At 43.0% G+C, this 72089-nt stretch overlaps 1 protein-coding gene across 1 annotated transcript; it reads right to left on the bottom strand.

Moving 5' to 3' along the window:
• Nucleotides 1-24579: 24579 nt before the first annotated feature.
• LOC145403334 (uncharacterized) lies at nucleotides 24580-42815 on the bottom strand. Its single transcript, XM_080275126.1, has 7 exons — nucleotides 42755-42815; nucleotides 42234-42386; nucleotides 38096-38192; nucleotides 36123-36244; nucleotides 32375-32518; nucleotides 27754-27894; nucleotides 24580-24988 (listed from the first exon to the last, which is right to left on the bottom strand). Coding segments are annotated over exons 1-7 (720 nt in total). The 3' UTR covers nucleotides 24580-24986.
• Nucleotides 42816-72089: the final 29274 nt, after the last annotated feature.

Below are 72089 nucleotides of genomic sequence, written 5' to 3'. Positions count from 1 at the left end.
TGCTGTTCCCAGAAGCGAGACAATGTTCAGCAACGATTGTAGAGAGTGTAAGAGGGAAGTGACATGCAGAAGTAAGGCGGTTGCTTGCGAGAGGTGTGATGACTGGTATTATGTGGCGTGCATGGGGCTTAAGGGAGTAAACATGAAAATGCTCCGTTGTAAATACATATTATTCCTTTGTAATGAGTGCCAAGGCATAGCGAAAGACCAGTGGAAAAAGGAAAGGGGTGATAAAGTGAAGGATACAGAGGAAACTGAAGAGGATGCTGAGACCCCAGAAATTGTGATTGCTAGTGGCCTAGAGAAGAGAAGACATGGTGGGCAAGAGAAGGAGAGGGAAGCAGAGCACGACCATTCCTATGCAAGAAAAGAGGAAGATATCTATCAAAAAGAAGAGCCAGAGGAGAAAGAAGAGGATACCCAACAAGAGTCAGATAATGGGAAGGTAAAACGGGATGCAGGAAGCAGCCAGCACACCATGATGAAAAAGAGGTCAGAACAGCACGACCAGGAAGAGGAAAGCCTGGAGAGCGCAACATGGATGGGGGTGGGAAAGCACTCATGGAGGAAGGTAATGAACGGAAAGCGAGGATGAAGACAACCGGTGAGCTAAAGAGAAAGTTGTGGTTGTTTGGAGACAGCATCCTGAAAGGAGTGGGCAGAGAGATCCATTTTTTAACTATGGTTATTATAGAATTATGGACAGAACAGAGGGAGGAGCAGGCATAAATGATATTAAAGAGATTGTGAATGAGCATCTTAAGGAAATAGAGCCAGATGACTATGTTGTAGTGGAAGGGGGAGGTAATGGACTTATAGAAGTTGGTGAAAAAGAAACTTTATCAGTGCTGAGGGAGATAATGGAAATTATTAAGAAAAAGATTGGGCACAACCCCCTATTGATGTGTGTCCCAAAAAGATGTGTGAGAGAAACATCAATATACGAACAGAAAAGAAGGTGGCTGAATAGGCAGTGTATGGAAAAAATGGAAGAATGGGGATGTGATGGCCTTCAGCTGTGGGAGAATGTACGATGGAACGAGGTCTGGTCACGAGATGGAGTACATTTCTCAAACCGGGGAAAAGTTTGGACAGGGTGGAACATTGTGGAGTGGGCACAGCATCATGAAAGAGGTGGGAGAGAGGGATAGGATAAGGCCCAAAGGAGAAAGATGATGTTTGCCTTCCTGAATACCAGAGGTTGGAATGAAGGAAAATGGAGAACCCTGATACAAGAGGGTAAGGAATATGATGCCATAGGATTAGGAGAGACAGGATGGCACAACAACATAGAATGGCACGAGGGCGGATGGGTAGGATTAGGGACAGGAAGGCAAATAGGAGACAAAAAAGGTGGAGGTGTAGGAATAATTATGAAGGAGAAAGAGGGAAGACAAATATCAGAGGTACAAACAGTAAAGGATATGAAGAATGGACTGGGTTATAACAGAGGTGACATTTTAACTGTAAAGATTACTGACCTGAAAGAAGAATGGTGGGTGACGATAGTTTACATGGGAGTGGAAGGAAAAGAAAACAATGAAGAAAATAAAAAGTTGTACGAAGTACTGCTGGAGATAAAGAAAGAAGTGGCAAACAATAAGTGGATAATAATGGGGGACCTGAATGCCCATATTGGTTTAAATAATGAGAGGGTGAACAAGAACGGACAGATGGCATTGGACTTCACAGAAAAGACCCAGCTTAAGATAAAGAACTGGGAGCTGGAAGACCCAGTAACATGGAGTGACAGAGGTATAAAATCAGCAATTGATTATATAATAATAAGTCATGAGGTTGAGACATATGGATGCAAGATATGGAAAAATGAGAATGTTGACATTTCTGACCATATAATGATTGGAATTACATGTGGAAAGACAAATAGGGGAAAAGAAATAAAAAAGACACAATGGAGAAAGAAATGGGATATAGCTAATGCGAATTGGCAGAAATACAGTCAGAATCTAGATGACCAGATACGTGAGGAAGAGAAGAGAGGAAGGTCTATTAATGATTGGGAAAAAGACATTAAAAAGACCATAATTCAGGAGGCAAGAGGGACAATAGGAACAAAAAAATTGAAGATAGCAACGACAAGATTAAAAGGCTGGTGGGACAGGGAAGTAGAACTAGCAATTGAAGACAGGAAGAGGGAAAACAGGGTACAGAGAAAATGGGGAAAAATGATAAAAAAACATGGAGAACAATATAGACAGGACTGGGAAGGAGCATGGAAAAGATATACAGAGGCAAAACAGACAGCAATGATAATAATCAGTAGAAAAATAGGAAAGTGGGAAGAAGAAGCTCAAAAACTAAATGATATGCCCCGAAGGGAAAGAGAAGGGTGGAAAAGGTTGAAGAGAAACCTTGGAGAAAGGGATGTAGAACAGCGTATTAAGTTAAAAATAAAGGGTAAAGAAACAGAAAATGAGGAAGAAATTAGATCCATTGTAGAAGGATACTGGAAGAAAGTAATGCTAAAAGACAATGAGGAAGAATCCACAGAGAATATTTGGATATATAGTGATAGCAAAGAAATGGGGAATGTAAGGATAGAAAGAAAAGATGTAGAAAAAGCTGTTAAAGCAATCAAGAATGGAAAGACAGGAGGAACAGATGGAATAATAGGTGAACTTATTAAATATGGTGGGGAAAAATTGACAAAGGCATTGACAAATCTGTTTAATAGTATCCTGGAGGAAGGGGAGGTACCACAGGACTGGAAAAGAAGTAGGGTGACACTTATACATAAGGGTGGAGGAAAAGCTAAGGAGGAAATTGGAAACTATAGGCCCATTAGTGTCATGAATGTATTAGCTAAGGTGTTTGGGATGATAATAAATGAAAAACTAATATCATAGGCAGAACAGTACAAAATATGGGGCGAGGAACAGAGTGGGTTCAGGAAGGGTAGGGGAGGCCTTGAAAATGTTTTTGTAATGAAAGAAATCATAGAGAGGAACAATGAGCAAGGAAAAGAGTTATACCTAGTATTTCTAGACTTTGAAAAAGCTTACGATACCGTTGATAGATGTAAATTGTTGAAACTATTGAGACATATTGGGGGTGGATGGCAAGATAGTGGAAATAATAAAGAGATGGTATGAAGAAAATAAGGTGAAATTCACAATAGGAAATATAAGCACAGGGTGGGTTAACAATAACATCGGGGTGCGTCAAGGCTGTGTGTTGTCCCCTACGTTGTTCAACATTTACTTGGAAGAACTTTTAGTAAGAATCAGGAAATCAGGCAAAGGAGTGAGGATTGGAGATTGGAAATTAGGATGCCTGGCTTATGCAGATGATATAGTACTCATGGCGGAAAACAGGAAAGACACGGAAGATCTTATGGAAATAGCTGACAGATCTGGGAGGGAATGGAACCTAAGATTCAGTGCAGGAAAATGCAAGGTGATGGAATTTAATAACAGGGAGAAGAACCAGTGGGTGATGGGGAACAACGTAATGGAAATAGTAGATAAATATACGTACTTAGGTATAGAAGTGAGTAAGGAAAGAATAGGAGGGGAGAAACAAAGAAAGATTAATGAAGGGAAAGCTCGGAAGATGGCAGGCATGATTACAAATGGAGGGTGTAGAGTGATTAACAAGTATAACGTGGGTAAGAGTCTGTGGAAAGGAATAGCAGTGCCTTATTGTCTCTATGGATCGGAAATAAACTACCGAGATGGAGATATCATGAAATTGGAAAAAGTACAAAACATAGTGGGTAGATGGGGCCTGGGGGCCCCAAGAAGTACGGCAGTAGAAGCCATAATGGGAGACATGGGCTGGAGCACATTCAAAGAAAGAATTGTGGAAAATTGGGGTTCACAAAGAAAATAGAAAAAGTGTGGAAAGATGGGCTAAGAGGGTGCTGGAGGAAAGAGGGGCAAGATCATCATGGAGGAGAGAAATTAACAGATGGAAGAGGAGAGAAAACCTGGCAGAGGTTTGGAGTCATATAGAAGGCAAACAAATTAAGAAAAAGATTGAAGAGAACGGATTGAACAGATGGAAAGTGGGGTTAACAGGAAAGGTGACTCTGAAATGGTATAAAAGAAAGCAAAAACCAGAAGGGCTAAACTGGCATGTAGGAGACTGGGGAAGTAGACTGTTAGTTAAAGCTAGGACAGGTACTCTGGAAGTGAATGGTAGAAATAGAGAGGAACAGGACAAGAACTGCAAATTTTGTGAGGGGATAAAAGAAACAATAGAGCACCTAATTGTTGAATGCAACAACTACAAAGAGCAAAGGGAGAAGTTAATAGCATCAGTAGTAGCGGTGATAGGAATGGAGGAATGGCAGAGAAGACTTGAGGAAGAAGATGGGGGGATTTGTACAGTACTGGGACTATATGGGGATAAAGAAGAAACAGGGAGAATAATGAAGTTTGCTTAAATATTTCTAACACAATGTTGGAAGAAAAGGCAACAGCAAGAAGGACAGTAAATAAACATATAAAAAAGGTAACGAAAATTGAAGTGCGATCAAGAAAAGAGAAGAGGATAAGGAGCAAGAAGAGAAGGAGGACCTACGAAGCGATACAAAGCGACAGAGGTCACAAGAAGAAGAAGAAGAAGAAGAAGTTGCGGTGTAGTGAGGTATCTTGTCCCCTTGAAAAATCTTCAGAAATCAGATGCCATAAAGCATTCTACATACTGCACTTGCATATTCTTTGAATACATCACCTACATGATGCACTACCTCCACCTCATTATACTTGACTAAAATTTCAATTCTCAACTCCTTCCTTCCTCTTGCTGCCTCTCCTACTCTGTTAACAGTGTCTTTTCTCTCCTGTATCTGGCCAGCAATCTATTCTTTTGGCCTCTGGTATATGTTAAGCTTAATGTAGGTGGTTAGACATGTTGCCTTCTGAACCCTTTACTCATACTTATTTACTTCCTTGAAACTGTGGAAAAGATATACATAGTCTGAAAATAATATATATATATATATATATATATATATATATATATATATATATATATATATATATATATATATATATATATATATAATGTTTTTTCAGTACAGTACTAGGGCTCAAGTCAATTACAATAGCCACTGTTGAAAATCATTTTGATAAAGGAACAAATAATGTTTTAATAATATTGGTGCATTATTATTATTATTATTACTTTTTTCCTTATTCTCATGTTAAATTGCATGCCTAATAAGGAAATCCATGACAAAACATTGAAATGCCGGAGAAAGCTTGTATGTAAGAAAGGCTAATACTAATTATTTTTTAAATGCTTTATTAAAATATCTGATCATATTATTACGTGCAGTCTAAAGCGCCGTACCACTGGATTAATTTTCAACATCCTAACCGACCCAGGCCTTAATGAAATGGGTGAACACTACTAAATATAACTGTATACGAACTTAGCCTAGCTTATATTATATCAGATTTGGGTAGGTTAGGTATGCTTGTTGGCAATATTACTTTAGGTTCTTAGGGTGTTGGAAAAATATAACGTACTGTAGCTACTTGGTAGGCTACTGTAGTTATACAACTAATTCAGTAAGACCCTCAATTTCACTGATTGGTATAGGCTAAAACTCACAAATTCAAAGTCTTTAGGTCTTTTTCTCAATTATCTATATTACCACCATTAAAGATACATTATGAAGTCAGAAAGGACTACTGGAAAAGACATTTGTGATGCCTTAACCATCAATTACATGAGTTGTACCTAAGCTGGGTAATGTTTAGTTAGCCCCTGACAAGGGTATGTAATTGTGAAAAACAGTACTTGCATTTCACATCCAAAGAGAAATACTCATTTGATATAATGCTTTATTAAGAATGACAAATATGAAGAGCTGTACTTGATAGTTTTCCACTATGACTACTCACTGAATCGAATGTTGGGGTTTCCTGCTGTAATCACATTGATTTAGATGTATGTGGTCTACTATTTGTATTATTATCAGTATTTTGGCATTTTTCAACTATGATTCTGGATAAAGAGTACCATGCAATTTTCTGTGCCTCAATTATGGAGGTACAGGACAGTGATCTGCAAATACAGGTAGTTTGTTGCTGTTGTTATTGTTGCTCAACCCCAGTCATATCTGGCCAGCAGACGCATTGGCCGCAGGCAAGCATTGCTGTTGTTGTTGTTGCTCAACCCGTCTTATCTGGCCAGCAGACGCATTGGCCGCAGGCAAGCATTGCTGTTGTTGTTGTTGCTCAACCCCAGTCTTATCTGGCCAGCAGACGCATTGGCCGCTGGCAAGCAGATGCTCCTGTGGGATTTTCCCACAGGTTCTCAATGCTGTTGATGCTGTGTGTGCATTTTAGTGTGTCCTGTGCTGTGTGCTACGTTGTGGAGGCCCTTTCCACAAGAAGATAAAGTTGGAGATCCCCTGATTTAGGGGAATGAAGTCACAATGTACAGCGAATTTGATTGGCCATTTAATGGAATATTGATTCCTTCAAAGTTCTTCTCAGGTAGTTGAGATGATTAACTGTGAACATGGGTGATGAAGAGTATTTATCTATTTAATGCCAGGCGCCTTAATCCCGTAAGGGGTGGCCACAAACAAAGCGCCTCCATGTCGCCCTGCCCCCCGCCATTTCATTGCCCTGTTCGCAGCTCACATCCCACTCTCCCATATACCTCTCCACTCCATCCCTCCATCGCACCCTTGGCTTCCCCCTCCCTCCCCCCCTCCACCTCACTCACATACACTCTCCTCGTCAGTCTCTCGCTTTCCATCCTCTCCACGTGTCCAAACCACCTCAGTGTTTTCTCCTAACTCTTCCTAACACATCCACATCCACACCACAACGCTCCTTCACATCCTCATTTGTTAGTCTGTCTCTCCATGTGACTCACATGCTCCTCTCAAATAACTCGTTTCCATTGCTCTCACTCTTGACTTGTGTCCCTCCAACAAGGTCCAAGCTTCATTTCCTTACGTTAGAGTTGGTATCACAGTACTGTGATGTAGTAACTTTTTCACTTCCATGCTCACTTCCCTGTTTCTTATCATTGCTTTCAAGGAACCAACAACCTTTCTTGTTGCACCCTTTCAAGCACTTCACCCTCCAAACTTCCATCCTTACTCATCACAATACCCAAATACTTAAACGTACTCACATTTTCCATTTCCTCCTCATCCAACCTCACTGTACATTCACTGACTTCACATTCTCTCGAAGACCATAACTTTACTCTTCCCTACATTCACCTTTAGATTCCGTTTCTTACACACTCTCCCAAACTCATCCACCAAGCCTTGCAGCTCCCCTTCGTCTTCACTTAACAACACAGTATCATCTGCAAACAACAGTACAGGGAGTTTCCAAACACTGCCCTCTCCCAGTAGGGCCACTCCAACATCCGCTGCCATACATTGTACCTCTTTTATGATCCCATCCATATACAGACTGAACAACCATAAATCTCTCTCTCTCTCTCTCTCTAAGCCTGAAAACCACTACCATGAGACATTCTTTTGGAAACACAGATTAGAGTGGAATGGAGATGACGAACAATATCATTAGGAAGTGTGAAATCCCGATAAGAATATTTGAAGAGGGCATCAGCTGACATGTTCCACAATTTGCTATGAAAATGGAAAGGAAAAAGGAAATCGCAGAGAGACATGTGAAAGAAGGCAATGGAACAACCAAGCGTGGAATAAGGTACAGAGAAAAATAAAGTAAGGAGCGCCTGGAATGAATGTAAGAATGTATGAAATGACGACTTTGGACAAGAAGGGAGAAATTTATGAATTATGAGAAGAACATATCTACTAAAAGTAAGAAATAACCTAACTTGGTCTTTGAATCGTTTATGACAAAAGAAAAGAAAAAGAAAAAGGTTAACATAGTGAGGCAGAGAGATGGAGAAGTTGCGAGAGAAGGATGACGTGGGTGAAGTAATGAACAACAGGCGGCAACCAGTATTTGTAATGGAAGACGATTTTATATATCCAGATGAAGTTAATCCTCATCATTTAGGTAACTGAGAAAGTTGTTGAGAGAAACGAGATACTACAGCTGACGAGGGATTTGGACGAGAGAAAGTTGATGGGATGATATAGGATGGCAAGATGGTTTCTGAAAGTAGGACATTTTTTTTTTTTTTTTTTTTTTTTTTAATGTGTCCGACTCTGGGCAAAGGCTTCAGGGCCTAGTCCCATGTCCCAGTAGTCCTCCTTGGGGCCCAGTTGTCCTCCTACATCTCCACATGTCACCACTTCGGCGCTAACACCCACGTCCATATTGAATACATGCTAGGGCTGTCTCATACAGGACTGGTGTACTGGTATTAGCGGGGGTACTTTTATGACATGTCGGCGGGTCATCTGGTAGATCAGAAAAGTCTGCTCTTAATGAAATTCAAATCCTTAAACTGTTCCCTGCCCCAGCCAGGATTCGAACCTGGGTCCATTAGGACTGCAGGCCGCCTCTCTACCATGTGCTGAACAATGGCTGCTTTCAATATCTGATATTATGAAGTGCTCGATGGATAGTGAAGAATTGCCAGGTGACTAGAGGGGAGTAGAAATTTTGTCCATTTACAAAGTGGGGGGGGGGGGGGTGTAGAGAAGACCTGCATAGCAACAGGCCGGCATCACTCACCAGCGTTGTTTGGAACTGTGTGAATAAAATATCAGAATAACAGTAACAGTTTGGATTCAGAAAAGGAATCATCCTGAGTCACTAACGTACCAAGTTTCAACAGCAGAGTGGTATAAATTATGAAAGCAAGAGACGGCTGGGTAGACAGTGTCTACCTGATTCAGAGGCAGGCGTTCGATTGGCTACTGCACAGAACATTGTTACGTGAAGTGAAACTTCAGGGATGAACGAGGAAGTGTTGAAGTAATTGGAGATGTGTTGGGTGATGAGACAGCTGAGAACATTTGTAAAAGTTCTCAGTGAACGAACGTGACTAATGGAGTGTATCTGGATTCAGTGATGACTCCTGATATATTCTGGATATATATAAATGACATGCCCAAAGCATTAAGCACTTATATGAAGCTCCATGCAAACAGTGCAAAAAATACAAAATGAATCCAAGATGATGACAGAGTTGCAACATGGACAACTTGTTGAACTGGAGCCAGACATGGAAAATGGATTTTTATCGAAAAAAAAAAAAAGTCATGTAGAAATCTGATTAGTCAAAAAAGACAAAGATTTAAGTGTAAAACTGGAAGAGGAATAATAAATAAAGTGAACTGAGAGTGACCATGAAAGACAGCTCATTACCGGTAAAGCATATATTTCAGGATCACAGGAGGGGCCTATAGAGTGATGGCCAACGTATGATTGGCTTTTAACGTTATGAATAACGAGATATTGAAGAAGATAATACTGTTCATGATAAAACCGGGATTATATTATTATCCATCCGTAGTATGGCCACCGCATAAGTACGTGTTGATAAAATCGATGAGGTATAAATTATGGCTATAAGGAAGAAACCAATATTAAGGGTGATGCTTTATGATGAAAGGTTACAGAAGCTGAAGTTACTAATCTTAAATATGAAAGAGAGAGAGAGAGAGACTTGTGATTTCCAAATGAAAGAAGACTATAAAAATGGATACAGATCTTTTTGTGAAAGATAATGGAAATACAAATGAACATGAATGTTAAGTTGGGGAACAGTAGATGTACTATGGGACACAAAAGTATCGGTGCACAGGGGACCCGATGCCTACCGAAAATATTTGAACAACTGCTGATATTACCAGCGTCTCATTGTGTATGACCAATATCTGTGTATATAAACATAATATTTGTCATATGTTTGCAAGAGGATATTGCCAGTTGGCGATATATGACACCTCCCGACATCAGGGCTACCAACGTGTGGTAGGTAGAACACTAATATTTCAGTGACCTTCGTTCTGTGGTCTAAAATGGTTCACACATATTGTGACCCATAGTACTTCGCGCGATCCACTGAACACTTGACTCCCAGTTTAAATGACCAGAGTTCAAGCCCTGCTCTGACCGCGTTGTTGGTGTTGGGAAGATGAATATTCCCCTGTCAAGTGTCGCTTAAGGCTGGCTGTGGTGGAGGTCCCTCAAGGTTTTGCAGTTCGACTGGGTAAAGATTAGGTGCTCTGTCCGCTTGTGCCTACGCCTCACTTTAGCCTAGGTGAGGTTTGGTAGTTCTCAACGCTCCTCAGGAGCAGCAAGGATCATCCTGTTGGCCCCCTTAGGTTAGGATGCTTGATTTAATACCTGTGTATTTTCAGACACTGGTTGCAGGGAATAAGATAAGAGGTAGCTGAAAATTATTAACATTATTACATACGCGCGACTATGGACCCCACAAAAAAAAAAAAAAAAAAAAGCACACAAATACAAGCCAAGAAACAAACAAGCACATACAAATGCACAAACACAAACACACAGGCACACAAATAAACATACAGATGCATAAACATATTAAAGCGCAATCATATAAACACACACACACACACACACACACACACACACACACACACACAAATAAACATACATAAGCATAAACATACTAAAGCGCATTCATATAAACACACACATACGCACATCAAACACACACACACACACACACACACACACACAAATAAACATACATAAGCATAAACATACTAAAGCGCATTCATATAAACACACACATACGCACATCAAACACACACACACACACACACACACACACACATTCAAACGTGTCGAGCATCTACTGATTTATCAGCATGGGAAGAATGCTTGGTGTGCTAATGTCTGTTCACTTTCATGGTCTTTCAGTGCCGTGTGTAAGCACTTGCAAGTTGTTGTTGAGGTATTCGTCCCAGTAGTATTGGGACACGGGCAAACTGAGAGCCCGTCAGAGATGCGCATGACTCGCGTGAACTTGAATTAGCGAGGGGGAGGATAGTCCCTTACTGTTGTAAGTAATGTGTTGAAGGGAGCACGGGCAATAATGCCAGCAGCGTCCATAAAGTCCCCAGACCGGGCAAGGTCCGAGTCGAGCTCAGACCTGGGCATGGTAGTGGCTGGGCAGTCAAGAAGATAATGAAGGAGTGGGTCCTCAGATCTGGCCAAGCAATGGGTGCACGGGTCTGGCTCCACACCAACAATCTGTTTGTAGCAGAGAAACCCCAGATGCAATCGCCGGAGCCTCACAACAAGATAATTAGGTAGACCTGGGGGGTGGCAACAGCAGAGAATAGGATGTGGCAGTGGCATACCATTTAGCAGAGCGAGAGCCCTCCGTGACCCAGAGCTGATGGTTCTCTAGAGATAGTCATCTGATGGTAGCAGTGAGAGTGCGGATGAGGTGCGAGGGGCTGGGGCGCAGTGGGAATGTGATGTCAGGGAGAGAGCAAGCTGAGCGTTCTGCGTCATCAGCAAGCTCATTGCTGCTGATTCCAACATGTCCCGGGAGCCAGTGAAGGACAATCTTAGCGCCCCTGCAGATGAGAAGGGATGCAATGGTATGGATCGTTGTCAGGAGAAAGACGTTATCCTGAAGCCAGAAAGAGTGTAGTCTCTGAATGGAGGAAAGAGAGTCAGTGTGGATTATGACTCGGTGGTGATGATGGTGATGAGCATGGCGCAATGCACCCAGGATGGCAGCAAGCTCCGCCTGGAAAGTGGATACACCTGGGGAGAGTCGCCAAGCTTCCACTGTTTGCCCAGAGACAAAGGCCGCTCCAGCTGCGCCATTAAAGGAAACTGAGCCATCAGTATAATAGATGGCTGGGTCCGGTAAGGCCAGAGCTGACACCCTACTGAGAGTCTCCTGCCGGAGGAGTGCTGGAATGGAGAAGCGAGGTTTAGCCTCTGAGGGACCAACAATATCAAAAAGAGGAGGATCCCATGGCAGTGGATCAGCATATCCTGGAAAGAGAGAGTCGGGATCTTGACAGAGGCTCACAGCAGCTCCCAATCCATGGATGATAGCAGCTGTTGTGCAGGCCCAGTCACGCTGAAGGGCGGGCGGCTTAGAAGGCGTTTGAGGAGGGCAGAGACAGGCAGGTGGGGCCGGCACTGCACTAGCTACAGAGCTCGCAGCGCAATACGATGCATCAGAGAGGGCAAACCACCCTCCATTCATAGATTGATGACCTTGGTCCAGCGTGGAGCACCCAGCATGAAACGGAGGGCATCGTTCTGGATGACCTCCAGCGATCTAGATACTGGTGGAGTGAGTCCAGTCAGACAGATGGCACAGTAGTCCACAAGAGATCAGATGGCGTGTATAGAAAAGGTCCAGAGGACAGAATACAATGCCCCCAGACTCCGCTTAGAGAGATATGGAAGAGCAGCCATGGGGGTGGAAGCTCGTTCCCTCAGGTGTCGAACTTGGCAGGCAAAGGTGAGACCCCCGTCCAGCCAGACCCCCAGATACTGGTGGACGGTGACAAGGGAGAGCTGATGACCCCCAAGCAGCATTGGAAAGTCTGGAGGATGGAGTCCAAAAGGTAGACACTTTGTTTTGGCGAAATTAACCTTCAGCCCTAGCTTGGTGCACTTGGCATGCAGCCGAGAAAGGGCCGAGTCTGCCTGTGTGAAACAGTCCCTCCTTGTAAAGACGAGGGCCAGATCGTCAGCATAGCAGAGGAGAGTTTTGCCAGGCCCATAGTCCACAGTGAGGAGCCCCTCCATAAGGATGTTGAAAAGGAGAGGGCTGAATATGCTCCCCTGGGAGGTCCCATTGGGATGTAGATGAAAAGGGGAGAGGTGCCCCTGAAAGCCGACCCCCACAGTACGATCACAGAAAAAGTCTTTGACCCAGGATAAAAGCCTGCCTCCCACACCCCTGGCCGCAAGAGCTGCGAAGATGACAGTGGGGCTTGCCAGTTCAAAGGCCTTCTCGAGGTCGAGGAAGACGGCCATCCCCCGTCTGCCCCTCAGCTCCCCAAGGAATGACGCAAAGCAGTGAGTGGCACTCCTGCCTGGATGGTAAGCATAAATCCTTGGGTGCAGCAGTCCCAGATGCCAAGCAAGACGAGCCCGCACAACCCTCTCAGCCGTTTTAGCAACACAGCTGAGCAGGGAGATGGGGCGCATGGCGGTGGGATCGCGAGGCTTCGGAATCGGGTGGATGACAGCCATCTTCCACGACCTCGGCAGACGCTCCTCAGACCACGAGAGGTTGAGCAGATCAAGCGGACGCTTTCTACCGCAATCTCCAGCATGTGACAGAACGGAGTACGTGAGCCTGTCGAGCCCTGGCGCAGTGTCCTCCCAGTGCTGCAGTGCTTTCTGAAGCTCTCCGCTCGTGATTGGACAGTCAGCGGGGTCAGGTGTATCACATGCTACCTGAATAGCTGCAGCACGAGAGGCGGACAGCTCCGCCTGTAGGGCTCTTACGGACTGTGGGAGATTGGAAAAGGCAGAGTGGTCAGCAAAATGCTGAGCAAAACGGCCGGCCTCAGTGGCAGGGTCAGGATGGGAGGGCGGACGAGGAGGACGTGGATCAGAGACGGACCTGATTCTCCCCCACATCTCACTGAGAGTGGAGTGAGAGTCTAGGGTACGACACTATCTGATCCACGCCTCCTCTTTAAGGCGGCGCATCTCGGAAACCATGCCGAGTGACAGCAACCAAGTACTGGCAGTGCGGAGATGTACGGCGCTGCCGGTACTGCTTGTGTGCCGCATTGAGCCTCCAGTTCAATTCCTTGACCCTGTCGCAGTAGAACCAGCCATCTCGGTAGCACCTCGCCGAACGCCACTGCAATGGAATGCCAAGAGAGGCAGCTTGTGAACAAATACTTGCTACTTGATCCGCTCGGCTCTCGCGGTCTGAGGCGGGAGGAGATGTTGTAAAGGCCACCGTGAGAGCACAGTCAAAGGCCGCCCAATCCACCTTACATAGATCCCACTGTGGCGGGGGAGGCGGGAGGGGGACGAGAGGCAGGCCAACAATAAGAGCAAAGTGGTCACTCGCAAGGTGGGGGTGGAGTGACCATGACGCCAAGCCTGCCAATGGGACTGAAACAAAAAAGAGATCGAGGTGACCTTCCCCAATATGGGTGGGCTCTACCATGTTATTTAAGAGGGAAAGACCACCCATCTCCTCCAGAACTAAAGAAATGTGCCATCCTGCTTCACTGGACTGAAGAGGCGATGATAGAAGGGCCCCTATATACACGGCTCCCCTGGCAGCCTGGGAGAACAGATCACCCAACTCCAGGGTGCCCCTCTGGCTCCGGTATACATTATATACCGTCAGGGGTGACGTTGCCAGGTGGAGATCCACGCCCTGGACCTCCACATCAGATCCACAGAAAGGAGGAGGGTCACAATCTGTGCATGCAATGTGGTCCTGTACCAGAACAACACACCCTCGTGTGATGCCACGAACATATGGGAGGAGATGGGTGGTGTAACCTGAGAGATGAAAAGTGGAACTATCTGGGAGCAGGGTTTCCTGCAGTAGGATGACATGAGGGCAGTCCCTGTTGGCCGCCTCCTGCAGAAGTGGGAGCTTATGCCGTGCTCCTAGACAGTTCCACTGAAGAAGTTGAAGGGGGGAGCTATCCTGCCGTCTGGAGACAGAGACGGACGTCCTCCGGCAACGGAGGTGAGGCCATGTCTGTTGTGGTCACCATCAAGGGCGTCAGCTGTTGCCCTTGAAGGGGGCGAGGCCGACTCTGCTGAGGCGTGGAAGATAGGGCAGCGGCAGTCCGGGGCTTGGCTCGCTTGAAAGAGCGAGCCGGCCTGCGTGGGGGAGTCCGTGGCCCTCCTGTAGAGCGAGCCGGGCAGCAAGGGGCAGGATGGGCGCCAAGGCCTTGTAGCTTCCTGTCGATTGCTTGATCGATGATGCGATCGGCAGCAGAGGCGATCGAGGCCGTCTTTAGAGTAATCCCCAGTTTGAGGGAGACGGCTTTGGCAATGGCCACTGCAATCTGGGAACCCAGGTCCTGCAGATCCTCCACCGTGAAAGCGAGGACCAGGGAAGCAGGAGCGGTGGGTGGGCTGGCCGTGGAGCTGGGTGGTGGTGGCAAAATTGTTGGTGGCTGACAGGGCATCGCGGTGGAGGCAAAGTGGTCAGTGGCTGACTGGGCGCCGCTGTGGGTTGTGGTGGTGAGATAGACGGCAGCGGGTGGTGGATCTCTGCGGTGGTCTGGACCACAGTGAGAGCTGAGGGCAAGGGAGGGAAGTCCTGGTCGCTGAGGGCTGGTGGGCATTGAGCGAGAAGGCAACGCTGCTGTCCCCAGACAGAAGTGCCTGGGGGAGCCGGATTGGCGCTGGCGGCCTGGTGCTCTCACACAAAAGCAACCTGCCTCTCTCGACCCTGGTTCACACGTTGAACTCTCGTGGGGCAACTGCTGTGCCAGGCATGATGTCGACCTGAGCAGTTGGGGCACTTGGTGGCAATCGGTTCTTTTACCTTGAACTGCTGCAGGCACTGTTCCGTATCGTGTGCGCCACTGCACATGCCGCAGATGATGGAGTGGTTGCCGGTGGCACGGTGGTGCCCGTAGCAGTGGCACCAGTAACAGCGCAGCGGTTCCGGCGTGAAGGGGCGGAGATGGAAAGTTCCCCAATTGCCCAGGTCGAGAGATGGCACGAGAGGCCCCTGCAGAGTCACACAGACCTGCAGTGTTTCCTCCCTTGTTTGTTGATTTTGGCAGCGCTCCGCTGCCTCCACAAGCGGGTGCCGTAAGAGGATATCCACTGGCATGCACCGGGGATATCCCATGACTGTCGCCTTCGTAGTGTTGGTGCCCTGAGGGAGCTCGACGAGCCAGACAATTGGGGCATCCTCCTCTGCCACTGTCTTCAGGTGTAGGTATGACTCCTCCTCGGTGGGGATCAGCATGCAGCTGTCATCGCATCCACAGCGATTCGTGGCCATGAGGCCCGGTAGATGTTGCTCCAGGGCAGCGACTGCATCGTAGCTCGTGCTGTAACCCTCCTGGAGGAGAACATGAAAGGCCGGGAAGGACGAGCAAGGAGGAGGAGGAGGAGGCACAACCGAGACTGAGGGGCGATGAACAGAGGGAGGCTGCTGTGGCGCCAAAGTCCTGGATGTAGGAGGAGCGGCGTTTCCCTGCTGTGCCCGCCGTGGTTTTCGCGCCACAGTGATAAACCCATCAGCGTCAGGAGAGGCAACAGACTTAGCAGAAGGGGCAGCTCCAGCAGGAGAACGGTCAGCCATGGGTGACTGTGTAACGCAGGCTCCATTGCGTGCACCCAAAGCAACAGGTGGAGATGGCTTGGCAGTGGTAGGTGCTTGGCGGCAAGGGCACTTAGTATGAAAGGCAGCTGTACAGGCAGCCCTAGAGGACATGTTGCCGGAGATGGAAAGAGGAGTTGATGCGGCTGACTCCATCAGCTCGTGGACACATGCAACCTTCATTGCACGTGCCGAAGTGGTGAGGGAGGCTGAGGCGATAGCCCGTGCGCGGGGAACAGGCCCTGTCGGCTGAGAAGAAGCAGGGGAGGCAGAGACGTCACCAGACGTCGACGAGTGAGAGCTTGCATCTGAGAGACGCCGCTTTCGCTTCACGCCTGGCGTGGCAGCAGAGCGAGACATCCTCTGCTTAGAAGGGGATTGGCGGGCCGGCCCTGTGGGCCTGGGGATCTGGGTCCGTCTCATGTCCCTGAGGGACAGACACACAAACACACACAGTCGTCACTCACACAGACACCCAAACAGATACACCAACACACTCAAAAGAATAAACCAAGAAAAAACCGGCAGGTCCCTACAGTGACAGGCTACCTATGCTCCCCGCCCTCTAAAGGGTGACATAGGAGGCCCCACCACTGTCCCCTTCGGGTCTTCCCTAATGTAACAGAGCCGCTCTCTGTGCTTCCTATAACCAGGCCCTAATGGCCCCCCCTCATGGAAATGCCCTAACGGCACCCCTTCAGGGTTCGGCTTCGTACCACGCAGAGAGACACTAACGGCAGCCGGGAAAAAAAAGAAAAACACTCACACACACCCACCCCCACACACACAAAACACCCACCCCCACACACACACAAGCATGCAGGGTCTATCCGTCAGAGACAGAGTTCACCCAAAAACAAGAAAAAATAAGAAAAATCGCCTTAAGCAAATTAGGCTGTCTTGCAAGGACAAAAAACAGGAAAACTCCCGAAAATTCTTCCTCAATAAATGAGGTAGAGTCCAAAGCTCTAGAGAGACTGGCCAGAGGTCTGCACGCTACGAGAGCAAGGCAGGGAGTGGCACTTGCAAGCATAGACCGAACTGGTTAGTCATGTATCTGGTTAAAGGTAAATCACGTGAATGCACAGTGTGTGAATTCCTCCTGGTACTGTATTTCCCACACTTGAACGGTTGGTCAGTCTGGAGGGTTGGGTGGGTCTTCCTAGTTAGCTTGTCACGTTTGTCTTATGAATTAGAAGTAAATGGCGTTTCCAAAGGAACTGTGCAGTACACCCACAGACCTCACAGACCCGGTATCTTATGAACTATCACTTCAGACTCATGTGTCTCGCTACATTGTGATGCTACGGGGAGAGGCCAGTTTTACGTAAACCTATGCCAGATAATTGATTATTCAGATAATAGACACATTGCAAAACATAGATATTAATATATAATTAGACATCAAATGATCATATCAAGCAATTTTGGTTAAATTTAAGAAAGGCAGGATTTTTCCGTGAATTATCAAAGCACTATCGTGAACATGCTAGACTTTTTTTTTTTTTTTTGTAGCTTAGCGGCAGAAAATTCTGAACGCATGAGAGTGATGGTGACAATGAGATCATGGGTAGGGGAGAAAATTTTGATACTGAACAAAGTGCACATACATTTTGGTCAGTTTTCTCTTAGGACTCTTACCACTTGCAAACGAAAATCGTAAGTTGATAAGCACACTACCAAAACAAAATATTGTAACAAATTCTACCAATTCTACTAAAATTCTCATAAGCGTCAAAGGCGAAACACGCAACAGAAATGTAAAAAATATGCCAGAATGTTACAAAAGCACCCTTAACAGCAACACTGTTGTACACCAAGCAGTCTTTCTTCTGTGCATTGACTATTATTGTCCACTGCGTTATAATTTTGTGCAAAACACTGACATAAAAATAAGTTACACACTCACTTTACTGTGTATTTTTCTTTGTTAATGTAGGTCAGACCTCTTGTCTGCTCCTGGAATGAAAAAAAGGGTTAAATGATAAACTATCTTAGATATATTCTAAAATCATATCCCGGCTCTCTAAATTCAATTATCTGGCAACTCTTTGTTTCGATCAACCATTTACGCATGAGGAGTTAAGACCATGTTCACCTCATCAGTATGATGGCGTCTTATTGTTTACTGTTGCCACTGCCAGACGATTTTATTCAATTTGGACGTGAGCTTTCGTATCAGTGTGTTAGTTAACACATTGAAAACTTTTTTCTAATCCCAACAAAAATTCACCGCAACAATCAAGATTCGAATGTGTTCTCAACGCACTCCTGTATCCACTCGACTACCATCTGTTTGTATTATGAAAGCAAGTACTGAGGACAACAAATAAAAAATATTCAAGACAGACAAATGAAACTGCGGTTTTCCAATTGGAATGAATATGGTGTTTGTCACTGACCTCTACTGTTAAGTAAAAGTTTGCATTAGGTAGTGTGTGTGTTCTTCCCTAATTGTTCTTAACTAATTGTATCTTTACAGAAATGAGTCAAGCTCGTACTGTCCTGTGTCTTAAACCATTTTTATCGTACACATCCTTAAATTTATGAATTGTTTTGGCACATGGTTTCATTCGTTAGTGCATTCCACTGATCAATTGCCCTATTTGGGAAACTAAATTTCCTTACGTCTTTATCGCCTTTTTTTAATGCATTTTTTTGCAGTGTTCTCTTGCTGATGTATCCCCATAGGTTATGTACTCATTTATGTCTATTTTCTCCTTTCCTTATATGCATTTATATAGCATAATCATGTCTTCTCTGTTCCTACTCTCCTGTAGCGTAGGCAGATTAAGTTTTTCTAGTCTTTCTTCGTAGCTTAGAGCCCTTAAGCTTGGTACCCATCTTGTTTCGGCCCTTTGAACTTTTTTCAATCTTATCTATGTGTTTTTTGAGATGAGGACTTCAGACTACTAACGCATACTCCAGGGTTGGTCTGATAAATGATGTTATTATCTTTCTTAGCATGTCTTCATTTATGTATGTGAATGCTATTCTCATATTTGCAAGCAGTGTATACGTGTTCTGTACCTTGTCACTGATGTGGTCAGCCGGAGATAGTCTCTTACTGATAATCACACCCAGGTCCTTCTCTTTTTCTGATGTGAGTAGGGTTTTACTTCCTAACTTATAATCCCAATCAGGTCTTTTTCCACTTTCATCAAACTTGGTTACATGACATTTGTCCACATTGAATTCCAATTGCCATGTATTGCTCCATTCATGAAGTTTATTTAATTCTTCATGTAGCTCTTTACAAGAGTCTGTGTTAGTAATTCTCCTTTGTCCATTCACTTGATGTAGTGCTGCCTACTTCTTCCTTAACCTTTATCATTCTTTTTCTGTGCTTGTCCTCCTCTCTTCCAATTTCTCCCATCTTTCCTGTCACTTCTTATTGCTTTTCTTTCCTTTACAGGTGGCTTTATATTGAGTGACGGACAAATGGTTTCCTGTAAGCCAATAAACCATTCACAGCGCTGGGTGGTAACCATATAACCAACCCATACGTGCTCCTTACGTGTCAACAAGTGGGTTGGTTGAGGGTTAGTGCCCCTCTCCATAAAACAAATAACTCAAAGTCAAATGGCCACCCCTTACGGGATTATGGCGTCTGGCTCTAGATAGATAGATAGATAGTATTTTTGCATCATCAGCAGACATATTTAGATAGCATTCATTTCCATTATTACTGTCTATATCATTTATATACACTAAAAACATAATTGGTGCTAGCACTAAGCTATGTGGAATTCCGCTAGTCACTTCCCTCCATGATGAGTAATTTCCCTTTAGTACTGTTCTCATTTTTCTTTTTTTTTTTTGTTTTCTTGAGAAAATCTTGCATCCAACAATACAGTTTGCCTCGGATTCCTCCTTGATGGTACAGTTTCCATAAAAATCTTTGGTGCGGTACTCTGTCAAATGCTTTCTTGAAATCTAAATAGATACTGTCCACCCATCCTTCTTTGTTCTGTAATGTTTCTGTTACTCTGTCATAGTAGCTCAGGAAATTAGTAACATGATTTTCCCTTTCTGAAACCAAACTGACTTTCTTTTATCATATTGTGTTCTTCTAGATGATTTACCCAAACTTTTCTTATCAGCTTGTCTAATGCTGTACCTTGCTTACAACACTGGTTAGTGATACTGGTCGGTAGTTGAGTGGATTTTGTCTATTCCCTTTCTTGAATAAGGGAACACTGTTTGCTTTCTTCTATATATCAAGTAGTTTACCTTGTCCCAAGGATTCCTTGAAAATAAAAGATAATGGTTTACTTAATTCTTTTGCACATTCATGTAGCACCCAACATGAAATTTCATCAGGACCATTTGCTTTTCCTTTGTCTAATTTACTTAACTCCTCCTGTATTTCTTTTTCTGATATTTGTATATCTGGTAATATATGTAGGCATCTGTGTTCCATATAATCCCTCTCAAAATTATTTTCTTTTGTAAAAACTGATTGGAAATTCTTATTTACTGCTTCACAAATATCCTTCTCTTGTGTGTAGGTGATCCCCTTATCTGTAATGGATTGTATTTTATCTTTTACTTTGGTTTTGCTTCGAATGTAGCTGTAAAATAGCTTCGGTTGATCACTACGTTTATTTAAGATTTCCTCCTCAAACTGTTTTTGGGCTTCCCTCCTTATTCTTGTATAATCGTTTCTTGCCTGTTTATAGTTATTATATGCCCTTTCAGTATTGTGTCTTCTGTATCTGTTCCACAACAAATCTCTTTTTTCTTTAGATTTTTTACATTTTGTATTGAACCATTTCTTTATTTTCTTTTCTGCTTCTTTGTGCTGTGGGATGTACTTCTGGACTCCTATTTCATAAGGTTCACAGAATTTTCTACATATAACATTTAAAGATTGTCCTCTAAACTCTTTTTCCCAATCTGTTTCTAAGAAGTATTTCTTTAGGTCATGATAGTTGCCCTTTTTGTAGTTAAGGCTCTTTATGTAACTTTCATTACTATTAACTATGTCATATGCAATCCTGAAGTTGTAATTTATTGCCGAATGGAGGGTGATACATTATATTATCAATATCATTTTCTTGCCTAGTAAATATAAGATTCAGTACTGATGGTATGTCAAGTCCTCTTCTTGTGCATTCTTTTACATGTTGTGTTAGGAAAAGCTCCTGCACAAGGTCCAGGAGCTTTTGGTCCCAACAGCTTTCCTGGCTTTTTATATCTAGAGTATTCCAATTTATATTTGTATTGAAATCTCAAGTTAGTATAATTCTTTCAGATTTCTCCTTCATTCTATGTAGTAATGCTCTTAAACTTTGAATTGTTTTCTCTGCCAGGTCTTCACATCTGCCTTTTTCCCAAATGTTTGATCTGGATGGCATGTATAAATCTGCCACAATTACTTTCCCTTCAGACGTACTAATCTCTACTGCAATCAGTTCTACCTGTGAGGGTACATCTAGTTCTATTTCCTTAACTTGCAGATTTTTCTTTGTTAATATTATAATTCCTCCTCATTTTTTTAAGTTCCTATCTCTTCTCCATATATTGTATTCCTCTAGGTTTAGTGTATCGTTTGATGTCCTTGGTGTTAATTTCGTTTCAGTTAGGCAAACAATATATGGTTCCTTTTCTTTGATATAATCATTCATCTCTAGTAATTTAGATACCATTCCATCTACATTAGAGTACATCAACTTAATCATCTTGTTTACATACTTGTCATGACTTGGTTCTACTACCTTCCTGTTTTTTTATTCCCTCCTCTTTATGTACCACTTTCCAACCTGAAAACCAATTACTTTGTAAAAAAATGTGTTCTTCCCTTCCTCTGATCTTCCCTCTTTCTTTGTTCTTGCCTCCTTCCTCTTCTGTTTTAGTAATCCAAGTTCCTCTTGAGTTAGGCATCTTTTTATCCATACATTTTCCTCTTTTTCCATAAGTTTGTTTGCATTTTTCAGTATTTCCTCCACTGTGTTTACACTCTGGAAGGTTACTTTCAGGGGCCTTGATTTCTTTCTTTCATATTTCCCTAGCTTTTTGTGTTCCTCTGTGTCTTTACTACAGATTTCCTCTGACACTTCCCTGGTAGATTTTTACTTTTACTCCCGCACGCCATTTTTGCATGGAATTTTCATTTTCCTAGTATTTTCAGTGTAATTCATTTTAATTTGACCTTCATTTCTGTCGGAAATCACTCGTTTTTGAGTTACACCCCCCCAACCCCAATGTTTCACTGTTGAACAGGAGGTTCTGGCAGGTTGGACTACGCAAAAACGAGTGATTTCCGACAGAAATGAAGGTCAAATTCAAATGAATTACACTGAAAATACTAGGAAAATGAAAATTCCATGTTAAAGCCTAACCTTGCTGAAATAAACCTAACCTAACCATACTTAAACCGGTAAATTTTTACAAGTGGACAATACACCCCCTAGGTAGTGCAATATATTTTTCTGGCAGTTTTTGATGCGATATCGAATGTTTCTGACCTTCATTTTCGTCGGAAATGCCTCATTTCCCCTCTTTTCCAATCATGAACTTTGGACAAGTTGGTGAAATCAAGCATTTTCCCAAAAAAGTGAAGTAAAAAACAACTCAAATCGCATAAAAAACCACAGAAAAATATAATATTAAGCTTCTTATCGACCTCGTGTTTCCTAACTGGGGGGCTCCGTCCCCCAGACCCCCCAGCCTGGCCGTGTTTCCTAACTGGGGGGCTCCGCCCCCCAGACCCCCCTGACATTAACCTAACCTAACCCAACCTATCCTAGGGGAATGCTTACCTAGAGATACGATGGTCCAGGACGAGAGTCGTCAGTTTCTTTTCTTGGTCTTATTCAAATCAAAAGTATGCCTGCACCGCCAGATCTTGTCTTTTTCTCTAAAAACTAAGTCTGTATTATGTTCTGGGCACTTTGGAACTGTAGATCTAATTACTCCATGGTCTTTCAAGAACGATATGGCACTATCTTCGTTTTCATAAAACGTAGCGAAAGCTTTCATGTAATTTAACTCGCACCAATTACAGACCGCCATAGCGCAATGACTTAGTTCAGGGGACTTACGAAGTTTCAACTTTCAAAATTTGAAATTCGAGGGGAAATGAAAAGGATGCACTTGATTGGCTATTGTCTATTGAATGTGATTGGTTGAAGCCGACTTACATGCGCAGTTCCACCCACGCAGCGGTAACGCACGTACTAACACACACCCTACCCTTGCTAACGCACGCACGAACACACATAATATCCTAGCCTCCACTCCGTGAACATGTCCGCCCGCCTCTGTCAGGTACATTAGTTAGTGGTTAATTAAACTAGTAAAATGAAATTTGCGACGGGTAGGACACACTCTGCGTTGCTAAGTATCATATTCAAAGTAAGATAATGGAAGAAAATGTGCCCGGTGCCGTACGGGAGTAATTATACAATAATACCACTTCCTTCAATAAGTTCATTACATTTGCCATCTCCTTTTTGTCTCTCGAAATCTTGTTTTTTATTTTCTTCCACTTCTGTACCAGTGATTACTATAGATTTGTTGGTGTCTGCTGAATCTTTGACCAATTTTGGATTGTCTTGGATTATTTTCTTCACTTCCTTTTTAATGCTCTTTTCTTCAACTCTTGTTTCTAAGTCTTTCTTTACCCATATGTGGTTTCCACATCATTTTTGTAGCTTTGCATCTCTTTTACCTGGGTTATCTTCTCAATATCACTGCTATGATCTGTCAGAGTACTTGCCTGGCTTATTGTCTCTGTATCATTTCTGAACTCTTCCATAATACTCTCATGGTTGACAACTGTGCTTGTCATTTCACTAATCTTCCTTCTAAGTGTACCCACCTCAACTGATAATTCATCTATTGTTGTGTCTTTCTTATTAATCTCCTTTCCTGAATTTTCATTCTCTACCTTCTGCATGTGCAACTGCTTTTAAATTTCATCTATTTCACTATGAAATGCCTTCTCTAATCTGTACACTCATTCTACCAGCTTATTATGCGTTTCCATTTCCACCAGTTCCTGGTCGAAATCATCATCCTGCTTTCTACCTTTGTCCCTTTTCTTAACTCCTTCCAAAATTGATTTACTAAAGATGGTGGTCATCTTCTGGTACTAACAGAAAGCTTCTACTTACAGTGTTGCATTCCTTTACAGCGCAGACATGTGTGTGTGTGTGACGAATAAAACGGAAATGGGGGAACATTATGCTATAATTTATTCAGCAGAAAAAAACTGTTTCCAGTTGGACACAGTTTAAATCCTTGCATATTACAAATGGAGTATGTCTCATATACAGTAACTAATCTGAAAGTGAAGTACGTGATACAGTACAAAAATTCGTATACATATTTCTTCCTGCTTAGTACGAAATTGTAGTCTATAATTGTACAAAAGAAATTTTAATTACCATATGAAACATTTTAAAGACTCTCCGAATTATTTTCGAGAAATCAATGGTAAATCGTAATCTTTAAAATGTTGATAAGATCTGACCCCTTTATTCTGAAGACGTATTTTGTATTCTATCCTTGCTATCATCAGACATTTTATTAAGCTTAAGAAGGATTTTCCGACCTGGAAGTGTTATAAAATTTTTACTTTAATCTCTTCAGTACAATAAATCCCCTCAGCGAAAAAAAAAAAAAAAAAAAAAAAAAATCTAAGCAGCATGAATTGAATTACAAATACGTCTGTGGGCTGAAGGGGTTAAAAGTTTCACGAACGTTCCTGTTGTATCATTGTCAGTGGAGTGGTGGTAATCCTGCCGTCACTGCCACACACCTGCCAGTACACTGCCTCCGGCGCGGCCGTGTTTGATTCTACCAGATGGCTCTGGGGCACAAGAAAAATAACAGTGTATGTAAAGTGACAGTAAGGGTTATATATTGAAGAATTTGATGAAACTTTATATATATATATATATATATATACACACACACACACACACACACACACACACACACACACACACACAGCATACTAGTCTCGTCATAGACATCCTATGTAAGTATAAAGCTGATTTGCCTTTAAGCCTTAACAAATATTATCCTTACTTTCCCTCAAACACGGAGGAATTATATTTTAAAAAATATCTAGCCCTAATGTTCATGCTTGTTTACATATAACTAAAACATCTTTTAAAGTAGCTAAAACGTAACGCTGACTCGATAAAACACAATCGTCAAAAATTCCGGGTTCTACATATTCTTCTTTCTCTTCTTCTTCTTCTTCTTCTTCTCCTCCTCCTCCTCCTCCTCCTCCTCCTCCTCCTCCTTCTCCTCCTCCTCCTCCTCCTTCGACCTTCTAGCTCTAAAATGACAAAACCAATTGTCTTGCTTTTTCCCACACATTGGGTAATTAGTCACTTCGTTGGAAGCACGGTATATGTTAGCCGAAAAATGGCAATGGTAATAGGTTGCTAAGTTAAATTTTTTCAATGTTTGATCCGATTTAGACAAAACTTGGTGGCATGGCAAAGGGTGAGAAATGGTTAATGTGCTTCAGATTTGAGAACAGTCGATCAGATTTGAAGATCACTGGACAGTATCAAAACTTTGGCACGTTTTTATTCCATTTGGATTAAATGTAGTGAAACGATCTGGGATAAGACATAGTTTAAACTTCAATTTCGACAACATTGGGATACAGGTCTACAGGGTATGGCCAGTTTAAGCACTTTTAGTTGAAATTAATCAAACTCAGTGGTAGCATTCGGGGTAATCCAAGGATGAGGTTTCTCAAGCTGTAAGCTATCGGTCAAAGGCTAAAATTACAGAGCTAGGTTAAAAGATAAGTCACACATCGATTGTAAGGCTTGGCTCTTGAACTGTCTCACTGTCTACTTATTTTTCAAGGTCGTTTTATTTAGCTCAAGAAAAAGTTTCTCAGGAAGAGCGGGTAACTCTGAACCTTGATTAATCCCTTTGCTGATGTCATGATCTTAAGTTGAATAACCTACAAATACTTTCAGAGCGTCTTACGAATGTGCTTCAAAAACAGTAAAAAAGGAATGAAAAACACTTACCAAAACATATCAAGATACAGGAATGACAGAGTGCCAGAAACTGTCAGAACAAGGTTGGCTCAGGAAAACAACATAATTATAATCCCATCCTTTTTTTTTTTTTTTTTTTTTAAATACTTCAAGACGTGTCATTACGGTGTACCATTACTGCACTCCAAAACTGTCATGATAGTGGTATAATTATTAACCAACCATGCAATACAAAAATTATGAAAAAAAAAAATAAATAGTGTAGGGATGCGATTACATGTTGTTTTACTGCCCCGATATTGTTTAGATGGATTTAGGATCACTGGCATGCTCCTTATAATCGTTATATATACCTAAGAGCCTCATTAAATACGCCCTCCCTCTGATTGTTTTCTGTCTGTTCACAAGCATTGATCTAGTTTTATCTTTCAGGCTCTTTCATCTCTTCAAATCTTTCCTCTTCCCGGCATACAGTTTTATCTTCCGTTTCCACACATCCTCATTAATTTTCATCTACTTGTTATGGAGTTTAAAAAATTTCCTCCGTTCCCTTCACAGTTCGTTTCACCCCCTCATACCACCATGCTACTGTTTTCATCCCTTACCTCTTCTAACCCCACACACCACCTCAGTGCTGCACACGTGTTTCTCACACCTTCCACCTCCGCCATCTGCTCCAGATCATATCTACCCAGGCTCGCCTCCATCTGTCTTCTATACTCCATCTTCTTTTCCAGCTCATGCAGCCTTATCACTACCCCCTCCGCCTTTTAAAGCCACATAACAGGAAAGGAAACCAGTCCCTGCACTGATCCCATGACACTACGGAGATGCTACATTGTTACTGGCGTAGTCGTGTTCACCTGAAACAAGTACCCTGCGATCTACAAGTTGGTTACCTTTATAAAGCAGCCAACCATTAACTTTTGGGGATATTGGTAAGGAACTGAGGGACTTGTGTATAACTGGGCAGCGCACATGTCCTCCTATATCCGTACCACTGCATGAAGGCACACGCTCCAGCACCATTTAAAAAAAAAAAAAAAAAAAAAAAAACTGCTTGTTGTTCTAACCACTTTCTTCCGTTGATTGTTTATATAGTTGCGACGTCCATTATATGGAGACGGGGGACGAAGTGAATACAGCATATTGTGGCTGGCAGCCGAATTCTGTGTAACGTTTGAAGTTTTGTAGCAACTTTTCCTTAGCGATTTATTTCCCACAACACACCTGACCATTCTCTTGTTTGCTATTTATATGGATATCCATCAATAACGTACAAAGCGATATTAAGGTTTAAGGTTTAATGTGAGGAAGATGTGTTATGAATTCTACAAAACCACTCAGAATACGACCCATATCCTTACCGTTAGGCTGCCTCCTCACTGCCTGTATTGTTGTCGTGGTAGACTTCGTGCTGCCTTTCCGTGACAGCACACATTGTATATTAAACGTTTATATTATCTTGTATGCTACTTATACCTCCCTATTATTGACATATTTTTCATTACCAATATACGAGAGAATATTACCAGGTGTCACCAGAATTCCCAAGTAAAAAACTATACGTCAAGAAATGTGAAAGAAAGAAAAAATTCCTTACAGTTACACTCCCCAGAGTAGGCGAATTCGAGGTCTGGGTTTTCGCACTTAGCATTAGCCAGGATGCAGTTGTTGGCGTAGGTGTTGCCGTCGCTGCCACACACGGGGTCGTACACCCCGAGGCAGATCCCAAGACAAAGCCCTTGGAGGTCAGGTGAAAAAAATGTGAATTACATTGAAAATATTGAATGCATTAGCTGAGAAATGATAGCTGAAGTGAAGAATTTGAATTATTTTATACTATTTTAAAGCAATACAGAATCGTCTGTTAGAAATCAGAATGGTGTTTAGGTTGATACCATACTAAAGAATTTTAATTTAGCATTTTGTAAACTCCATTATATTGTCCAAATACCATACTGTGACAAAACAACACGCCGATTTGATCACACAAGTAACATCAAGAGGTCATAACTTGGAGTAATTCGTGCGAACAGTGAATAATATTATATATATATATATATATATATATATATATATATATATATATATATATATAAAATGTATATCTATCTATCTATCTATCTATATATATAATGTATATCTATCTATCTATCTAGCTCTCTCTCTCTCTCTCTCTCTCTCTCTCTCTCTCTCTCTCTCTATATATATATATATATATATATAAATTGTCCGCTTTTCATAAAAATAAATATCAAAAAAGGAAGATTAGCACCTACATACACCCACCGCCAAATTCATCACCATCATCACCACCACCAAAGAGTCTTCGCAGCATCTTCTTCACTGATACTGGGCCTCCGACGTACGGTTTCGTCAACAGAGTGATTTGGGTAAAAGGGTGCTAGTACAGTGGCATGAACTTATTCTGCCAATGCCATCATGTCTTTAAGCATTAATGGATCTTATTTTAGTCATGCGTGTCCTGAACTACTTCAAATACGGTACTCAGGACATTTCTTTAAAAAATATCAACTCTTTGGGGCTAGGCAAGTACAGTGACTTCATATCACAGTAATAAACTGTCTTACTGACGTAGTCATTCCTATGCTGTTCTTCCTGCCTTTTATCTCTTTTCAGATCTACCGAACCACCTACAACTCCGATATATAGAGTGGTAGAACACAGCATGAAAACTCTTATTTAGGAGACGATTTAATCGACAATGAATATAGGCACATAGAAAGCTTATAAAAAAAAGTACAGTAATAGGTGTTACTTGATTGACTTTCTTATAAAAGAGGAAGAAAAAGGAAAGATGTCGCCATAATATTGCAGAATAAAGCCAAACAGCACCAAGTTCAGCGTTTAAAGTCAAAACTGTTTTTATGGAGAATTAGAACGAAAGAGGATCTAAGTGCATTGCTGGAAAGCTTATGAGGAAGTAACAGGTGTTACGAAAGTGAGATTCCTCAAAATTCGAAATCATTGTTAAAAAATACAAAACAAAACAAAAAAAAGCCAAATTCATTACCAAACCCGTGCTGCTTCAAAGACTTGATAAAGCAACAGCGAATCTACACACATTGCTGGAAAGCGTATGAAAAGCAACACGTGCTGCTTGTATGACGTGTGTGTGTGTGTGTGTGTGTGTTCTTACCTAATTGTTCTTACCTAATTGTATCTTTACAGGAATGAGTCAAGCTCGTATTGTCCCGTGTCTTAGACCATATTTATCGTACATATCCTTAAATTTGTGAATTGTTTTGGCACACACTATTTCATTCGGTAGTGCATTCCATTGATCAATTGCTCTGTTTGGGAAACTGAATTTCCTTAAGTCTTTATCACCTCTCTTCTTATGCAGTTTTTTGCAGTGTCCTCTTGCTGATGCTTCTCCATATGTTAAGTAATCATTTATGTCTATTTTCTCCTTTCCTGATATGCACTTATACAGCATTATCATGTCACCTCTTTTCCTTCTCTCCTGTAGTGTGTGTGTGTGTGTGTGTGTGTGTGTGTGTGTACATATCTATACCTATCTATCTATATAATTACTTTATATATATATATATATATATATATATATATATATATATATATATATATAGCATACTAGTCTAGTCTCGTCATAGACACACTATGTAAGGATAACACCGATTTGCCTTTAAGCCTTAAAAAATATTATCCTTACTTTCCCTCAAACACGGAGGAATTACATTTTAAAAAATATCTAGCCCTAATGTTCATGCTTGTTTACATATAACTAAAACATCTTTTAAAGTAGCTAAACCGTAACGCTGTCTCGATAAAACACAATCGTCAAAAATTCCGGGTTCTCCATAATCTTTCTCTGTCTTCTTCTTCTTCTTCTTCATCTTCTTCTCCTCCTCCTCCTCCTCCTTCTCCTCCTCCTCCTTCTTCTTCGACCTTCAAGCTCTAAAATGACAAAACCAATTGTCTTGCTTTTTCCCACACATTGGGTAATTATTCACTTTGCTGGATGCACGGAAGATGTTACCCGAGAAATGGCAATGGTAATAGGTTGCTAAGTTAAATTTTTTCAATGTTTGATCCGATTTAGACAAAACTTGGTGGCATGGCAAAGGGTGAGAAATGGTTAATGTGCTTCAGATTTGAGAACAGTCGATCAGATTTGAAGATCACTGGACAATATCAAAACTTTGGCACGTTTTTATTCCATTTGGATTAAATGTAGTGAAACGATCTGGGATAAGACATAGCTTAAACTTCAGTTTCGAGAACATTAGGATACAGGTCTACATCACAGGGTATGGCCAGCTTAAGCACTTTTGGTTGAAATTAATCAAACTCAGTGGTGGCATTCTGGGTCGTCCAAGGATGTGGTTTCTCAAATTTCAGAGCTATCGGTCAAAGGTTAATACAGAGCTAGGTTAAAAGATAGGTCACACATCGATTGCAAGGCTTGGCTGTTGCGGTTTCTCACTGTGTCTTATTTCTCAAAGTCATTTTATTTAGCTCAACATAAGAGATTCAAAACAAGAGCGGGTAACTCAGCACTTTCAATAATTCCTTCGCTGATGTCATGATCTTAAGTACAATAACGTACAAAAAACTTTCAGAGCTTCTTACGTATGTGCTTCAAAAAACAGTAAAACAAGAACGAAAAACACTAAAACATATTAAGATAAATGTCAGAAACTGCTGTAACAAGGTAGGCTCAGGAAAACAATCATAATTCCATTATTGTTGTTGTTTTTTTTTTTTACTCCAATATGTGTCACTACGGTGTACCATTACTGTACCCCAAAACTTTCATGATAATGGTGTAATTATTAGCAATCATGCAATACAAAAATTACGCAAAAAAATACAAAAAAAAAAAAAAAAAGTGTAGGAATGCGATTACATGTTGTTTTACTGCCTCGATATTGTTTAGATGGATGTAGGAGCACTGGCATCCCCATTATGATCGTTGTACAGTATATACCTAAGAGCCCCATTAAATACGCCCTCCCTCTGATTGTTTTCTGTCTGTTCACAAGCATTGATCTAGTTTTATCTTTCAGGCTCTTTCATCTCTTCAAATCTTTCCTCTTCCCGGCATACAGTTTTATCTTCCGTTTCCACACATCCTCATTAATTTTCATCTACTTGTTATGGAGTTTAAAAAATTTCCTCCGTTCCCTTCACAGTTCGTTTCACCCCCTCATACCACCATGCTACTGTTTTCATCCCTTACCTCTTCTAACCCCACACACCACCTCAGTGCTGCACACGTGTTTCTCACACCTTCCACCTCCGCCATCTGCTCCAGATCATATCTACCCAGGCTCGCCTCCATCTATCTACTATAATCAATCCTCTTTTCCACCTCATGCAGCCTTATCACTACCCCCTCCGCCTTTTAAAGCCACATAAACAGGAAAGGAAACCAGTCCCTGCACTGATCCCATGACACTACGGAGATGCTACATTGTTACTGGCGTAGTCGTGTTCACCTGAAACAAGTACCCTGCGATCTACAAGTTGGTTACCTTTATAAAGCAGCCAACCATTAACTTTTGGGGATATTGGTAAGGAACTGAGGGACTTGTGTATAACTGGGCAGCGCACATGTCCTCCTATATCCGTACCACTGCATGAAGGCACACGCTCCAGCACCAGTTAAAAAAAAAAAAAAAAAAAAAAACTGCTTGTTGTTCTAACCACTTTCTTCCGTTGATTGTTTATATTGTTGCGACGTCCATTATATGGAGACGGGGGACGAAGTGAATACAGCATATTGTGGCTGGCAGCCGAATTCTGTGTAACGTTTGAAGTTTTGTAGCAACTTTTCCTTAGCGATTTATTTCCCACAACACACCTGACCATTCTCTTGTTTGCTATTTATATGGATATCCATCAATAACGTACAAAGCGATATTAAGGTTTAAGGTTTAATGTGAGGAAGATGTGTTATGAATTCTACAAAACCACTCAGAATACGACCCATATCCTTACCGTTAGGCTGCCTCCTCACTGCCTGTATTGTTGTCGTGGTAGACTTCGTGCTGCCTTTCCCTGACAGCACACATTGTATATTAAACATTTATATTATCTTGTATGCTACTTATACCTCCCTATTATTGACATATTTTTCATTACCAATATACGAGAGAATATTACCAGGTGTCACCAGAATTCCCAAGTAAAAAACTATACGTCAAGAAATGTGAAAGAAAGAAAAAATTCCTTACAGTTACACTCCCCAGAGTAGGCGAATTCGAGGTCTGGGTTTTCGCACCGCTTAGTATCAGCCAGGGAGCAGTTGTTGGGGTAGGTGTTGCCGTCGCTGCCACACACGGGGGCGTACACCGCGGGGCAGATCCCAGGACAAAGCCCTTGGAGGTCAGGTGAAAAAAATGTGAATTACATCGAAAATATTGAATGGATTATGATTGCTGAAGTGAAGAATTTGAATTATTTTATACTATTTTACAGCAATACAGAATCGTCTGTTAGAAATCAGAATGGTGTTTAGGTTGATACCATACTAAAGAATTTTAATTTAGCATTTTGTAAACTCCATTATATTGTCCAAATACCATACTGTGACAAAACAACACGCCGATTTGATCACACAAGTAACATCAAGAGGTCATAACTTGGAGTAATTCGTGCGAACAGTGAATAATATTATATATATATATATATATATATATATATATATATATATATATATATATATATATATATATATATATATATATATATATATAATTGTCTGCTTTTCATAAAAATAAATTTCGAAAAAGGAAGATTAGCACCTACATACACCCACCGCCATATTCATCACCATCATCACCACCACCAAAGAGTCTTCGCAGCATCTTCTTCACTGATACTGGGCCTCCGACGTACGGTTTCGTCAACAGAGTGATTTGGGTAAAAGGGTGCTAGTACAGTGGCATGAACTTATTCTGCCAATGCCATCATGTGTTCAAGCATTAATGGATCTTATTTTAGTCATGCGTGTCCTGAACTACTTCAAATACGGTACTCAGGACATTTTTTTAAAAAATATCAACTCTTTGGGGCTAGGCAAGTACAGTGACTTCATATCACAGTAATAAACTGTCTTACTGACGTAGTCATTGCTATGCTGTTCTTCCTGCTTTTTATCTTTTTTTAGATCTACCGAACCACCTACAACTCCGATATATAGAGTGGTAGAACACAGCATGAAAACTCTTATTTAGGAGACGATTTAATCGACAATGAATCTAGGCACATAGAAAGCTTATATAAAAAAAGTACCGTTATGAAGGGGGATTTGCCAGTTAGGTAGTCTCGTACCTCAGAGACGTTTCTGGTACCGTAAGTTTCTGTACGAGTCGTCAGAGTTGCCAGTTTGCCTGGTGTTTGTAAGCATGGTTATTTCGCAAGTTATGCATTAATTTTTATGCTCCTTTTCTCTATAATGTTTTATTTAAGTGATTGCTTGTTAAATTTTGTAATTTAAGTTCGTATGGTAAATGATGTAGAGTGTTATGTAATGTAGGAAAACTCTAGCTTGTTTTTATGTCTCGTAGTTGGTAACTGTTGTTGCTAGGGGCTGATGCAAGACAGTATGTCCTAGAATGTTGGAGAAGTGGACGTTTCTAGAACAATGCAAGCTTATATAAGGATGGGGAAGAGCTTAGTTAGTCAGTCAGTTTGGAGTTGAGTCGGGTTTCAGTTCAGTGTGAGTCGGTTTTGGTGCAGTGCTGTTAGTGAAGTTTGTGGAGTGTTGCTTTGCAAGCATTAAGTGCAATTACTGTCTGTGAAGATTATATATTTTTGGTACTTGTCAAAACAGTGGCAAACAGTGACGGGTTATTGAAGTTTGTATATCATTGGATTGGAGAAAACAGTGAAGTGTTGAGCATTAAATGTAATAACAGTTAGTAAAGTGTGTATAGCTCCAGTGCTTGTGAGAACAGTGAAGTTGGAAAGAATTAAGTGGAATTATTTGGAAAATAAAGACAGTGAACTTTAAGGAGCCAGTGTTTATTATCGCCTCAGCTGATCTTGTGTACAGCACACCTAAAGGCTGACCATCAGAAGAACAACTCACTGGGCAACGTCCTTCCTGTACTGTACTACTGCTGTTGGAGCCTGTGGCAGTGTGGGGACCGGGACGTAACTGTACAGTAATAGGTGTTACTTGATTGACTTTCTTATAAAAAAGGAAGAAAATATAAAGATGTCGTCATAATATTGCAGAATAAAGCCAAACAGCACCAAGTTCAGCGTTTAAAGTCAAAACTGTTTTTATGGAGAATTAGAACGAAAGAGGATCTAAGCGCATTGCTGGAAAGCTTATGAGGAAGTAACAGGTGTTACGAAAGTGAGATTCCTCAAAATTCGAAATCATTGTTAAAAAATACAAAACAAAACAAAACAAAAAAAAGCCAAATTCATTACCAAACCCGTGCTGCTTCAAAGACTTGATAAAGCAACAGCGAATCTACACACATTGCTGGAAAGCGTATGAAAAGCAACACGTGCTGCTTGCATGACGTGTGTGTGTGTGTGTGTGTGTGTGTACATATCTATATATCTATATCTATCTATGTATCTATCTATCTATCTATCTATATATATATATATATATATATATATATATATATATATATATATATATATATATATATATATATATGAAAAAAGGAACGAAACTGAGCACGGAAATTAACTGGGTTGCATCCGAAATTAATAAATGTTATCCTGGCGTGAACCTGGTTTCCCTGGATTCTTCTAAACAAGAAGGAACACACAAAACACTTTGATACACCCTAATGGTAGAAGGTGGGCACAGAAACTGAGTGACGATACTAAAGGTTTATGATAATTGGAACACTTTAGGTACAACCCTGCCACATTAAGTCTGAGATATAGGAACTGTGCGGGAAGTGGTCAATCTGCTATATGCTGTCCCAGCCTGAGGGCCTGAAAAAACTTCTCCTTCAAGTGCACTAGGGAGGCCGCCGCAAAGTCTATACACCACAAAAAGTGGGAGACATGGGAGGGGAGTTTACGTCTGTACTGTAGGGTGTTGTTAAAAGTGTATCAGGATAACAAATGGCCTAAAGGAAGAGACTACGACTCTAGTTCCGAAAGTAAAGAACCTGATATCTGGTTCTCCATAAGGACCTGGGGAACAGATGCTAGCATATATTGCTCCCAAAGTGGGCACACAGGGAGGTTAGAAGGGATCTGAGAGATTCGGGACAGCAAAGTTATACAGGTTATCTGTTTTCCAGGTGCAAGGGGGAGGGGACTAAGGAGGCGTGGAAGGGGGAGGACAGGGAGAGAGGTAACCCCTGGGATCGGGGTGTCTTGCAGCAGTCGGTCCGGGCCTGGGATACATCATAGCTTCTCCAAGGATGAACTGCGTCCGTCCAGTTCACATGTTGAGGAGGGACTTCGTGCCTTCTTAGTCGAAATGCGTCGAGCCTGTTCACTAGGTAAGGAGCGACGTCGTGGCTTCTCCTGAGCTGAATCAAGTCGAGCCAGTTCCTAGATTTCTCTGGAGCTATAGGTGAGGAGGGACATCGTCGCTTCTTCAGGGCTGAACTGTGTCCAGCCAGTTCAGGATGGACGTTGCATCAAGCCAACATCAATGGTTTGCGTTGAGCCAAATTGGAGTCGGAGAAGCAATGAGCCTTCTCTTTAGTACCGCATGGAGGCAGTACTGGAGTGAAAAGCTCTGGCCATTTGCAGTACTTGGGGCTCTAGCTGCAACAGTGGGAAAGCTGCGGCTTGGGGCGGACAGGAGCGGCTAGTAGTGGCATGTGTGACCTCCATGCCCCTCTTGCTCGGATGCTCTTACGGTAGCTATCTTGGCGGTGGGGCAAGGCCGTCTTCTGTCTCGTTGGTGATGGTTTTCTGTGGTAGTAGCTGGAGCAGGGACTCTGGTAGGTGGCCTCGTCCTGGGCATTTTACTATCTTTATCGTTTTTACAGCCACCTCCTCGTGGCAGGAAGTTGAATGTTTTCACCTCATTGGTGACCATGGTTGGTGTGAGGTCCTTCAGGATGTAGTTCCGGATGGTAGGTCGTTCGTCTGGTTTTCTTTTCGGGTCTCTGACGAGGATGAGGGAGCGTGGTTAGGGGTAGGTTGCAAGTAAGCATAGTAGGTGTTGAGGCCCCTGGATTCTCTTCTTGTGTCCGGTGTTGGAGACCCAGAAATTGTAGGAGACGAACATGGCAGTGTGGGTTGAGTGTGGTTGGAGAAGGAGATGGCAGTGATGGCTGTGGCTGCAATGGTGACTGAGAGGGAAATGGTGACTCTTGACCCAGGGTTAAGGCTTGAAGTCGCCCGTTGCGGACACGTAGATAGCAGTGGGATGGTTGTTGGCTGATATGGGCATAGGCGGGGTGGAATTGTTGCTTGTCGGTGACCTTATTTTTTTTTCCTGAATTGTGAAGTGAGTTAGATTTGCGGTTGGGTTTAGAGGGGAGGCGAGGGGTGGGGTGACAGGTTTTAATGATAGTGGGGGACTATATCAAGTGGCTCTGATTGGCAGCCTGATCTGGTGAAGATAGAAATGCAGCTTCTGCTGGACAGGTGTGTGGAGGAGGAGCAGGGGCTGGTGTATGCTCTGGAGCTTGCAAATGATGGCTATGAGGTTGGGCAAGGTTGTCGTGATGGTTATGGTAAGGATGAAGGTTTATTGGGGGTATGAGATGAATGAGAAGGGGTATATGAAAATGTGTGGGATGGCTGGGTGGCTGATGGTCAGGATGGCGAATTTGAGTGTGTGGTGGAGAATGAGAAGGAGAGGTGAGGATGAGGGTTGCTGGTCAGAGGACTGTGGGGTGGACAGGTTGGGTGGTGAAGATGAGGGTAAGGCCTGAGAAGATGAGGAAGGCTGATTTGTTGCGGTATTGGGTGGTGATGGGAGTAAAGAGAAGTTCGTGGATGGGGTGGGGAAGACAGGACAATGAATCTGTGGATAACTGAACAACTGGGGCTGTGGGTGAGCAGGGGTGAAGGACAGAGTTTGGGTTTCCTTGGTTTTGGTGTTAGTTTGGTCGGTTTTGTGAGGGTTATATCGATGGACATATTGGTTGAGGCATATCATGGTTTCACCATGAAAATCAATGATGACATGGTAACAATTCGGCAGGAGGGTGATTTCGAAGGGACCTAGAAACTTTGTCCGGAGTTTGTGGTCTAGGGGCAATATAGCTACCATGACTTGTTGGCCCACTTGGTATGGATTATCGGGAATAATTTCATCCTTCTGCCAGTTTTGGCGGTGTTGCACGTGACGGAATCAGATCTGAGGTGAGTGGGTGGGTCCGGTGTGGTTGGTGCAATTGGTAGTGGCTGCATGGGCCAATCGTCGTAATGGGATTAGCAGTGGAGGCTCATCAAAAATGCATTCGTGGGAAGTTATCCCGTCTTGACGATTGCAGGTGCTCAAGCCCCACTGTAGGATCTTCACTTGGGATGGCCAATCTTCTCTATTGAGTGCGACTAGCCTGGTTCTGAGTTGATTGGCGAGGCTTTGGTGACTTCTTCCACAAATCGAGTTCCCTTGGTGATGGTAGGGAGATGAGTGGGAGATACAGTATCTGAACAACTTGGACAGCTGTCCCTGAACTTGTCCATCCCATTCATCTCATCTCATCCAGGATTTTTTGGCCAAACACAGCATCACACGGGTCTGGCAGGCTCCCTACTCTCCTGACATGGCTCGGCCGACTTTTGGCTATATCCTAAACTGAAGATGCCGATGTAGGGTTCTAGATTTGATTATACAAATAAGATAAAAACAACGGCAACAAAGATATTTAGACATCTTAGAAATTGCCTTTATATAATATTTCCGGCAATGGAAGGACCGCTAGGCTCAGTGCGTTGAGTCCCAAGGGGCATACTTTGAAGAGGATTAAAGTCTGAACTCAGTAAGTAAGCTTTTCTCTCACGAGCTGAAGGTCAGGTACTTATCGATCAGACTCGTATTCACTGCCTGACTTAAAAATGCATTGTTTACTACTTCAAAGAACCTGTTGCCTTCTTTGCCTGCACAAGAATATTTCCAGTCAATACCTGGATCATTAAAGTCCTCTAAAATAACACTGTCCTTGTTTTCTATGACCTTCGTTATACATAAGCTTGGCCTTTCCTCATCGGACTTAGGTAATCATCAAACAGCACTGAAAAAAAATAAATTTGCTACTCTTTGTGAATATTTCGACATACACGGAATGGCAATTTTCAACATTCAGTTTACTAATCTGTATTACATTTATGTGGTTTTTAATATATACTAGAAGTTCAGTCTGGTTTTGTGCAGTCACGATTTCTTAAACATTGTCCAGTTTTCTAGCATGATTTCTCTATTAAGGTACGCGTCACAAAGGTTTAATCATGACACTGTAATCATAATTATGTTGATATTTGCTGCATTTGCACAAGTAATGCATAGTCTCGTTAGCATATGCATAATATTCATTATACGGTTTGATGTAGTAGGGCAGAGACACTAAAAGTAACCTTTATTTAATCATATAAAACCTCAGTAGAGATTGCAACATTCCTACAAATCACAGATGTGAAGTCTCCTTCCTCCCTAGTAATACCTTGACTGTCTACCTGTACCTGAGGTGAGGTCAAATCTACCTGATAAGCCTGGTGGTTTGACCTGAACACACTTACTGTATCACCATTAGCTTCAGGGATTGGATTGTTAATAGCTGTGCCATTAACTGTCCCTCTTTCCACCTCTTTATCACTATCAGAAGCATGCCCAACACTGTTATTTAGAACCATACCAAAACTACCTTTTCCTACCTTCTGCAGGTGAAGGTCGCCTACACCATACAAGCTCCTGTTATGACTAAAATTGCCCCAAACAACAAAAAACATCACAACCTCGTTCTACACAGATATTTGGCCCACTACTTACTCCTGTCATTCTACTGTGGATCAAAGAACGAACGTCAAATCTTGGTAACAGAATACAGATAGCGAACTTCGTGTGGTTTTCCTTGAACTTCCTGTTAAAGATTATATACTTCCTAAGTATCTCCTCTGACCTGCATGAAGCTACAATATTAGTTTCTATCACCGTAAGATAGAACTACAGTAGTTCTCTGAGGTGTTGCCGACTCAGTCATTAACTCTGTCACATCCTGAATAATACACCCAGAAAAGTAAAAACTCTTCCTCCTAGAACCTTATCATAAAATTCTCTCTGATGCCTATGCAATGAATCCCTGACAAGTATGAGGCTAGGATCATCTTCTGTAACTTGAAACCTGTTCCTAATAGTTACACGTCTATCACTGTTACTTTATCACCGAATCTTCCCTTGACTGGCTGGAAGCCATTGGAGTAAAATAGCCAAGTTGCAAACTTAGCCAGTCTAGTTTCTAAGTTATCTAAACTGCCTAATACTTTTGCTTCCACTTCCTCTACGTACACTACATCAGGACTCCAATTGCAGCCCCATTTTCACAACCTTTTAACCTGTCACTGAACAAGCCAAATGCCTCACTGTTTTCCCTGATTTCTAAACCAAGCCTATTCGCTAACTCGCAAAATAAACAAAACACATACTCACTTACTTCTTTCACCATACAGTCTTTTATAAACTCCTTAGAACACAATTGGCAGGAGAATCATTGGGCAGGAGCCAATCTGAGGGCGTCTTGAAAAGAGCTCCAAAAGTACCAGGTATGCCTTCGCCTGATCTGGTCAGAGCTCTGACTGACAAGTCCTAACGAAACTTAACCAAATGGTGGAGGAGAATCGGGAGGAAAATATGATAAAAATATGAACTGATTTAGGAACGTTGAGGGATATGTGATTAGGACTGTGCAGAAAAATGAGAAGAGTTTAAGAGAGACGGCGGAGAGGAACGGATGTGTTGTTATAACTGAACATGTTGAAAAAGACCCAAAAGAGAACCACACTAGAATTAAGAGGAGTTGGAAAGAGCTAGAGAAACAGAGGAGGATAAATAATGATGGGAGACCATGGGAGCAAGTGATCGACTTCGTAAGAAGAATGGGTCAGTACAAAAAAAGTGGGAGGAGGCTGATGAGAGTAAAACGTAAGAGGGAGATTAATGCAAAGGAAATGCTGAAGGCATCCTGGAGACCGAACACTAAAGAAAGATGTACAGTTAGACAATTATAAGGCGCCACCTAAACAAGGAGGAAGGAGAAAATCCAGTCATGACTGGAAGAGGTCAACTACAAAATTAAAAAATTACGAAATATAGGGTGGAAAAAGGAACATTTTCGCGGAAAATGACCAACAAGAAAGTTAGAAAGTGTTGTACAAATGCATGGAAGCACGAGGAAATAAGAGAGATGAAAGCGGAAAAGCAACGAAGGAAAAGGTAATGTGGGTTGAGTTACAAATCTTAAAGATTAGGCTCACTACGTGATTGCTCAGTAATGTGTATGGGCTGATAGCCAAGAAGATGGAATTTAAAGATTATATTTCAAAAACAAGTCCGAAATCATATGCTAAAGTAAAGCCAAAGTGAACACTGACATCGATACGAACTTAGTAAGTTAGAAGGATTACAGTTTGTGGACGAAGATAGGGAATGAAACTTTGGAGACTTAATGGTTGTGGCTGATTTTATATATATATATATATATATATATATAGATATATATATATATATATATATATATATATATATATATATCCCATTGGATCCCAGGGTTGCTGGAAGAGGCACTGTTCCGGGAGGGTCCTAAGCGTACCGCCCTCCGCCTATCGGCTCATAGTCGCGAAGCTCATAGGTCCTTATCCGGGGCTTCCCTAATTTATTATGGTTTGAAAATTCCCAGTTCTGTCCAGTACTGTGGACACTGGGCTCCAATGGGTTAAATAAAGTGAGAACAAACTTTGGCAGTACAAAGGCTACTAACGCGGAAGGACTGGGAGTAAAGATACAAGAATACGCCGTGAAAAATGAAATATAAATGACATAAACATTTCACCAAACAAGAACATGGAAGAGAGGACGAGAGGGATCAGTTGATAAGTGAGTCCCTATGTGTAAAAAAAAAAAAAAAACTGTCCCGGAGAAAGAATGGTGCTGACTGCAGTCTGCAACTGTAGTCGTAGTACTGTAGTTGTAATTGTAGCCCAGGGTTCATGTGAAACATGAGCCGGTGGACTGCAGCTGGAAATTGCCCTCCTTCTCAATCTCATCTTCCCTTTGTGGGATAGGGATATCTTTGAGGGACGTTCGTATAACCAGGGAGGTTAATCACCCAGTTATAACAGTGCTACCACGTGAAGGTGCCATAGACTAATTGGAAAGAGAAGAAAGTAGAAATCAGGAAAGATTCGTGGGAACATAAACAGATATTTTTGGTGGGAGAAAATGTGATAACTCAACATGTTGATGAAATTATTATAGGAGGGTACGATGTACTTTATAATAATGAAAGATCCCTGTGATATACACAGTATGAAGTACCAGTGTCCATCAGAAAGAGGAAAAGAGGGGCACTTGATCAATGAAATGAAGGTGTTATTGCGAAATATGAGAGGGAGTGAAATACTTGAACAGAATAGATTTACCTGTGATTGAGCAGACCTTTAGTCGCCTGGGCAGTGTTTTTTAAACAGAGTGCCATGGCGCTCTGGTGTGTCACTGACAATGCTCAGGGACGCCGGGAGATTGTTACTCTGGTAACATTCCCTTGGCTTCATTGCATTCAGCAACATCACAAATATTTAGATTGATATTTATTGTATAATCAACCAGTAAAGAACGTACAAAATGATATTCGGGTGTAATGTGAGGAAGATGTATTATTATGATATCTGCAAAGCCACTCAGAATACGACGCATATCCTTACCCTTAGGCTGCCTCCACACTGCCTGGATTGTTGTCGTGGAAGACTTAGTGCTGTATTTTCATTGACAGCGTACATTGTAGGTTAAACGTTTATATATCTTTTATGTAACTTATACCTCCTTATTATCGACATATTCCCATCAGGAACATACAAGGATATATTACCACACTTTACCATAATTCCCAAGTCAACAATAATACATCCAAAAGTGTCATAAAATGTCCTTACTTCTACACTCTCCATGGTAGGCGAGTGTGATGGATGGGTCGTGGCACTGAGCAATACCCAGGAAGCAACTGTTGCTGTAGGTCACACCGTCGCTGCCACACACGGGGTCGTACACCAGGATGCACACGTCAGGACAGTTGTTTTGGGGGTGAACTGAGGGAAAAAAAAAAAAAAAAAAAAAACACTGAAAAATAAATTGCCTGAATTGGCCGATAATAGCAATAATATTTGGAACGAAGAATTTCTCTGAATTAAATCGTACTCCATAAATGAGGTAAAGAACTGTCTACCAGTAATCAGAACGGTATATATGTTGCTATCGTACTGAAGTATTTTAATTAAGCACATTGTAATGTTCACTGTATTATCCAAATGCCATACAGTGAGATAAGAACACGCTGTTTTCATTAGGCAAGAAAAGTCACAGGACATGACGGGCTACTTTGAGCAAATACATTAGGGAAAACATATAATAAACTTATTTTAATAACAAATAACAAAAAAGGAAGATTATCGCCTACCTACATCCACCGCCAAGATCACCATCACCACCACCAGACACAGTCTTCGCTGCACCATCATCACTGATACCTGGTCTCCACAGCACGTTTCCTATGCAGAGTAAATTGGATTAAAAAAAAAAAAAGGCAATTACGTCGGTATGAACTATGTTCTGCCAAAGTCATCATGTCTTGAAATAGCAAAGAATCTCATCTCAAACATGCGTGTCCATAACTACTTCAAACAAGGTACTCAGGATATTCCTTCTAAAACGTATCAGCTCACAGGGGCTGGGCCAAGGCCACCGAGAAACACAGGCCTGTGCTATTCTGGGGGTTGACCTGATGACGTGTACAAAGGGAGTGTTACCTGAGTGTCCTGACTCCTGTCCACTCCTGACTACCTCCTTCAGTGTGATGTATGGTGAGGTCGGGGTCATGGCACGCTTTTTTCCATGCAAATTTTCCCTTCTAATACTGCGTATAGTGATTCAATCATCGTTATTTATCAGCACAAGGGATGCCTAACACATGTGCTGTCCCGAATTGCAAGGGAAATTACAGCTCAGGACCCAGAGTGCACGTGTTTTCCTTCCCCAAGGATGAGGAACTTTCCAGAAAGTGGGTGAGAGCAATTAAGAGGGATGGATACACACCAAGCAGGGTTTTCTCGGTGGCCTTGGCTGGGTAAATACTGTGACTTCACAAACTGTCTTAGGCCGTAGTCAATGCTGTCCTGTTCATCTTGTTTCTCTCTCTCTCTCTCTCTCTCTCTCTCTCTCTCTCTCTCTCATTTTAGAGTAACCGAACGATCAAGAATATGCAGGGTGTTACAGCACAACTCCAAAATTGCGTTTTTTCGAATACTACCCCAGCTGTCCTTTGTGAGCTTCAGGTGGTCCGCCAGTTGATGTGTAGTGGGCAGCCATCCCGAAAGACAGTGACAAACCACCCATCCTATAATATTTGTGTGCATGAATCCGCTCAAGGCACTGACCTAAGAATCTCTCTCTCTCTCTCTCTGCTGTTAATACCCTGTAGGTAAGAACTGTTTGTATTATTTAAACATGACTGCCGTTCTTAACACTAAGTTTAGTACTGGCCACATTTAATTATTATAATTTATAATCAAAGGAATACAAAATCTTACAACAAATACTAATTTAATTTTCCCCATACAGGCGCACAGGAGCCGAGCTAAAACTTCATGTCCCTTTTAAAACCGAATAAATTCGATTGCTAATTGTATGCATATATAACTGCTCAACAATATTGCGTAGGTATTACAATTTACAAATCCGACATAGTTGTGCACTAGTTTCTTTGAACCTGAGTAAAGATTTTAACATGCATATGCACAGAGCCGTTCGTTCTAGAAGAGGAGGTTTTATATGGAACGGTTTCAGATAAGGTAATTTCCGACACTCGACGGTCACGTTATAACCTACTATCTTCATTTTATCGAGTTTATGTGTTTGTCATCTTACGAATGTGTAGTTCCCATGTTATCTATTCCTATCCACTTAGCGTAGCACGTAGGGGTGTTGACGGCGGCCAAGGCCAGAGAACATTATGATCCTATTATAGAATATGAACCTTTTAGGTCAGATGTAGTGTTTCGAAACATTCGAGCAGCCGAACGCACTCGACAACAAAATATGATTTATCCAATTCTAAATCCTGGTGACCAGCAAGAGTCTTGATTTCGTGACCTTCGGACGTGAATCCAATTATGTAACATCAGAATAAAGGGCAGATACCTTAGATAAATTACTGGGGGGATTAACGAAAACTAATCATCGATAATGGCATAATAGACGAGAGAAATGTCGTCTCAAGCGAGGTAAATAGCTGGAAGTATGAGAGAGAGAGAGAGAGAGAGAGAGAGAGAGAGAGAGAGAGAGAGAGAGAGAGAGAGAGAGAGAGAGAGAGAGAGAGAGAGAGAGAATAAGATGAACGAGGAAGGAAGAATCAGAAATAGAGAGGGTAGGGAAGGTTAAGGAGAGAGGAGTGGGAGGGACGGAGTATGAGAGTGAAAGGAAGGGAGGGAGGGAGGGAGAGGAGAGACCAGTTTTCTTCGCACATAAAAGTAATATCAGAGTAAATCAACTTTGGCTGAATGGAGGGATTAATAGCAATATTCATGGAATGTCTTCTCAAGGTATGTACGTACATAGCTACAGTAGAAGCATGAGGAACATAGAATATCGTACATCTGGACGTGGAGTCAGTGTTACCAGATGAAATCTGGCAGAGGCAAATCTGATGTGTGTAAGAATACTTGTGGCCAACAGTACACTGGCGGTCAATAGTTCTGTCCTGATCCCAGGCACAACATTAATATCTGCCAACTGAGGTTCGAACAACGGTGCTTCGGGAGGAAGGGGATGCGAGGTGCCGGGGTGGCAGGAGACGGGGTCAAAGGGAGGGATTCAGTTTCCAGATCCATGGGATGATAAGTAACCAATATTGCCATGATCTCAATATGATGCGCTGCTAATGTTATATTAAATTAATATATATGAACATGATGATATACAGGTAACTGTATAGTCCACGAGACAATTTTTTATAAGGTGATTTAGAGACTCATGGTTAGTACTGTACTGTGATGTTTTTCAGTCCTCGTAGCTAGAAGCAGTGTTTATTTCATTTTTTAAATCATCGTTAGCATAACTGTGATTCCTTGGTTTCTTTGTAGAGGGGCCAGTCGTCGGTTATCATTGGATGTTGAACTTTTCAGCGTGTATTGTGGTCATACTTTTCTGTCGTTAATAAGGTTATAATTCATACCACACAGGTATACCAACGTGATTTTGAGTCTCTTCAGCTAAGGAAGGACTTTAAGGGAAAAGCCTGGTCATCTTAATCAGTTTCGGGAGAAGGTGCTTGGGATGAAATTAGAAAATATATCGGCAAATTTGAATTTAGAGTAAACTGAAACAGATGCGTTAAACAAATGCTTTTATATCAATCAAACACTCGTGATGACACAGTGAAGTAGTGTATTTATGATACAGATTTGGAATATTACTACTTACATATACAGGTAACTCACCTTGACTGTATTAAGAAAAACACGTTCATATATAATTACCCTAATTTATGGTAACCCGAGAAAACATAAGGGTGATACTGACATAAACATAATACCAGGCTTTTGGTAAATCACTGCTTCCAGTGTATACATACAGGATACATACGGTATTACTTTTCAATATGAAAGCTATCTACTAACACGGAATCGAAGAAAATTACATCATCAAGCATTCAAACGATGCAAACACATCAGTACAAGGTCCAAACACCTTGAGCCTGAACAACTTCATCAACCCTCTTGGGTAAGGATGCCACTAAATTATGACAAATATTTGGACGATTCCTCACAGACTCCCAAACCTCAAGGGCTTTACGTTCTACAGTTTGAACACTGTTTTTCTTCACCCACGTCCCAGTCCTTGCACATAATGGCCCATAAATTCTGGACTGGGTTTAGATCACAACCCTTTGAGGGCCAATCGAGGACTTCCACTTCTGTGTGCTGATTTAACCAATCGTTTAACAGTATGCATATATACACAGGACTCCTGTCGTGAATAAGTCTAATAGGATGAGGAAGTGGGATTGTCATATTTCGCACGGATAGCAATAAAATGTTTTCTAACACGTCAATGTATTTTTGCCATGAAAATCTTCCTTCTATTTTCGTCAATTCTCCAGGTCCATTGGCCCACATCCTGCCCCCAAATGATAGGTTCACCTGCCCACTTTTGCCCTTCTGTATATATTTCATCTCATACTGTGTGTTTACTAGTCTCCAGCACGTTGGAGCCCCTGCTTCTGCCGACGTGAAGCATTTCTCATCAGTAAATAGTACTGTTCAAAAAATCTACGTCTGCTCCTTAATACTGTAAAGCAAAGCCTAGTCTACACTCTATTGGCTTGAGAGAGTTTTTATTTCTTGGCCGTCCTGTAACAGTTAATGCCCATCTCGTGAATGAGTCTTCTCGTCGTCCGCTGATCGCAAGGAAGCTGTAAAGTCCGAGTAACCTGAACTGCTGAACAGTTTGATGCTCGTTTACCATGTCCGCTATACGGGCGACATCTTGACGAGTGAGAATCCGAAGTCTTCTACTGCAAGGCTTTGTCTTCACTGAGCCCTGCATTTGCCATCGACGAATCCATCGATTCACAGTCCAGACAGAGACATCCGTGAGGAGGGCAATTTCTCTCGATGATTTTTCCTCTTCCCACATCCCGATGATACGGCCAGGGAGGGTAATGTTCAGGATTGTTTGCGCTCTTCCCTTCACCAAATACATTGCCGCGCCTCTCTGCTATTTCCTCAGTGAATACAAAATTATGCAATAGTTGGTACTGTCATACACCGTCTGCAGTTCTATCATGCCTCCCCATATTCACTCCCTAACCAGTTTGAAATATTCAGTAGCTACTCTGTGATATGCTAAGTGTAAACGTATTGTACGCACACATTCTGTTTAACTATTGATGTACATATTTTTCCCTGGGGAAGGGGGGATAGAATACTTCCCCAGTATTCCCTGCTTGTCGTAAGAGGCGACTAAAAGGGACACTTTTATCTACATTCTTTTTGCTCTCTTTCTTTCCCTTGTACTTTGTCTGTCCAAACCCTCTGCATTTTACTTTCATTTAGTTAATTTCCTCTCTCCACTGTCTGGTTCCTGCGAGTCACTGGCATTGGCTCCAGGGTAAAAAATTTTTACTGCCTAAGAAATCTTGATGAACTCTGGTGACGAAGCAATGGCCCTCAGTTCCGTGCAGCCCTTAAGTGGGCAGGGGGTGCTAAGAATCCCACGGTGTAGAAATAAGTTCATAAATCCAAAAAGAACCTTAAGAATAGGAAACTGGAATGTTCGAACTCTCAATCAGGCTGGTAAAATGGAAGAATACAAGATGGATATTTGTGCTCTTACAGAAACGAGGTTGCTTGGAGTTGATAAAATGAATTTGGAAGATGGTATTACTATGTTGGTTTCTGGTAGGAGTGATGGAAATCATTACCAAGGAGTAGGCTTACTGCTGAGTAGAGATGCTTGCAAGGCACTATGTGAGTTTGAACCAATTAATGAGCGCTTGCTTTATGCTCGCTTAAAATCTGACCATGGTAATATCAGTATGGTTGTAGGGTACGCTCCGACAAATGAGGCTGCTGATGAAATGAAGGATGACTTTTATGAGAAGCTGCAGGATGTAGTGAATAGAGTGGCAAGACATGATGTGTTAGTTTGCATTGGTGATTTTAATGCGATTGTTGGCGGTAGTAGCGATGGCTTTGAAGATTGTATGGGTAAGGAGGGTGTTGGTATAAGAAACGAAAATGGGGTGCGACTTGCAAGCTTTTGTTTGGCAAATGACCTTATCATTGGTGGAACTATCTTTGAGCATAGAAAAATACATAAGACTACTTGGATTTCACCATGTGGTAAATATTGAAACCAGATTGACCACATTGCAATTAGCAGAAGGCATAGAAGTTATTTGCAAGATGTTTGCGTAAGGAAGGGGGCAGATATAGGTAGTGATCATCAACTTGTTGTGTCAAAGATTAAAATAAAACTTAAGAGAAACGTTAATGGTAATTGTACAGGAGGTAATAATTATGATTTTGATGAGCTGAGAAGTAATGAGAGCACGAGGGAAAAGTTTCGGTGGGAATGTAGAAACAGGTTTCTAGTCCTGCGGACTCTGATGGAATCTGAAGACAATGATATTAATCAAATGTGGAGAGAGGTAAAAGAGGTTTTGCATGAGAGTGCTAAGGTTACTATTAAGAAAAAGGGAAAAGCGAGAAGGAAAAAGTGGATGTCAGATGAAACATGGAATGTAATTCAGAAAAGGAAAGAGGCTAAGTTAAGAAGTGAAGAACAACATGTTGATGGCCAGGTAGTTGAAGTACTTAGAGCAAAGTACTGGAGTTTACATTCTGAGCAAAGTACTGGAGTTTACATTCTGAAGTAAAAAGACTCGTTAGACGTGATAAGAGGAGACTATGCGATGAAAAGGCAACAGAGACAGGAATTAAATTAAGTAAAAACGACGGTCAGAGCACAAGAGTAGCGTATCAGGCCATAAAGGAGTTAACTGGGACTGAAAGGAGAAGGAAGGAAATACCTGTACGAGATAGAAATGGTAATTTGATGACTAAAGATTTGGATATAAAAGGAAGATGGAAAGAGCATTCTGAATCTGTTCTAAATAGACCAATCCCAGCTGAAGAGGACATTTTGCCAGCCGAGAGAGATTTGCAGATAGAAACAGGGGATATAACTTTGGAAGAGGTAGCAAAATCTATAAAGGAGTTAAAGAATTTTAAGGCTCCAGGTGAGGATGGAATATTCCCTGAAATGCTTAAGGTGGAAAATGACGAGTTGATGAATGCGCTTTTGAAACTTTTTAATGTGGCTTGGGATAATGGTGGAATTCCAGAAGAGTGGAAAAATGGAGTGATTATAAAAATACCAAAAAAGGAAGATTTAAGTGTGTGTGGCAATTGGAGGGGGATAACTTTGACACCTCTAGTTGCAAAAGTCTTTTCCAAAATCTTGTTGAACAGAATAGAGCCAGTAATTGATAAAATTTTAAGAGAAGAACAAGCGGGATTTAGAAAGGGTCGAGGTTGTAATGATCAGATTTTTATTGTAAGGCATCTAATGCAACAAGCTAATGAGATGAAAATGCCACTTAACATGTGTTTTGTGGATTTTGAAAAGGCGTTTGACAGTGTTTCACGTGGAGCTATGTTGAAAATTATGAGATTCTATGGTATACCAGAAAAGTTTGTAAATATTATTAGAAGCCTGCATGAAGGTACTTTTTGTAAGGTAATGGTGGGTGGTTCTTTGAGTGATCCATTTCAAGTTAGGTCAAGAGTGATTCTAGGAGGAGTTCTTTCGCCATTGTTGTTTGTTTTGGTTATGGATTATGTTATGAAAAAGGTTGTAAGGAGAACAGGTGCAGGAATTAATTGGACAGAAAATAAGAAGCTGATGGATTTGGACTATGCTGATGATATTGTACTGATTTGCGGAAGTATTTACGAGATGCAGAGGGTGCTCGATTGTCTGGTGGAGGAAGGAGAAAAAGTGGGATTGGTAATAAATTGTGGAAAGACTGAAATTATTAATATGAACGTGGAGAACCATATCGATTGTGTAATAGAGTATAATGTGGTGAAGAATGTAGAAAACTTTAAATATCTGGGAACGATTGTATCATCTAATGGATCATTAAACAATGAAATTGAGGAGAGGATTAGACAGGCTTGGCGAGCTGTTGGAATGTTGAAATCTGTTTGGAATAATAATATGCTTTCGGTACATACTAAAGTGAAAATTTACAAGTCCATGGTTAGACCAATTTTAATTTACGGGCATGAGTCATGGTACAGTACAATTGCAACAGATCAGAAAGTATTAGGATTTGAGAATAAAATACTGAGAAGGATTCTTGGGGTAAAGTGGCAAGACAGAGTTACAAATGAAAGAGTAAGGGATATTACGAGAGTGGAACCAGTTAATGAATATGTGAGACTGTCTCGCTGGAAGTGGCTGGGGCACATATACAGAAAAGAAGGTTGTTTAATACAGGATGTGCCAGAGTGGATTGCTAGAGGAAGAAGAGGTAGAGGTAGGCCGAGGGAAACCTGGTTGAGGACAATGAAAAAAGAAGCAGGAGAGGAGTGTTGGTGGGACCTGAAGGAGATGGCAAGAGACAAATATTGGTGGAGAGAGTTCATTGAGGCCCTATGCATCCCGTGGGGTGCCACAGGAAATGATTGATTGATTGATTGATTGATATGCTACAGCCATTTTCTGTGCCTACCATTCATGTTACATGTACATATTTGCCCCTCAACTACAGGTATATTTTATTATTTTTTTGTGTGTATCTATATTAGAATTGTTGTAACTCTATGTTTATGTACTGTCATATGTGATTTTTTTTTTTTTTTTTTTTTTGAGAGAGGGGGTCAAGTAGCATACCATTACAGACTCATGCAGCCGAATTAACCTCTACCTGGCACATCCCTAGACACTATGGCATTCTGTTTGATGCAGTACATCAAGACACCATATGTTGCCTGCTAAGTCAGTTATGGTATGCAGCGCGATTTCCCAGCCCTCCTGAAATCAAATTATCTTGGGCTAACCGGCTGTCGGGTGGGTTAAACTCCCTCAGGTAGTTAAGCACACCACCGGTTGGCAAGTGACTGCTGACTCCCACAAGGGATTAGCCTTAATAAAAGGACAGACTCGTACACACATCCAGGTCGTCTCACTCAAAGTCACGCACTAGGCCACACAAATTAATACTTCCCTCTCTCACAACATGCTCGTGTGACATTCAGTATGCTGTAGCATATCAATGATATACAACCCAGACCCTATGACGGGGCGTTTGATATTATCATGGTTGGTAGTATGAACTAGTCAGCTACACCAGTATTAGTAAAATGACTTCTCAAATTCGAAAGTGTATTAGAAACAACTAATTACTAATATTTAGTAAGCCAAGAAACCATTTACAACGCTGGGTGGTAACCATATAATCAAACCATATGTGCTCCCTACGTGTAAACAAGTGGGTTGGTGGAGGGCTAGTGCCCCTCCCTGTAAAACAAATAACTCAAAGTCAAACGGCCACCCCTTACGGGATTATGGCGTCTGGCAATAGATACATAGAATAGAGTTATTCCAAAGGTGTGTTAAAGCAACAGTGAATCTACACACAATACCTTCCTATGAAAAAGTAACAAGCGTTACCTACGAGACTTGCTGCAAAATTTTCAATAAATATCTGAAAAAAGGAAAAAACTGAGCACGGGAATTAACTGAGTTACCGCCGAAAATGCTAAAGATGCAGCAAAACTGCGCACTTCGTTGAAAATCTTATGCAAGAGTTGTATAATAAGTGTTTTTGTCTTTCATGAAATTCGCAAGCTTAATGCTAATTGAAATACCTGCTTGGGAGAGCGAGCTGGACACCACCACACCAGGAGGAGGGTACAGGGAGGTGACCTCCACCCCACAAGGAGATGACGGGAAGGTTGTTTTACCTGCTGGGCCTTCCAGGCAGGAACGACTTATCTCCCTCGTGACTTGATGCCCCTCTTTCGTGCAGCCAGACCAACGGGTAGTAAGCAGTCCGAGTGCACTACACTCTGGCGGAGGAAGCGCTCGCCAGAATCGGGGTGGGACTTGCGACAACCAAGTCCCAAGCAAGCCCTCGGACGCCGCATCCACCGGATCAGCCTTCACAGGAGGAGAGGACTCCACCGAAGCATCCAGTCTTATTATGCCCCAGGGGAGCAGCGGTACAGTACTGTCCACCGGATCTACTGTGGGAGGAGTGACCACCGGTTCTCCACCCTCTGCCACCCACCTTCAGGAGCCAGTGCGTTGGCACATCCCTCAGAAAACCTTCACTGGATCTCCCCAGGAAGGAGGCGGGCTCAGGGCTCCACCGGAGCTACCTATGCAGGACAGACCACTGGTCATCTCCCAAGCTGCCCCAGCCATGACGAAAGGAGGACAGACTCCACCGGAGCTGCAGCGTTAGCCAGGAGAGCCCACTGGGCCCCCCCATTCCAGCATCCCCAGGACAGGTGCCCCAGCCCCGACGGCCAAAGCACAGACTCCACCGGAGCTGTGGCATTAACCAGGAGAGCCCCATGGGCCTCCCCCTTCTGGTGTCACCAGGACAGGTGCCCCAGTCCCGACGGCAGAGGAACAGACCCCACCGGAGCTGCGGCACTAGCAAGGAGAGCCCACCAGGCCTCCCCCTCTCATCATCCCCAGACCGGGCAGCACCCAAGGGTAATGCCTCTCACTCAGTCTGCCACTCTCGTGGCGAAGCGAGGCGCCCCTCGCCCAGCCCCTCTCTCCCGGGGAGAGGGAACTGCTTTCCTACAAGTACCCCACCAGAGGTCAGCCAGGGGGAGACAAACGTGAGGCCAGGTGTCCTGTCTCTATTGCTCTACTCCCGTCACCTGCAGGTGCTGCCGGACTCCCTCAGAGAGAGCAGCTGCAGGTCACTCCTGACGGCCTCCTCCCCTCAGGTGAGGCCACAGCCCTCAGAGCATACGAGTCGCCCCCACTGCCCACTTTAGCCGCAGAGTCGCTCCTGACACAAGTGGCCGCAGCCGACCCCTGACGGCCGCCCCTCCTGGATGAGATCGTGGCTCCAGAAGGGCGCCACCTGACCCGCTGCAGACCCTTGGCCCGGGCCTAACCAGGTCCGCCCCCAGGACTCCTACCACAACAAAAGGCCAGTGCCAAGCAGCCTGCCTTTTGGCCCTATTTGCCCCAGTCCCGAGGGCCACACCTCACCAAGGGCCCCTACAGAGAGGGGGCCATCTACCACTCTGCCCACCAGCTCCCATAGGGCCTGTGGCGCCGACAGTGACCCTCATTGAGAGCGCACTCCTGACAGCCCGCCCCCTACGCCCGGCCACCACCTGCGACTTCCAGTGTAGTGGGCCTCCCTACGCACCCAGTGTCCTCCCCGTCTGTACCCGTGAATTAAAAGATTCTAGGGTTGTTCCATCCCCTGATAGTGTTACCTGTTGTTCTTGTATAAAGTGACTCTCCTCAGTGCCCCCAGTGTTGTTCCCCCCCTCTTCTTTGTTTGAACCAGCGAGATCACAGCCCCAGGGAAAATCCACGTTAACAAATAGTGACGGTACAGGGTGGGAGGCCCCAGTGTGACTCTCCTCAGTGCAATACATGACAAGTTCATCCCAGATATCAGCCCTGTGCCTCTTTCCCTGTGACACCATATACTCCCACCCCCCCGTCACATTCCACACACACTGAGCGTTTACACCCTGGGTTACTCCCCGTGATGGGCCCGCATGAGTTTACTCTGTAGCAATAGTCTCTTCTGTCCCTGTCATGTGAGTAGGTAATAAGTGGTATATTCCTTCATCCCATGTCATGCGAATGACACATACGATAGCCTAGGTCTCGTCTATGTCACGCAGATGTGTTATAGTAGGATAAGGTTCCATCTATGTCATGCGAATGGATGTGGAATGAGAATATACTCCTGTCTCTGTCACGCATTGTGTATACTGTAGTAGACTGTATTGGAAGTACTATATCCCATTGGATCCTAGAGTTCCTAGGCGAGGCATGGTACTGGCAGGGTACTAGGCGTACCATCCTCCGCCTATCAGCTCATAGTCGCGAATCTCATAGGTTCCCACCTGGGGGTTCCCTACTTTATCAACTTTTGAAAATTCCCAGTTCTGTCCTATATCAAGGGCACTGGGCTCCAGTGGGTTATAGAAACTGATAGATTTGCCAGTCATTAACCCAATGGATCTCAGAGTTCCTGGGCAAGGCATTGTACTGTGAGGGTACTAGGCGTACCACCCTCCGCCTATCGGCTCATAGTTGCAAAGCTCATTTGTCCCTACCCGGGGATTCCCTACTTTATCACCTTTTGAAAATTCCCAGTTCCATCCAGTATTGAGGACCATGGGCTCCAGTTGGATATATATACGGGCAGAGGATACACCTAATATACTATGTGACGTATGTGTATTGAACATAGAATTATTCTGTATAATTGAAAGTATACCTCTTGGTGTTGGTCAAAGCTGTGTATGAACTAGGTGGAGATATTTAGTATAAGGCATATCATTCTGTGTCAGCTTAATATTCTGTAACAACTAGGTTTGGTCACGGACTGTAGTGTGGACTGTATTGTAATCCAGCTTGTATTAATATACATGTGTCTTTGCCCAGTCTGTGTTTGGACTTCCCCTTCATTGTCTATTTACGCTGACCCGGTCATGAATAAAGAACCCAAGCCCTGCACCATACCTGGACCCGTTTATATTATCTTGTATGCTACTTATACCTCCCTACTATTGACATACTTTCATTACCAACATGCAAGAGGATATCACCAGGTGTCACCAGAATGCCCAAGTAAAAAACAATCCGATAAAAAATGTGAGAAAATGTTCTTACGGTCACACTCTCCGATGTGGGCGAGTCTGATGCATGGGATGTGGCACTGAGCAATACGCAGGGTGCAGTTGTTGCTGTAGGTCACGCCGTCGCTGCCACACACGGGGTCGTACTCCAGGGTGCAGAACCGAGGACAATTCTCTTGGAGGTCAGAAGAAAAATGTGAATTACATTGAAAATATTGAACTGTTTAGCTGAGAAATGATAGATGAAGTGAAGAATTTCTTTGAAAAAAATTTGTACTATTATAAAGAAGTAAAGAATCGTTTGTCAATAATCAGAACGGTATTTATGTTGCTACGGTACTGAAGAATTTTAATTAAGCATTTTGTAAAGTCCATTATATTGTCCAAATACCATACCATGACAAAAAAACACGCCATTTTCATCAAAGAAGAAACATCAAGAGGTCATGACTGACTAAAATGTGCAACGACAGTGCATGAAATTCTCTCTCTCTCCCTCTCTGCATTTATATAATTTTCCGGTTTTCATCAGAAAAAATCGTAAAGGGAAGATTAACACCTACATACACCTACCGCCATATTCATCACCATCATCACCACCACCAAAGAGTCTTCGCTGCATCTTCTTCACTGATACTGGGCCTCCGACGTAGTTTCGTCTACAGAGTGATTTGGGTAAAAGGGTGCTAGTACAGTGGCATGAACTTATTCTGCCAATGCCATCACGTCTTTTAGCATTAATGAATCTCATTTTAGACATGCGTGTCCTGACCTACTTCAAATACGGTACTCAGGACATTTCTTCTAAAAAAATATCAACTCTTTGGGGCTAGGCAAGTACAGTGACTTCACATCAAAATAATACACTGTCTTACTGACGTAGTCATTGCTATGCTGTTCTTCCGAGCCACTTACAACTCTGATATACAGAATGGTAGAGCACAGCATCAAAACTCTTATTTAGGAAACGATTTAATCGACAGTGAATCTAAGCACATATAATAAGCTTATAAAAAGAGAAACAGGTGTTACTTGACTTTCTTATAAAAAAAGGAAGAAAAATTAAGGATGTCGCCATAATATTGCAGAATAAAGCCAAACAGCACCAAGTTCAGCGTTTAAAGTCTAAACTATTTTTAAAGAGAATTAGAAAGAAAGCCCATGTATGCGCATTGCTGGGAAGCTTATGAGGAAGTAACAGGCATTACGAAAGTGAGTTTCCTCAAAATTCGAAATCATACTTCTACAAAAAAAAAAAAAAAAAAAAAATTAACAAACCTGTGCTACTTCAAAGACATGATAAGGCAACAGAGTATCTACACACATTGCTGGAAAGCGTATGAAAAACAGCACGTGCAACTTGCATGACTTTCTCTCTCGCTACAAATATATATATATATATATATATATATATATAGCCCGACGCCCTAATCCCGCAAAGGGTGGCCGCAGACAAAACGCCTCCAAATCACTCTGTCACCCACCATTTGACTCCCCTCCCCCCAACTCACCCCCCCCTCCCTCATATACCTCTCAACTCCATCCCTCCACCTCATCCTCGGTCTACCCCTCCCTCTCCCTCCCTCCACCTCACCTACATACACCCTCTTAGTCAGTCTTTCATTCTCCATTCTCTCCACATGTCCAAACCACCTCAGTGTATTTCTCCTAATCTATCTATTTAACTATCTATCTATCTATAAACATATATATATATATATATATATATATATATATATCATCAGCCGTTTGAGTGTCCACTGCAGGACCGGCCTATCCCGACCGAAGCGGGGACAATTCAGCCAATGTATCTCTACCAAGTGACTTAGGCTGTCTGGTAGAGATTGTAAGTAAGGTGAGAAGTGCTTGTAAGTGTAACTGTAGTGCTGGAGTGGCTTTGGATGTATGTGTAGTCTGTGAACCAAGTGTAATCGGCTCGTGCAAGCTGACTGAGTGCAAGCATACTTTATAGTATGCGACACTGGTTCAACCACAGCACCCCTTGTGTCCGCCAATGCAGTACATGGCCAGAAGAACGCTCCCAAAGTTTATTACCCTGGCGGGACGCGAACCCTCGTTCTTCAGTGTACGAAAATGCACACTTTACCACTGTACCACAGAGGCTCCATATATATATATATATATATATATATATCCAGGGGCAGGATCCCACTGCTACCTGGCGCGTCCCCAGGTGGCGGATGGGGGAAGGCTTTGTAGATATACATGGTACCATCTTAGACGGCGCGGACCATGGGACCCCCTGTAGATATAAAGGACTCCGCCGAATATAACGAATAAGGTGGCAAAAAAAAAATGCATCTCACCAGAAACTATGTGGCAGGGAGGTGAGATTATTTACCACAATCCTCCCAACCAAACATAAGTTCTAGTGCAAATGATTTGACGGGCGTTCCTGTTGGATCATCGTCTACTAAAGGTCCAACCGCACTGCCTCCTGTGCTTACAGGCAGTGTGCTACTGAAAGTGAGTTGGCACTGCGTTGGCAAGTTAGAGACTGGGATATTAAATCCATAAAGATCTATGCATACAATGTAAGAAGCATTGCAGAAGATTAGAAACTTGATAACTTAATGACTGAACTGGAAAACATCAGTTGGGATATTGTAGGTTTGAGTGAGACCCACAGAAAAAAAGGAAATGTGATTCAGCTTCAAGACAACAACCACCTATTTTACTACAGAGGAAAACAAAATGAAAGAGTTAATGGTGTAGGATTTCCAGTTAACAGAAATCTTGCAGACAACATTGTTAAATTCAGCAGTGTATCTGACAGAGTAACAGTGGTTGTAATTAGACTATGGAAAAAATGTACCCTGAAGGAATACAAGTTTATGCATCAACTTCTCAGAGCTCAGATGAAGAAATGGAAACATTCTATGATGACATCTCCCAGATTATGGAAGAAGAAAAGACCACATATACTATACTCATGGGAGACTTCAATGCAAAAGTTGGAAAATCAAAAAATGGAGAAGCATGTATGGGAAAATTTGGAGTGGGAGAAAGGAACGAAAGAGGAGAAATGCTGGTAAACCTTGCTGAAATGTACATGATAATAATGAACACATTCTTTCAAAAAAGAACAGGGAGAAAATGGACCTGGAGAAGCCCAAATGGAGAAACAAAGAATGAAATCGACTTCATTATGGCAGATAAGAATAAGACGATCACAAATGTCATTGTTATCAACAAAGTAAATATCGGAAGTGACCATAGAATGGTAAGTTGCACAGCCAGATTCAATTTCAAAAGTGAAAGAAAGATGATTATAGACAAAAAGATATACCCAATAAAAATTAACGAAAACAAAGCAGCCTTTCAGTTGGAAATAAGGAACAGATTTCAAGCTCAAAGGAATGCTGAATGTGACACTGATCAGCTGAATGACAGACTAACAAAAATGCTGAGAGAATCAGCGGAGGTAGCAGGAAAACCTAATACAACCAAAGCCAAGAAGTATTCAGAAAAGACACTCGAGCTTATGAGAGAGAGAGAAAAAAAGGAAATGATTATAAAAACAAGAAAAGATGAAATAGTACGAGCGGAATTAAATAAGCTTATCAACAAACAACAAAGGGAAGAAAAAAGAAAGAGAAACATGGATCAGATCAAAGAAACCATCAAGAAAGGAAAAAGTCTGAAACAGGTCCGAAGTAAAATGGCACTAGGAAAGCAACAAATAACATCACTGAAAAACAAAAACGGTGAAGTCATTAAATGCAGAATTAAGATGTTGAAGAGAGTTGAAGAATTTTACAAAGAACTGTGTGCATCAAAGACCGTAGTACCAATAGCTAGCTTTTCAATTGACGCAAGTGAAATACCTGAGGTAAATCCAGATGAAAAATATTTCTCTTAAAAAAATAAAAACAGGGAAGGCTCGGGAAGAAGGTGGAATAGTATCAGATTTACTGCTGGATGCAGGAGTAGAAGTACAAAATAGGCTCGCTGACTTATTTACTCAATGTATAAAAAAAGAAAATTCCCAAAACATGGTGTAATGCAATAGTTATTTTACTTTACAAAAAAGGTGACTCAAAAGATCTTAGTAACTATAGACCCATTGGCTTATTATCAGTCATTTACAAACTCTTCACTAAAGTCCTTACGAACAGAATAACAACAAATTTGGAGGAAAACCAACCTCGTGAACAGGCAGGATTCCGAAGCGGGTATTCGACTACAGATCATCTACACACAATGAATCACGTAATTGAGAAAACTACAGAATATAATAAACCGCTGTGCTTAGGTCTGTTGATTACGAAAAGGCTTTCGACTCAATGGAGCACATAGCGATTGTAAATTCATTGCGAGAACAAGGAGTGAATGAGAACATTGTAAAACTGCTCGAAAACATATATAAAGAAGGAACTGCTACAGTTAAATTACAAAAGGACTCAAAGGAAATTAAGACTGAGAAAGGCGTGCGTCAGGGAGATACAATTTCACCAAAATTATTTGCAGCATGCCTAGAAGTATTTTCAGAAAGCTGAACTGGGAAAACAAAGGAGTGAACATAGATGGAGAAAAGCTAAACCATTTAAGATTTGCAGATGACATATCCTAATCTCAGAAACAACAGAGACACTGTAAGAAATGTTAAATGACCTGAACAGAGAAAGTCTCAAAGTAGGGCTGACGATGAACCGGAGTAAAACTAATGTTTAAACCACAAACACCGAAGAGCATCATCAGAATAAGCTGAGAAATTCTTGACGAAGTCGAGGAGTACAATTACTTGGGACAAACGCTAAAATTAACGAAAGATAATGATAGCTAAATAAAAAGACGCATTACTATTGGATGAAAAGCTTTCGGTAAACATAGAGACATTATGAAAAGTAGCTTGCCAGTTTGTATGAAACGAAAAGTATATAACGAATGTATAATTCCAGCTATGACGTATGGTTGTGAGATCTGGAAACTGACAAAATCGTTGGAAAATTAATTAATCCGTTCTCAGAGAGCAATGGAAAGGTCATTGTTGAGAATATTTTTAAGAGACAGGAAAAGATCAACTTGGGTGAGAGAGCAGACTAAAGTCAAAGATATTATAGAAGTTATAAAAGAACAGAAATGGAGGTGGGCAGGCCATATAGCGAGAATAAGGGATAACCGATGAACCAAGAAGTTGACTGACTGGACACCAAAAGATTCTAAGCATAGCAGAAAAAGGCCAGACAGGAGGTCGAGAGATGAGATAGAGAAATTTGCAGGAAAAACGTGGCAGAGATTGGCTCAGTCAAGGAATTCGTGGAGAAGGTTGGGGAAGGCCTTTGTTCAGCAGTGGACTTGTAATGGCGGATGATATATATATATATATATATATATATATATATATATATATATATATAGATAGATAGATAGATAGATAGATAGATAGACATGTATAGACAGACAGATATAGATATATATAGATATATACATCTATCTGTCTGCATATCTATCTATATATCTATCTACCTGTCTATCTATCTATCTATCTATCTATCTATCTATATATATATATATATATATACTGTATATACTGTATATACAAAGAAAGAGAGAGTGAGAGAGAGGCAGATATAGACAGATAGATAGATATATATATATAGATATACATCTACCTGTCTGTTTATTTATATACATATCTATCTACCTGTCTATATATATATATATATATATATATATATATATATATATATATATATATATATATATATATATATATAAGGAGCTAAACAGAGCACGGCAGTTTAGTGTGTTACCTCCGAAATAACTAAATGTTACCCTGTCACGAACCTGGTTTCCCTGGGCCCTTTTCAACAAGGAACACATAGAACACACTTCCGATACATCCTAATGGTACAAGGTAGGCACACAAACTCAGAGTGCCGATACTACAGGTTTACTATTATTCTTACACTCTAGGAACAACCCTGGCACATTAACCCTGAGACACAGAAACTATGAGAGAAGTGGTCAATCTGGGATACAGGGTTTCAGTCTGAGGGCCTGAAAATACCTCTCCTTTGAGTGCACTAGAGATTTTCGCCGAGAAGTCCATACACCGGAAAAAAGGGTAGACCCGGGAAGTGTGTTTACGTCTGTACTGTAGGGTGTTGTAAACGTGTATCAGGACGACAAAAGACCAAAAAGGAGAGACTACGACTCTGGTTCCTAAAGTGTGGAACTCGATACCTATGGACCTGGGGGACCGACGTTAGTGTGTATTATTCCAAAAGTGAGCACACAGAGAGGCTAGAAGGGAACCGAGAAAGTCGGGACAGCAATTTTGTATAGTTGTGTCACTGAGACCTGTTTCTATGTGTAGGGAGGAGGGGACTTATAGGACGTGGAAGGGGGAGCACAGAGAGAGAGAGGTAAGTCCTGGGATCGGGGTGTCTTGCAGCACTCGGCCTGGTCCCAGGATTAGTCGTGGCTTCTCCGGGGCTGAGCCGCATCGAGCCAGTTCAGTAGGTAAGGGGGACGTTGTGGCTTCTCCTGAATTGCGTTTAGCTACTTCAGTCGGCGAGAAGGGACGTTGTGGCTTCTCCTTAGCTGAATCGTGCCGAGCCAGTTCAGTGGATATGGAGGGACGTCGAGGTTTCTCTGGAGCTATAGGTTAGGAGGGACATCGTGGCTCAGGACTGTCTCCAGCCTGTTCAGGATCAATGTCGCATCGAGCCAACATCAATGGTTTGTGTTGAGCCAAACTGGAGTCGGAGAAGCATTGAACATTCTCTTTAGTACCACATGGAGCCAGTACTGGGCTGAAGAGCTCTGGCTGTTTGAAATACTAGGGGCTCCAGCTGTGACGTCGGATGAGGTGGGGCTCGGGGCGAGAGAGGTGGCTAGTGGTGGCGTGTGTGTGATCACCATTCCCCTCTTGCTCGGACGCTTGTATGGTAGCTATCATGGCGTTGGGGCAAGGCTGTCTCCTGTCTCGTCGGTGATGGTTTTCTGTGGTTGTAGCTGGAGCAAGGACTGTAGTAGAAGACCTCGTCCCAGGCATGTTACTACCCTCACCATTTTTAACCCCTACACCGCGGGCTTGTTTACCAATTACTTGCGTGTCCCGCGGGGTTATTTGGGCTCCGAGAGACTCTCAAAAAATATTTGCTAAAAATCAGTTATTAGTCCTAGAATAATAAAATTATATATGCTTATAGCACATACCTTCAGCTTTCTCCTGGAATGATTGTTGAGCCTTCGTCAGTTTCCGTAGGACTTGTGGAGACCTCTGAAGTAGGGTAACTAAGTCTCCACTTTACACTTCCCGACAACCCGTTATATGATTACCACAGCCAGATACAAACACTATAAACACTATTCTACCATTTTCAAGTAGTTTGGGATCCATACTAAAAAAAAAAAACAGTGTGAAAGCAATGGAAATTACGAGCGCGTCTGATCGCCGCACTTGCGCTAGTTCGCTCTAGGCACTCTGTCATTTATTATTCATAAAACCCCTCACACTTTATATTTCTATTACTATATCACACTTATATATATCTGGAGTCTTTCTCCATAAGTTTCATTCAGTCGTATTATTTTATTGTCACTGAAGTCATTCTATTTTTCAGTCAGTAAAATACGTAGAGAGCCACGGATTCACTCTCACTGTTATAACATAAATTATTTGTACTCATATTCTTATATTACTAATTACTTACATTACTATTTACATTTTCTATTCTATTTTCAATATTTTCCCTTCTATTTTACTTACAATATGTTATTCACTGTCACTTTCAGTAAGATGAAACTATAGTACACTGTTCAATCATATGAACTGAACATCCATTGCTTTCACCTGCTATTTACACATTATTTACACATTATTTACACATTATTTCCAAATAATTCTGCTTCCACACTTGCACTGTTAGAACTGCTTCTGGCTGTGATAATCGAAGAAGCAGGTTACACAGAGGGAACCTGGCATTCAGCGCACTGCCAAGAGGTGCGTTTATGCTCAGGTGTGCGGCGTGTGGTATGCGCACATACCTGACACCTGCGAATCGCAGCCTTCCTTTTCCCTGTGGCAGGCATTAGCTCAAGTCTGTGCCGCTCCATATACGCCCTCTGCTCAAGTCGGTCGGGAAGTGTAACTGGATGGCGCCTTGGAGTTGCTGCTTGCACCTTACCATATTTTTCCAGCAGCTGCTGGACACAAGTCCTGGCGAACAACCTCAGGGAGAAGGACTTGGGTGGCTTTACCTTCATCTTGTACAGGATGAAGGCGTTCAGCATCGTCATATCTATGAGATGCAGAAAAACTTTCCTGTACCACCTAGTATTCTTCCTAAGGCAGTCGATCTCACCAATCATCATGTCAGACTTGTCCACCAGCCGCATGTTTATATTATAGTCCAACACAGCATCAGGTTTCATCACAGGTTCGCCTGTCCTACGGTCGACCTTCCCACTGTCTCTCATCTCCCCCTTATGTACGGTGGTGAGCATGTGCACGACTCTCTTGTCATGCCACCGTATTGCCAGCATCTTCTCAGACTTGCGTAGGTGCACGTCTCCTCGCTGCGAGTTTCCTGCCTCTGGGAATTTGGGGAAGTTGGCACGATTACTTTTGACAGTGCCGCAGGAGCCAATGCCGTGCTCAGAAAGGTATTTGGCAAGTTTCGGTGCTGTATAGTAGTTGTCTGTATACAGCACATGATTCCCACCAAAATACTTTTCTAGGAGCACTTTCACTACACAGCCTGAGAAGCCAAGGGGGTGTGTTTTATCGAGATCGACAGTGCTGGCTGAATATATGACGAAGTCAAGGATGTACCCCGTCTTACAGTCGCACAGTACAAAGAACTTAATTCCAAAGTGATGGCGTTTGCTTGGAATGTACTGGACAAACCGAAGACGTCCTCTGAACAGAACCAAGGACTCATCAATGACAACCTTCTGAAATGGGTGGAAGAATGACATGAACTTATCCTTCATTCTGTTCAGAATCTCCCGGATCTTCCAGAGTGGGTCGGTTTGGGAAGGTACATCGTTGTCGGCAAAGTGCAGGTTTCCCATGATGTTCCGGAAGCGATCTCTGGCCATGTACTTGTTGAAGGTCGGTGAGGGTAGTAAGGGGTCCATGGACCAGTATTCTTCCAACTCATGCTTCTTGGAGTGTGGCATAAGAAGCATGAGGGCAAAGAACACATACAGCTCCTGCACTCCCAGCATGGTCCACTGTTGCATCTTGGCTGCACCTGTACCACTAGCAGCACGTTGTGATTCGAACCTGTTAGTCTCATCACATATGTGCTGCATGACTTCGTCATCTAGGAAGGCCAAAAGGTAGTCGACACACTCAGCATTTTCGTCCATAGTGAAGGCAGGCTGAACTCCTGACGAGCTCTCATCGAAAACCAGGTTTTCGGGGACAAAATCTGACCCTTCCGTCCACGCGAAGGCGTCTAGGATTCCCTGGCGTGGCGGTGGAGGGATGGTGGTGGTGGTGGTGGTGGAGGTTGGCTGAGAGGGAGGCTTATCACGGTCAAGGTCACTCGCACTGACCCTAGGTTGCCGTACAGCACTAGCAGCCCTTACCCTACTAGCTACACTACTTCTCACTCTCTTAGATCTACCTCTACCTCTACGGCCGGCCTTCACTGTTGATGCTGGTGGTGACTCCGACGACGAAGACTCCGGAGATAACTCAGCCGACGATGATGACGAGATGAGTAAAGCGGGGCTTGGGGAACGGGGAGGTGAATGATCTCGTGACTCGTGGCGGGCTGGGTCACGTGGGGGCATTGTTCTGGGGCTAACACGCCGCCTTTTCACTCCCTTCCCAAATTCTTTTCCTTCCTGCACTAAAGGCTCCTTTCCCTTGGAGCTACACACAGATTCACTGGTAGGAGCACTTGTTGTCGCTGTTTCTGGCGCGATAAGTTCACCCGGCTCATCACACGATTCACCGGAATCGTCAAAATCGCTGTCCATTATTATCATCGACAATTCAGCAAGTTCTCGTGCCACTGCAGAGTCACTGAGGCCTTTCCTGCTTGCCTCAACACTTTTCTTGGGGGTAGAGGTCACGGGGCCCTTTGCAATGGGCGCAGAAGCGGCAGGAATGGCGGGGCGCGAGTGCGACATGTTGTCTCTGCAGTGGAGGACAAGGAACTAAATGCCGCGGCTTATCTGAGGAGGGAAGGGTTGACAATGACACTTTAGGCTGACTGCTGCTAACTTACAGGCTAATTTTTTATAGGTAGAAAATCTCGGCAATAAATAAAGAAATAGGTACTTCCAGGTGAATGTAAATGTCAATTAGGATTCTCCCTTCCTTTCTGATATATATTTTTATTACAGACATTGATTACAAGGCATAAATCAAAGGGGAAATTACCGTGGTAATGTAGCGAATGAATGCACGTGAGGTTTTGTCAGGTGATAATTGGGCAATTTCAGGAGTATAACACTATCACTTACCTGTTTTTTTTTTTGGTATATATTATTGGGTAAAAATATTGGGCATAGGGCTTATTTCAATGGATGAAATCTGTGGAAAAAGAAGAGGGAAATTTCCGTAGCGCAGCGCGGCGTGGGAGGTGAGAGGAGAGGGTAATGGAGGGCAAGCAGGGAGGGGAGTCAAGAAGGGGGTAAATTATCTGAGAAGGGAAGGGTTGACAATGACACTTTAGGCTTACTGCTGCTAACTTACATGCTAATTTTTTATAGGTAGAAAATCTCGGCAATAAATATAGAAATAGGTAGTTCCAGGTGACTGTAAATGTCAATTAGGATTCTCCCTTCCTTTCTGATATATATTTTTATTACAGACATCGATTACAAGGCATAAATCAAAGGGGAAATTACCGTGGTAATGTAGCGAATGAATGCACGTGAGGTGTTGTCAGGTGATAATTAGGCAATTTCTGGAGTATAACACTATCACTTACCTGTTTTTTTTTTTGGTATATATTATTGGGTAAAAATATAGGGCATAGGCCTTATTTCAATGGATGAAATCTGTGGAAAGAGAAGGGGGAAATTTCCGTAGCGCAGCGCGGCGTGGGAGGTGAGAGGAGAGGGTAATGGAGGGCAGGTAGGGAGGGGAGTCAGGAAGGGGTTAAAATAGCTAAAATGTCAACAATGGATGGGAGTACAGATGAGATTTGGAGTGCTGACTAGTGTTGAACATTGGCAGTACTGATATATGATACAAGCCACCACTTGAGAGCCCGGGATAATTCAAAATAACACAGAATCACAAAAGTGACGCCCCGCGGTATGATCCATTGTAGCCGAGCGTCATGAAAGTGACGCCCCGCGGTTAAGGGGTTAAAGACACGTCCTCATTGGAGGAGGTCGAATGTTTTCACCTCGTTGTTGACCATGCTTAGTGTGAGGTCCTTCAGGGTGTAGTACCAGACTCTAGATTGCTCATCTTGTTTCCTTTTCGGGTCTCTGATGAGGATGAGGGAGCTTGGTTGGTGGTAGGTTTTGAGCAAGCACAGTAGGTGTTGAGGCCCCTGAATTCTCTTGTATCCGGTGTTGGAGACCCAGAAATCGTCGTGGACGAACATGGCGGTGGTTGTGGTTGGAGAGAGGAGATGGCGGCAATGGCTGTAGCTAATATGGTGGCTGTGAGGCGAATGGTGACCTTTGACCCAGGGTCAGGCTTGAAGTCGCCTGTTGCAGACACGAAGGTGGCAGTGGGATGGGTGTTGGCTGGTATGGGGATAGGCAGGGTGGAATTTTAGCTTGATAATGACCTTATTTTTTTTCTGTTTTCCTGAGTTGTAGGGTGAGTTTTATTTGTGGATGGGGTTGAAGGGGAGGCAGGGAGGTGGGGTGACAGGTTTTGAGGATAGTGGGACACTATATCTATCAAGTGGCCTTGATTAGCGGCCTAATCTGGTGAAGCTGGGAATGCAGCTTCTCCTGTCAGGCAGGTGTGTGGAGGAGGATGAGGGGGTGATGGATGACCTAAGGCTTGGAGATGATGGATGCGAGGTTGAGCAAGGTTGTCGTGATGATGTGGTAAGGGTGACGGTTTATTGGAGGTAGGAGATGGATGAGAAGGGATATGTGAAAATGTATGGGGTGGATAGGTTGCTAAGGTTCGGGAGGTCGAATCTGAGTCTGTGGTGCCTTAGTTACTTATTATTTGATTATAAATTTTACTTTACTATTTTCTCTTTCAGGTTATTCAAACTGGTAGCTTATAAATAAAGTATTATAGAATGTAACTTTTTCTTTCAGTCTTCCCTATAAAATTTCCTTGTCAGTGATTCCATGCTGGACGGTGGTTTTTCTTACATTTTCTTGCCAGTTCTAACTGGAGGGTTTGGAGGCTGGGGTAGCCTTCTTGCTTTACTATCCTTATCCTTCAGCATGTAGAATTAGATCTTCTGGTCATAGTCTACTTATACCCTGTACCAAGCAGCCTCGAAGGGACCACTAGGTCTGTTGCTGTTTGCCTTCCTTTGTACTTGGTACTCCTTTGTACTTTATCTGGAGAGAGGCTCTGTCCCAAGGGGGAATAAACATAATGCTGGGAGCCACAGTAACTGAGTGGTGCATCCAAATCTGCACCAAGCACCTGCAGGACGTTCGTTTCAGGACCACACCACGGCAACTCACACTGGTGGCGAATCACGTCGATGTTTACAGAGCTAGAAATCGAAATCTGGGCCAATGGGAGTGCATCTTGTAAAACCAGGGTTCAGGAGTGGCGTTTTAGTACAGTAAAAGGAGGAGGGGTATAGGGGGGTAGGAGAGGGGGAGTGATAGAGGGAAAGGGGAGAGGTGCCAGGTGGTGGTGGGTGAATACCGTCCCCTACACCACCAATCACTGTGTTTTCTTTACTGAATGTCAGCCAATGAGAAAGCCTGATTATGGCGGAAAAGAAAGAGAGAACAAGTAAAAGAGGAAGACTGCAGGGGGGTTGGGGGGAGGTTAGTGTGTGGTGCATATTACACCACAGAGTTATATTCATATTGTACCTCTCATTTCACCTACACACGTTTCCTTCCCACGTGGTCCCTCATGGTTTTTTCCCACTTTGTTCTCTTATTTAGCGTGGTTACTCGTGTCACTACCAGTAGTATTGAATTTCTCATTCCTCCTCATCTGTACTAATGCTGCTACCAACAATATTCGATTTCCCATCCCTCCTCACCTGTACTAGTGCTGCTACCAATAATATTCGATCTCTCATTCCTACTCGCTGGTAGTGGTGCCAAAACTAATCAAATTTGCATATTCAGATGACCAAAGCGTACCTGTGCTCCGCCTACCTCATTAAAGGGTTTAAAACCGAGCGGGAAACCTAGCCCACGCCCCCTTTTTCCCTCTCAACTTCACCTGGCTAACTACCTGCCTGCTCGCCATCTCTTCTGGTAAATCTGGCCATGCGATACGACTTTACATATACAATACACATATACACATAAGCTCAGCACTACCGCTCCTCACTAAAGTCATTGCTCATATTTTAGTCTGTAACTATCTATCTAGACCATTGATCTACACATGCTGTAAATGTAATTACCTTGTACTACTTGAAGTCATGTAATAACTCTGTATTGTTCTTAGTCAATAATCACTGCCCTGTCTATTTCTTTCCATCACATGTGTGTTTATCTATCCTTACCATTAGCCTTGGTGTAGCCCTAGTACAATATACCCATAACTAAAACGCGATAGTGTTGACTTCCCGGAGTGTTTAAAGAACATGGATACCTTAACACACATCCGTCTACCCCTTCCTACATTCACGTACGATATATTAACATGTGGTTTACACAAGTTGATGCCTCATGGCCTAAAGATACCAGTGATGATGACAAATTCAGAGCAGTTGGCCGCACTCTCCCAACTCAAGTAGCTGCCCTAGTGTGGGATGTACTCCTGAAACCACCTACAGAGCACAAACATGAAACTCTGAAGGAGAGTCTGCTGCAGGCCCTGGGCAAATCAAAGCAGGCATTTTTAATGGAGCTGGATGCAATTCGCTCCCAACAGCAGCATCCCTCGGCTCTCCTTGCCTATATTCAAGCCACTGTCACAGCAGTGGGGGCCACCTTATTAGATGACCTCCTCCGACACCGACTCCTCCAGCTCATGCCAACGGACTTCTGCCTCCACCTAGCACCCCTGGGTCCTGGCACGTCCCGTGCTGAGTTCACTGAGAAAGCGGACACTCTATACGAAACTCAACAGCATGACACTACCCATCTAGTAAGTGAACACACCTCTTTTCCCCCTGTCATAGCCCTCAATGCTATCCCTAGTGAAACAGTGGTGTCAGTGAATAGTGTTGCTAACAAGAACGGTTCCACGTCAGAGCTGTGTACCTTATTAACAAATATAACAAACAGAATATACTAACTGGAAAGTAAAATAAGTGGCTTCACTGCTCAGACCCCCCTGTGTTGCAAATCATTCCCCAGCCCCTCCATGTTCCAACAGTGTTCCCCTAGTGAACTGTGGGCAGAATGGTAATCCCCAAACAGCAAGGGATGATTTCGTGTTGTGTACCTATCACAAGCGCTTTGGCATCGAAGCTAGATGATGTGCACCACCTTGCATATTCACGGGAAACGCATATGGTGGGAGACAATCCCAGTAGTGTCTTCTGCCACACACACCAAATGCCCCATCATTATCAGCACACCCAAAGTCATACCACGTTCCACTGGCTCCAGGGAACTGCTATGGGTTAAAGATGCCATCTCCAGCACAAAATACCTTATTGACACTGGAGCCACATTCAGTATAGTCCCTCCTACCTCTGACCACAAAACGGCTCAGCAGCCCGCATTTGACCTGATAGCAGCAAACAACACCCCTACAGCCACATACGGCACGGAATCCCGTCACGTGGCACTCGCCCAATCAGTGTCATTTACTTGGCCGTTCCTCATCGCTGACATTAATCAACTCATTATCGGCGTCGATTTCTTGGAGGCACATGACTCGTTAGTGGATGCCAGAGGACGGAATCTATATCACAGACCCTCAAACTCGTCTATCCAAGTAACCGGGTGTGCTGGTAATCCGTCACTCATTAAACACCTTCGCCAGGAGTCCTCATACGATTCCATACTATGCCAGTTTCTCCTCCTGACCTCTCAGACTCCCAACCACGGCCGCACAGACCATGGTGTAGAGCACTGCATCATCACTTCCGGGCTGCCCTGTTTTGCCTGTCCCAGATGTCTTCCCCCAGAATGTCGTCAGGCAGTGGAGAAGGAGTTTCAGGTGAAGCTCGATGAGGGCACCATTCGGCCTTCATCAAGCTGTTGGAGATCCCCTCTACACATGGTTCCTAAGGCACAGCAAGGTGAATGGAGAGCATGTGGGGACCACAGGGCACTGAATGCGATAACAGTTACCATTAGATACCCCATTCCCCACATCCAGGATTTCCACCACCAACTGCACGGCCGTCGAGTATTTTCCAAGATCGATCTCGTCAGGGCATTCCACCAAATCCCTGTGGTGGAGAAGGGCATCCCCAAGACAGCAGTAACCACCTCCTTTGGCCTTTTTGAATACACAAAGATGAATTTCGGCCTCAGAAACGCCACACAAACATTTCAGAGATTTATGGACCAGGTTGACAGGGGGCTAAATTTTGTCACGACGTACATCGATGACATCCTCATCGCTTCTGATTCCCATGAGCAGCACAAAACACATCTCCAAATGCTGTTCCAACGCCTGCAGGACTACGGGCTGTGTGTGCACCTGGCGAAGTGTATCCTTGGTGCAGACAAATTGGATTTCTTGGGCCACAGGGTATCAGCCACAGGTATCACTCCCCTCCCACAGAAGGTGGACGCCATTAAGGACTTCCCATGCCTGGCTACACCACTCAGGCTCAGGGAGTTCTTGGGGATGTTCAATTATTATCACAGGTTCCTTAGAAATGCCACATCCACACTAGCCCCCCTTAACTATCTCCTGAAGGGGACGAAAAAGGCATCCTCCAAGCCTCTTGACTGGACTGCACAATCAAACCATGCCTTCACCACCCTCAAAAACCACATCGCCACTGCACCTCACCTAGCATACCAATCACCAGATGCCCCCATGACACTCACCACAGACGCCTCTGGCAAAGCAGTGGGTGCAGTCCTATAACATCAAATCACAGGTACAAATGTACCTGTCGCATTCTTCAGCCAGCACCTTAACCCTGCCCAGCCCAAATACAGTGCCTTCGACAGGGAGTTGCTGGCTGTATATGAGGCAGTCAGACATTTCACGCACCTTCTGGAAGGTAGAGAATGCATCATCCTCACAAACCATGAACCCTTTATTTAAGCCATCGCTCAGAAAGGGGAAGATTGGTCTCCTCAGGTGGTAAGACAGCTAACCTTCATATCAGAGTTTTCCACTAACATTTAGCATATCAGTGGGGACCTGAACATGGTTGCAGATGCCCTGTCCCGTGGAGTTTCAGCTGTCGGCCCTAGACTACCCCCACTTGACCATGCAGCCTTGGCCCGTGAGCAGGAGGACGATCAGGAACTCCAAGCATTGCTGCAGTCCATGACCTCACTGCAACTGCAACAGTTCGATATCACCGGCACACCCTGGAAACTCTGGTGTGACATATCCTGCGGTACAGCACGGCCCTATATTCCCGAACGATTTCCAAAGGCAAGTCTTTAGCCATTACCACGAGATGGTGCACCAGGCATTCGTGGTAGGCACAGCTTACTTAGCTGGCGAGTGGTATGGCCAGGTATGAGGTGTGACACCATTAACTGGGTCCGAGCATGCGTGGTTTGTCAGGCAGCAGAGGTGCATTGCCACACCAAGACACCACTTCAACCACTGCCCACACCAGCTCAATGCTTCCACACGGTCCACAATGACATCCTCAGCCCCCTGCCCAAATGTAGGGGTAACCGCTATATCTTAATTGCATAGATAGAGTGACAAGATCGAGGCCACGTCCATGCTGGATGCTACAGCTGACTGTGGCATACCACTTCCTGGCATCCTAGGTCACTCGTTTTGGTGCCCCGCGGGTGATCATTACAGACCAAGGCCCCCAATTTGAATCTCAGTTCTGGCAAGACCTACTGGACTTCCTGGGTGCTAAATGCCACAGAACTTCAGCATATCATCCTCAAGGAAATGGGATGATTGAGCGTTGCCACAATCACCTGAAGAAAGCACTGAGGGCACCTCCCCACCCAGTGAATTGAGTGGCTGCGCTGCCAGTCATCCTCCCAAACTTGAGGGTTATGGAGAAGGAGGACATCGGTAATTACCTGGCGGAGCTAATGCACGGGGAAGACTTGAGGCTGCTGGAGCAGTTCGCCCCACAACCAGGCACGCCAGCCCTGGTTTTCCTCCCAGAGCTCCAGCAGGCAATGCAG

The sequence above is a fragment of the Coenobita brevimanus genome, chromosome 60 (genome assembly GCF_032717465.1).
Source record: "Coenobita brevimanus isolate Jiangsu-jjx chromosome 60, ASM3271746v2, whole genome shotgun sequence".
Classification (NCBI taxonomy): domain Eukaryota; kingdom Metazoa; phylum Arthropoda; class Malacostraca; order Decapoda; family Coenobitidae; genus Coenobita; species Coenobita brevimanus.
Note: the sequence above shows the minus strand (reverse complement) of the source record. Positions and strands in the feature narration are given on the sequence as shown.

Excerpts from the sequence above, each read along its gene's own strand:
- LOC145403334 (XM_080275126.1), bottom strand. The coding sequence starts at position 42,815 with ATGATGGTGCAGCGAAGACTGTGTCTGGTGGTGGTGATGGTGATCTTG. Across the intron at positions 38,193-42,233 it reads CTACCATGGAGAGTGTAGAA|GCAAAGAAGGCAACAGGTTC; the intron begins GTAAGGACATTT and ends ATTCTTGTGCAG. Across the intron at positions 27,895-32,374 it reads CTACTCTGGGGAGTGTAACT|GGCTTTGTCTTGGGATCTGC; the intron begins GTAAGGAATTTT and ends CTGACCTCCAAG.